The 72,089-nt window shown below is 40.3% G+C and overlaps 1 non-coding gene across 1 annotated transcript; it reads left to right on the forward strand.

The window, feature by feature from the left end:
• The first annotated feature begins 35,748 nt into the window (after nucleotides 1–35,748).
• On the forward strand, nucleotides 35,749–35,855 carry LOC148294244 (small nucleolar RNA R71). Its single transcript, XR_015836201.1, has one exon. It is a non-coding gene; the product is annotated as a small nucleolar RNA R71 (small nucleolar RNA).
• The last annotated feature ends 36,234 nt before the right edge of the window (nucleotides 35,856–72,089 follow it).

A 72,089-nucleotide genomic window follows, 5' to 3' on the forward strand; every position in this document is an offset into this window, starting at 1 on the left:
TTGAATTGTCCAATTTCTTACACCTATTGATTTCAGATCGATCCCAAAACTTGGGCAACACCATAATATGGTGGGAGGAGTCATTTGGTTAAGTTTGAGTGAAATCCGATATCTAGAACTACCCAAAACACCAACCACTCCAATTAGGAACACACTACCTTTGAACTTGAATTGTCCCATTTCTTACACGTATTGATTTCGGATCGAGACCAAAACTTAGGCAACATCACAATATGGTGGGAGGAGTCATTTTGTTAGTTTTGAGTGAAATCCGATCTCTAGAACTATGGAATACACCAACCACTCCGATTTGGAACGAACTGCGTTTGAACATAAATTGTCCAATTTCTTACACCTATTGATTTCGGATCGAGCCCAAAACTTGGGCAACATCATAATATGGTGGGAGGAGTAGTTTGGTTAAGTTTGAGTGAAATCCGATCTCTAGAACTACCCAAAACACCCACCACTCCAATTAGGAACGAAATGCCTATGAACTTGAATTGTCCAATTTCTTACACCTATTGATTTCTGATCGAGCCCAAAACTTGGGCAACATCATAATATGGTGGGAGGAGTCGTTTGGTTAGTTTTGAGTGAAATCCGATCTCTTGAACAATGGAATACACCAACCACTCCGATTAGGAATGAACTGCTACAAAACATATATTGTCCAATTTCTTACACCTATTGATTTCGGATCGAGCCCAAAACTTGGGCAACATCATAATATGGTGGGAGGAGTCATTTGGTTAAGTTTGAGTGAAATCCGATCTCTAGAACTACCCAAAACACCAACCACTCCAATGTGGAACGAACTGCCTTTGAACTTGAATTGTCTAATTTCTTACACCTATTGATTTTGGATCGACCCCAAAACTTGGGCAACATCGTAATATGGAAGGAGGAGTCATTTGGTTCAGTTTGAGTGAAATCTGATCCCTAGAACTACCCAAAACACCAACCACTCCAATGTGGAACGAACTGCCTTTGAACTTGAATTGTCTAATTTCTTACACCTATTGATTTTGGATCGAGCCCAAAACTTGGGCAACATCATAATATGGTGGGTGGAGTCAATTGGTTAGTTTGGAGTGAAATCTAATCTCTAGAACAATGCAATAAACCAACCACTCCGATTAGGAACGAACTGCATTTTAACAAAAATTGTCCAATTTCTTACACCTAATGATTTCGGATCGAGCCCAAAACTTGGGAAACATCATAATATGGTGGGAGGAGTCATTTGGTTAAGTTTGAGTGAAATCCGATATCTAGACCTACCCAAAACACCAACCACTCCAATTAGGAACACACCGCCTTTGAACTTGAATTGTCCCATTTCTTACACCTATTGATTTTGGACCGAGCCCAAAACTTGGGCAACATCATAATGTGGTGGGAGGAGTCAATTGGTTAGTTTGGAGTGAAATCCGATCCCTAGAACTATGGAATATACCAACCACTCCGATTTGGAACGAGTTGCCTTTTAACAAAAATTGTCCAATTTCTTACACCTATTGATTTCGGATCGACCCCAAAACTTGGGAAACATCATAATATGGTGGGAGGAGTCATTTGGTTAAGTTTGAGTGAAATCCGCTCTCTAGAACTACCCAAAACACCCACCACTCCAATTAGGAACGAAATGCCTCTGAACATGAATTGTTCAATTTCTTACACCAATTGATTTCGGAACGAGCCCAAAACATGGGCAACATCATAATATGGTGGGGAGGAGTCATTTGGTTAAGTTTGAGTAAAATCCGATCTCTAGAATTACCCAAAACACCAACCACTCCAATTAGGAACGAACTGCCTTTGAACTTGAATTGTCCAATTTTTTACACCTATTGATTTCGGATCGATCCAAAAACATGGGCAACATCATTATATGGTGGGAGGAGTCAATTGGTTAGTTTTGAGTGAAATCCGATCTGTAGAACGATGGAATATACCAACCACACCGATTAGGAACGAACTGCCTTTGAACATAAATTGTCCAATTTCTTACACGTATTGATTTCGGATCGAGCCCAAAACTGGGGCAACATCATAATATTGTGGGAGGAGTCATTTGTTTAAGTTTGAGTGAAATCCAATCTCTAAAACTACCCAAAACCCCAACCACTCCAATTAGGAACGAACTGTCTTTGAACTTGAATTGTCCAATTTCTTACTCCTATTGATTTCGGATTGAGCCCAAAACTTGGGCAACATCATAATATGGTGGGAGGAGTCATTTGGTTAATTTTGAGTGCATTCCGATCTCCAGAACTACCCAATATACCAACCACCCCAATTAGGAACGAACTGCCATTGAACGTGAATTGTCCAATTTCTTTCACCTATTTATTTCGGATCAGCCCCAAAACTTGGTCAAGAACATAATATGGTGGAGTAGTCATTCGGTTAACTTTGAGTGAAATCCGATCTTTAGAACTATGGAATACACCAACCACTCCAATTAGGAACGCACTGCCTTTGAACTTGAATTGTCCAATTTCTTACACCTATTGATTTCGGATGGAGCCCAAAACTTGGGCAACCTCATAATATGTTGGGAGGAGTCACTTGGTTAAGTTTGAGTGAAATCCGACCTCTAGAACTACCCAAAACAACAACCACTCCAATTAGGAACGAATTGTCCTTGAACTTGAGTTGTCCAATTTCTTACACCTGTTGATTTCGGATTGAGCCCAAAACTTGGGCAACAACATAATATGGTGGGCGGAGTCATTTGGTTAAGTTTGAGTGAAATCCGATCTCTAGAACTGCCCAATACACCAACCATCCCAATTGGGGACGAACTACTTTTGATAATGAATTGTCCAATTTCTTACACCTATTGATTTCGGATCGATCCCAAAACTTGGACAACATCATAATATGGTGGGAGGAGTCATTTGGATAAGTTTGAGTGAAATCCTACCTCTAGAACTAACCAAAACACCAACCACTCCAACTAGGAACAAACTGCCTTTGAACTTGAATTGTCCAATTTCTTACACCTATTGATTTCGGATCGAGCCCAAAACAGGGGCAACATCATAATATGGTGGGAGGAGTCATTTGGTTTAGTTTGAGTGAAATCCGATCTCTAGAACTACCCAAAACACCAACCACTCCAATTAGGAACGAACTACCTTTGAACTTGAATTGTCCAATTTCTTATAGCTATTGATTTCGGATCGAGCCCAAAACTGGAGCAACATCATAATATAGTGGGAGGAGTCATTTGGTTAAGTTTGAGTGAAATCCGATCTCTAGACCTACCCAAAACACCAACCACTCCAATTAGGAACGAACTGCCTTTGAACTTGAATTGTCCAATTTCTTACACCAATTGATTTCAGATCTAGCCCAAAACTGGGGCAACGTGATAATATGGTGGGAGGAGTCATTTGGTTAAGTTTGAGAGAAATCTGATCTCCAGAACTACCCAAAACACAACCAGTCCAATTAGGAACGATCTGCCTTTGAACTTGAATTGTCCAATTTCTTACACCTATTGATTTCGGATCGAGCCCAAAACATGGGCAACATTATCATATGGTGGGAGGAGTCATTTGGCTAAGTTTGAGTGAAATCCGACCTCTAGAACTACCCAAAACACCAACCACTCCAATTAGGAACGAACTGCCTTTGAACTTGAATTGTCCAATTTCTTACACCAATTGATTTCGGATCGAGCCCAAAACCGGGGCAACGTCATAATATGGTGGGAGGAGTCATTTGGTTAAGTTTGAGTGAAATCCGATCCCTAGAACTACCCAAAAACCAACCACTCCAATCAGGAACGAACTGCCTTTGAACTTCAATTGTCCAATTTCTTACACCTATTGATTTCGGATCGAGCCCAAAACTTTTGCAACATCAGAATATGGTGGGAGAAGTCATTTGGTTAATGTTCAGGGAAATCCGATATCTAGAACTGCCCAACACACCAACCACCCCAATTGGGGACGAACTGGTTTTGAACATGAATTTTCCAATTTCTTATACCTATTGATTTCGGATCCAAACCAAAACAAGGCCATCATCATAATATGGTGGGAGGAGTCCTTTCGTTAAGTTTGAGTGAAATCCGATCTCCAGAACTACCCAAAACACTAACCACTCCAATTTGGAACGAACTTCCTCCGAACTTGAATTGTCCAATTTCTTACATCAATTGATTTCGGATCGACCCCAAAAGTTGGGCAACATCATAATATGGTGGGGAGGAGTCATTTGGTAAAGTTTGAGTGAAATCCGATCTCCAGAACTACCCAAAACACCAACCACTCCAATCAGGAACGAACTGCCTTTGAACTTGCATTGTCCAATTTCTTACACCTATTGATTTCAGATCGAGCCCAAAACTTGGGCAACATCATAATATGGTGGGAGGAGTCATTTGGTTAAGTTTCAGTGAAATCCGATCTCAAGAACTACCCAAAACACCAACCACTCCAATCAGAAACGAACTGCCTTTGAACTTGAATTGTCTAATTTATTACACCTATTGATTTCGGATCGAGCCCAAAACTTGGGCAACATCACAATGTGGTGGGGGGAGTCATTTGGTTAGTTTTGTGTGAAACCCGATCTCTAGAACTATGGAATACACCAACCACTCCGTTTAGGAACGAACTGCCGTTGAACAGAAATTGTACAATTTCTTACACCTATTGATTTCGGATCGAGCCCAAAACTTGGGCAACAACATAATATGGGGGGAGGAGTCGTTTGGTAAAGTTTGAGTGCAATCCGATCTCTAGAACTACCCAAAACACCAACCACGCCAATTAGGAACAAACTTCCTTTGAACTTGTATTGTCCAATTTCTTACACCTATTGGTTTGGGATCGAGCCCAAAACTTGGGCAACAACATAATATGGTGGGAGTAGTCATTTGGTTAAGTTTAAGTGAAATCCGAACTCTAGAACTACCCAAAACACCAACCACTCCAATTAGGAACGAACTGCCTTTGAACTTGAATTGTCCAATTTCTTACACCTATTGATTTCGTATCGAGCCCAAAACTTGGGCAAAAACATAATATGGTGGGAGGAGTCATTTGGTTAAGTTTGAGTGAAATCCGATCTCTAGAACTACCCAAAACACCAACCACTCCAATCAGGAACGAACTGCCTTTGAACTTGCATTGTCCAATTTCTTACACCTATTGACTTCGTATCGAGGCCAAAACTTGGGAAACATCATAATATGGTGGGAGGAGTCGTTTGGTTTGTTTTGAGTGAAATCCGATCTCTAGAACTATGGAATACACCAACCACTCCGACTAGGAACGAACAGCCTTTGAACATAACTTGTCCAAGTTCTTAAACCTATTGATTTCGTATCGCGCCCAAAACTTGGGCAACATCAAAATATGGTGGGAGGAGTCATTTGGTTAGTTTTCAGTGAAATCCGATCTCTAGAACTGTGGAATACACAAACCACTCCGATTAGGAACGAACTGCCTTCGAACTTGAATTGTCCAATTTCTTACACGTATTGATTTCGGATCGGGCCCAAAACATGGGCAACATCATAATATGGTGGGAGGAGTCATTTGGTTAACTTTGAGTGAAATCCGATTCTAGAACTACCCAAAACACCAACCACTCCAATTAGGAACGAACTGCCTTTGAACTTGAATTGTCTAATTTCTTACACCTATTGATTTCAGATCGAGCCCAAAACATGGGCAACATCATAACATGGTGGGAGGAGTCATTTCGTTAAGTTTGAGTGAAATCCGATCTCTAGAACTACCAAAAACACCAACCATTCCAATTACGAACGAACTGCCTATGAACTTGAATTGTCCAATTTCTTACACCTATTGATTTCGGATCGAGCCCAAAACTTGGGCAAGATCATAATATGGTGGGAGGAGTCATTTGGTTAGTTTTGCGTGAAATCCGATCTCTAGAACTACCCAAAACACCAACCACTCCGATTTGGAACGAACTGCCTTTGAACTTGAATTGTCCAATTTCTTACACCTATTGATTTCGGATCGGGCCCAAAACTTAGGCAACATCATAATATGGTGGGAGGAGTCATTTGGTTAGTTTTGAGTGAAATCCGATCTCTAGAACTATGGAATACACCAACCACTCCGATTAGGAACGAACTGCCTTTGAACTTGAATTGTCCAATTTCTTACACCTATTGATTTTGGATCGAGCCCAAAATTTAGGCAACATCATAATATGGTGGGAGGAGTCATTTGGTTAAGTTTGAGGGAAATCCGATCTCTAGAACAACCCAAAACACCAACCACTCCAATTAGGAACGACCTGCCTTTGAACTTGAATTGTCCAATTTCTTACACCTATTGGTTTCGGATCGAGCCCAAAACTTGGGCAACAACATAATATGGTGGGAGGAGTCATGTGGTTAAGTTTGAGTGAAATCCGATCTCAAGAACTACCGAAAACCCCAACCACTCCAATTAGGAACGAAATGCCTTTGAACTTGAATTGTCCAATTTCTTACACCTATTGATTTCGGATCGAGCCCAAAACTTGGGCAACAACAAAATATGGTGGGAGGAGTCATTTGGTTAAGTTTGAGTGAAATCCGATCTCTAGAACTACCCAAAACACCAACCACTCCAATTAGGAACGAACTGCCTTTGAACTTGAATTGTCCAATTTCTTACACCTATTGATTTCGGATCGAGCCCAAAACTTGGGCAACATCATAATATGGTGGGAGGAGTCATTTCGGTAAGTTTGAGTGAAATCCGATCTCTAGAACTATGGAATACACCAAACACTACGATTGGGAACGAACTGCCTTTGAACATGAATTATCCAATTTCTTGCACCTATTGATTTCGGATTGAGCCCAAAACTTGGGTAATATCATAATATGGTGGGAGGAGTCATTTGGTTAAGTTTGAGTGAAATCCAATTTCTAGAACTACCCAAAATACCAACCACTCCAATTTGGAACGAACTGTCTTTGAACTTGAATTGTCCAATTTCTTACACCTATTGGTTTCGGATAGGGCCCAAAACTTGGGCAACATCATAATTTGGTGGGAGGAGTCATTTGGTTAAGTTTGAGCGAAATCCGACCTCTAGAACAACCCAAAACACCAACCACTCCAATTAGGAACGAACTGCCTTCGAACATGAATTGTCCAATTTCTTGCACCTATTGATTTCGGATCGATCCCAAAACTTGGGCAACGTCATAATATGGTGGGAGGAGTCATGTGGTTAGTTTTGAGTGAAATCCGATCTCTAGAACTATGGAATCCACAACCACTACGATTGGGAACGAACTGCCTCTGAACATAAATTGTCCAATTTTATACACCTATTGATTTCGGATCGAGCCCAAAACTTGGGCAACATCACCATATGGTGGGAGGAGTCATTTGGTTAATTTTGAGTGAGTACAATCCGATCTCTAGAACTACCCAATACAACAACCACCCCAATTAGGAACGAACTGCCATTGAACTTGAATTGTCCAATTTCTTTCACCTACTGATTACGGCTCAACCCCAAAACTTGGGCAACAACATAATATGGGGGGAGGAGTCATTTGGTTAAGTTTGAGTGAAATCCGATCTCTAGAACAACCCAAAACACCAACCACTCCAATTAGGAACGAAATTCCTTTGAACTTGAATTGTCCAATTTCTTACACCTATTGATTTCGGATCGGGCCCAAAACTTGGGTAACATCATCATATGGTGGGAGGAGTCATTTGGTTAATTTTGAGTGCTATCCGATCTCTAGAACTACCCAATACACCAACCACCCCAATTAGGAACGAACTACAATTGAACTTGAATTGTCCAATTTCTTTCACCTATTGATTTCGGATCAACCCCAAAACTTGGGCAACAACATAATATGGTGGGAGGAGTCATTCGGTTAATTTTGAGTGAAATCCGATCTCCAGAACTATGGAATACACCAACCACTTCAATTAGGAACGAATTGCCTTTGAACTTGAATTGTCCAATTTCTTACACCTATTGATTTCGGATCGAGCCCAAAACTTGGGGAATATCATAATATGGTGGGAGGAGTCATTTGGTTAAGTTTGAGTAAAATCCAATTTCAAGAACTACCCAAAACACCAACCACTCCAATTTGGAATGAACTGCCTTTGAACTTGAATCGTCCAATTTCCTACACCTATAGATTTCGGATAGGGCCCAAAACTTGGGCAACAAAATAATATGGTGGGAGGAGTCATTTGGTTAAGTTTGAGTGAAATCCAACCTCTAGAACTACCCAAAACACCAACCACTCCAATTAGGAACGAACTGCCTTTGAACATGAATTGTCCAATTTCTTGCACCTATTGATTTCGGTTCGAGCCCAAAACTTGGGCAACATCATAATATGGTGGGAGGAGTCATTTGGATAGTTTTGAGTGAGATCCGATCTCTAGAACTATGGAATACACCAACCACTCCGATTAGGAAAGAACTGCCCTTGAACATAAATTGTACAATTTCTTACACCTATTGATTTCGGATCGAGCCCAAAACTTGGGCAACATCATAATATGGTGGGAGGAGTCATTTGGTAAAGTTTGAGTGCAATTTGATCTCTAGAACTACCCAAAACACCAACAACTCCAATTTGGAACGAACTTCCTTTGAACTTGAATTGTCCAATTTCTTACACCTATTGATTTCGGATCGGGCCCAAAACTTGGGCAACATCATAATGTGGTGGGAGGAGTCGTTTGGTTAAGTTTGAGTGAAATCCGATCTCTAGAACTATCCAAAACACCGACCACTCCAATTAGGAACGAACTGCCTTTGAAATTGAATTGTCCAATTTCATACACCTATTGATTTCGGATCGAGCCCAAAACTTGGGGTACATCATAATGTGGTGGGAGGAGTCATGTGGTTAATTTTGAGTGAAATCTGATCTCTAGAACTGCCCAATACACCAACCATCCCAATAAGGAACGAACTGCCTGTGAAATTGAATTGTCCAATTTCTTAGACCTATTGATTTCGGATCAACCCCAAAACTTGGGCAACAACATAATATGGTGGGAGGAGTCATTCGGTTAATTTTGAGTGCAATCCAATATCTAGAACTATTGAATACACCAACCACTCCGACTAGGAACGAACTGCCTTTGAACATAAATTGTCCAATTTCATACACCTATTGATTTCGGATCGAGGCCAAAACTTGGACAACATCATCATATGGTGGGACAAGTCATTTGGTTAATTTTGAGTGCAATCCGATCTATAGAACTACCCAATACACCAACCACCCCAACTAGGAACGAACTGCCATTAAACTTGAATTGTCCAATTTCTTTCACCTACTGATTTCGGATCAACCCCAAAACTTGGGCAACAACATAATATGGTGGGAGGAGTCATTTGGTTAAGTTTGAGTGAAATCCGATCTCTAGAACTACCCAAAACACCAACCACTCCAATTAGGAACGAACTGCCTTCGAAGTTGAATTGTCCAATTTCATACACCTATTCATTTCGGATTAAGCCCAAAACTTGGGCAACATCATAATGTGGTGGGAGGAGTCATTTGGTTAAGTTTCAGTGAAATCCGATATCTAGAACTTCCTAAAACACCAACCACTCTAATATGGAACGAACTGCCTTTGAACTTGAAATGTCCAAGTTCTTACAACTATTGATTTCGGATCGATCCCAAAACTTGGGCAACATCATAATATGGTGGGAGGAGTCATGTGGTAAATTTTGAGTGAAATCTGATCTCTAGAACTGCCCAATACACCAACCATCCCAATTAGGAACGAACTGCCTGTGAAATTGAATTGGCCAATTTCTTACACCTTTTGATTTCGCATCAACGCCAAAACTTGGGCAACAACATAATATGGTGGGAGGAGTCATTCGGTTAATTTTGAGTGCAATCCGATCTCTAGAACTTTGGAATACACCAACCACTACGACTAGGAACGAACTGCCTTTGAACATAAATTGTCCAATTTCATACACCTATTGATTTCGGATCTAGCCCAAAACTTGGGAAACAACATCATATGGTGGGAGCAGTCATTTGGTTAATTTTGTGTGCAATCCGATATCTAGAACTACCCAATACAATAACCACCCCAATTAGGAACTAACTGCAATTGAACTTGAATTGTCCAATTTCTTTCACCTACTGATCTCGGATCAACCCCAAAACTTGGGCAACAACATAATATGGTGGGAGGAGTCATTTGGTTAATTTTGAGTGAAATCCGATCTCTAGAACTATGGAATACACCAACCACTTCAATTAGGAAAGAATTGCTTTTGAACTTGAATTGTCCAATTTCTTACACCTATTGATTTCGCATCGAGCCCAAAACTTGGGCAATATCATCATATGGTGGGAGGAGTCATTTGGTTAAGTTTGAGTGAAATCCAATTTCTAGAACTACCCAAAGCACCAAACACTCCAATTATGAACAAACTGCCTTTGAACTTGAATTGTCCAATTTCTTTCACCTATTGATTTCGGATCGGGCCCAAAACTTGGGCAACATCATAATATGGTGGGAGGAGTCATTTGGTTAAGTTTGGGTGAAATCCGACCTCTACAACTACCCAAAACACCAACCACTCCAATTAGGAACGAACTGCCTTTGAACAAGAATTGTCCAATTTCTTGCACCTATTGATTTCGGATCGGGCCCAAAACTTGGGCAACATCATAATATGGTGGGAGGAGTCATTTGGTTAATTTTGAGTGAAATCCGATCTCTAGAAGTATGGAATACACCAACCACTCCAATTAGGAATGAACTGCCGTTGAACTTGAATTGTCCAATTTCTCACACCTATTGATTTCGGATCGAGCCCAAAACTTGGGCAATATCATAATATGGTGGGAGGAGTCATTTGGTGAGTTTTGAGTGAAATCCAATCGCTAGAAGTATGGAATACAACAACTACTCCGATTAGTAACGAACTGTAGTTGAAATTGAATTGACCAATTTCTCACACCTATTGATTTGGGATCGAGCCCCAAACTTGGGCAACATCGTAATATGGTGGGAGGAGACATTTGGTGAGTTTTGACTGAAATCCAATCGCTAGAAGTATGGAATACACCAACCACTCGAATTAGGAACGAACTGTCAATGCACTTGAATTGTCCAATTTCTCACACCTATTGATTTCGGATCGAGCCCAAAACTTGGGCAACATCATAATATGGTGGGAGGAGTCATTTGGTTATGTTTGAGTGAAATCCGACCTCTAGAACTGCCCAAAACACCAACCACTCCAACTAGGAACGAACTGCCTTTGAACTTGAATTGTCCAATTTCTTACACCTATTGATTTCGGATCAAACCCAAAACTTGGGCAACATCATAATATGGTGGGAGGAGTCGTTTGGTTAAGTTTGAGTGAAATCCGATCTCTAGAACTACCCAAAACACCAACCACTCCAATTAGGAACGAAATGCCTTCGAACTTGAATTGTCCAATTTCTTACACCTATCCATTTCGGATCGAGCCCAAAACTTGGGCAACATCATAATATGGTGGGAGGAGTCATTTGGCTAGTTTTGAGTGAAATCCGATCTCTAGAACAACGGAATACACCAACCACTCCGATTAGGAATGAACTACCATAAGACATAAATTGTCCAATTTCTGACCCCTATTGATTTCGGATCGAGCCCAAAACTTGGGCAACATCATAATATGGTGGGAGGAGTCAATTGGTATGTTTTGAGTGAAATCCGATCTCTAGAACTATGGAATATACCAACCACTCCGATTAGGAACGAACTTCCTTTGAACTTGAATTGTCCAATTTCTTACACCTATTGACTTTGGATCGAGCCCAAAACTTGGGCAACATCATAATACGGAGGGAGCATTCATTTGGTTAAGTTTGAGTGAAAGCCAATCTCTAAAACTATCCAAAACACAAACCACTCCAATTAGGAACGAACTGCCTTTGAACTTGAATTGTCCAATTTCTTACACCTATTGATTTCGGATCGAGCCCAAAACTTGGGCAACATCATAATATGGTGGGAGGAGTCATTTGCTTGGTTTTGAGTGAAATCCGATCTCTAGAACTATGGAATACACCAACCACTCCGATTAGGAATGAACTGCCATAAAATATAAATTGTCCAATTTCTTACACCTATTGATGTTGGATCGAGCCCAAAACTTGGGCAACATCATAATACGGTGGGAGGAGTCATTTGGTTAAGTTTTAGTGTAATCCGATCTCCAGAACTACCAAAAACACCAACCACTCCAATTAGGAACGAACTGACTTTGAACTTGAATTGTCCAATTTCTTACACCTATTGATTTCGGATCGAGCCGAAAACATGGGCAACATCATAATATGGTGGGAGGAGCCATTTGGTTAAGTTTGGGTGAAATCCGAACTCTAGAACTACCCAATACACCAACCAGCCCAATGAGGAACGAACTGCCTTTGAACTTGAATTGTCCAATTTCTTACACCTATTGATTTCGGATCGAGCCAAAACTTGGGCAACAGCATAATATGGTGGGAGGAGTCATATGGTTAGTTTTGAGTGAAATCCGATCTGTAGAACTACGGAATACCCCAACCACTCCGACTTGGAATGAACTTCCTTTAAACATAAATTGGCCAATTTCTTAAACCTATTGATTTCGGATCGAGCCCAAAACTTGTTCAACACCATAATATGGTGGGAGGAGTCATTAGGTTAAGTTTGAGTGAAATCCGATCTCTAGAACTATGGAATACCCCAACCGCTCCGATTAGGAACGAATTGCCTTTGAACATAAATTGTCCAATTTCTTACACCGATTGATTCCGGATCGCGCCCAAAACTTGGGCAACAACATAATATGGTGGGAGGAGTCGTGTGGTCAGTTTTGGGTGAAATCCGATCTCTAGAACTGCCCAAAACACCAACCACTCCAATTGGGAACGAACTGCATTTGAACTTGAATTGTCCAATTTCTTACACCCATTGATTTCAGATCGATCCCAAAACTTGGGAAACATCATAATATGGTGGGAGGAGTCATTTGGTTAGTTATGGTGGGAGGAGTCATATGGTGGGAGGAGTCATTTGCTTGGTTTTGAGAGAAATCCGATCTCTAGAACTATGGAATACACCAACCACTCCGATTAGGAACGAACTGCCTTTGAACATAAATTGTCCAATTTCTTACACCTATTGATTTCGGATCGAGCCCAAAACTTCGGCAACGTCATAATACGGTGGGAGGAGTCATTTGGTTAAGTTTGAGTGAAATCCGATCTCTAGAACTACCCAATACAACAACCACCCCAATTAGGAACGAACTGCCTTTGAACTTGAATTGTCCAATTTCTTACACGTATTGATTTCGGATCGAGCCCAAAACTTGGGCAACATCATAATATGGTGGGAGGAGTCATTTGGTTGTGTTTGAGTGAAATCCAATCTCTAGAACTACCCAATACACCAACCAACCAAATTAGGAACGAACTGCCTTTGAACTTGAATTGTCCAACTTCTTACACCAATTGATTTTGGATCGAGCCCAAAACTTGGGCAACATCATAATATGGTGGGAGGAGTCATTTGGTTAAGTTTGAGTGAAATCCGTTCTCTTGAACTACCCAACACACCAACCACTCCAATTAGGAAAGAACCGCGTGTGAACTTGAATTGTCCAATTTCTTACTCCTATTGATTTCGGATCGAGCCCAAAACTTGGGCAACAACATAATATGGTGGGAGGAGTCATTTGGTTAAGTTTGAGTAAAACCCGATCTCTAGAATTAACCAAAACACCAACCACTCCAATTAGGAACGGACTGCCTTTGAACTTGAATTGTCCAATTTCTTACACCTATTGATTTCGGATCGAGCCCAAAACTTGGGCAACATCATAATATGGTGGGAGGAGTCATTTGGTTTGTTTTGAGTGAAATCCGATCTCTAGAACTTCCTAAAACACCAACCACTCTAATTTGGAATGAACTGCCTTTGAACTTGAATTGTCCAAGTTCTTACAACTATTGATTTCGGATCGATCCCAAAACTTGGGCAACATCATAATATGGTGGGAGGAGTCATGTGGTTAATTTTGAGTGAAATCTGATCTCTAGAACTGCCCAATACACCAACCATCCCAATTAGGAACGAACTGCCTGTGAAATTGAATTGTACAATTTCTTACACCTATTGATTTCGGATCAACCCCAAAACTTGGGCAACAACATAATATGGTGGGAGGACTCATTCGGTTAATTTTGAGTGCAATCCAATATCTAGAACTATTGAATACACCAACCACTCCGACTAGGAACGAACTGCCTTTGAACTTAAATTGTCCAATTTCATACACCTATTGATTTCGGATCGAGGCCAAAACTTGGACAACATCATCATATGGTGGGACAAGTCATTTGGTTAATTTTGAGTGCAATCCGATCTCTAGAACTACCCAATACACCAACCAACCCAACTAGGAACGAACTGCCATTAAACTTGAATTGTCCAATTTCTTTCACCTACTGATTTCGGATCAACCCCAAAACTTGGGCAACAACATAATATGGTGGGAGGAGTCATTTGGTTAAGTTTGAGTGAAATCCGATCTCTAGAACTTCCTAAAACACCAACCACTCTAATTTGGAACGAACTGCCTTTGAACTTGAATTGTCCAAGTACTTACAACTATTGATTTCGGATCGATCCCAAAACTTGGGCAACATCATAATATGGTGGGACGAGTCATGTGGTTAATTTTGAGTGAAATCTGATCTCTAGAACTGCCCAATACACCAACCATCCCAATTAGGAACGAACTGCCTGTGAAATTGAATTGGCCAATTTCTTACACCTTTTGATTTCGCATCAACGCCAAACTGGGGCAACAACATAATATGGTGGGAGGAGTCATTCGGTTAATTTTGAGTGCAATCCGATCTCTAGAACTTTGGAATACACCAACCACTACGACTAGGAACGAACTGCCTTTGAACATAAATTGTCCAATTTCATACACCTATTGATTTCGGATCTAGCCCAAAACTTGGGCAACAACATCATATGGTGGGAGCAGTCATTTGGTTAATTTTGTGTGCAATCCGATATCTAGAACTACCCAATACAATAACCACCCCAATTAGGAACTAACTGCAATTGAACTTGAATTGTCCAATTTCTTTCACCTACTGATCTCGGATCAACCCCAAAACTTGGGCAACAACATAATATGGTGGGAGGAGTCATTTGGTTAATTTTGAGTGAAATCTGATCTCTAGAACTATGGAATACACCAACCACTTCAATTAGGAAAGAATTGCCTTTGAACTTGAATTGTCCAATTTCTTACACCTATTGATTTCGCATCGAGCCCAAAACTTGGGCAATATCATAATATGGTGGGAGGAGTCATTTGGTTAAGTTTGAGTGAAATCCAATTTCTAGAACTACCCAAAGCACCAAACACTCCAATTAGGAACAAACTGCCTTTGAACTTGAATTGTCCAATTTCTTACACCAATTGATTTAGGATCGAGCCCAAAACTTGGGCAACATCATAATATGGTGGGAGGAGTCATTTCGTTAAGTTTGAGTGCAATCCGATCTATAGAACTACCCAAAACACCAACCACTCCATTTAGGAACGAACTGCTTTTGAACTTGAATTGTCCAATTTCTTACACCTATTGATTTCGGATCGGGCCCAAAACTTGGGCAACATCATAATATGGTGGGAGGAGTCATTTGCTAAAGTTTAAATGAAATCCGATCTCTAGAACTACACATAACACCAACCACTCCAATTAGGAACGAACTGCCTTTGAACTTGCATTGTCCAATTTCTTGCACCTATTGATTTCGGATCGAGCGAAAAACTTGGCCAACATCACAATATGGTGGGGAGGAGTCATTTGGTTAAGTTTGAGTAAAATCCGATCTCTAGAACTACCCAAAACACCAACCACTCCAATTAGGAAGGAACTGCCTTTCAACTTGAATTGTCCAATTTCATACACCTATTGATTTCGGATAGAGCCCAAAACTTGTCCAACATCATAATATGGTGGGAAAAGTCATTTGGTTTGTTTTGAGTGAAATCCGATCTCTAGAACTATGGAATACCCCAACCACTACGAGTAGGAACGAACAGCCTTTGAACATAAATTGTCCAAGTTCTGAAACCTGTTGATTTCGGATCGAGCCCAAAACTTGGGCAACATCAAAATATGGTGGGAGGAGTCATTTGGTTAGTTTTGAGTGAAATCCGATCTCTACAACTATGGAATACACCAACCACTCCGACTAGGAATGAATTGACTTTGAACATAAATTGTCCAAGTTCTTAAAACTATTGATTTCGGATCGAGCCCAAAACTTGGGCAACATCATAATGTGGTGGGAGGAGTCATTTGGTTAGTTTTGAGTGAAATCCGATCTCTAGAACTGCGGAATACACCAACCACTCCGATTAGGAACGAACTGCCTTCGAACTTGAATTGTCCAGTTTCTTACACCTATTGATTTCGGATCGAGCCCAAACCCAGGGCAACGTCATAACATGGTGGACGGAGTCATTTGGTTAGTTTTGAGTGAAATCCGATCTCTAGAACTATGGAATACACCAACCACACCGATTTGGAACGAACTGCCTTTGAACATAAATTGTCCAATTTCATACACCTATTGATTTCGGATCGAGCCCAAAACTTGGGCAAGATCATAATATGGTGGGAGGAGTCATTTGGTTAGTTTTGAGTGAAATCCGATCTCTAGAACAATGGAATACACCAACCACTCCGACTAGGTATGAACTGCCCTAAAACATAAATTGTCCAATTTCTTACAGCTATTGATTTCGGATCGAGCCCAAAACTTGGGCAACATCATAATATGGTGGGAGGAGTGATTTGGTAAAGTTTGAGTGAAATCCGATCTCTAGAACTACCCAAAACACCAACCACTCCAATTAGGAACGAAATGCCTTTGAACTTGATTTATCTAATTTCTTACACCTATTGATTTCGGATTGGGCCCAAAACTTGGGCAACATCATAACATGGTGGAGGGAGTCATTTGGTTAGTTTTGAGTGAAATACGATCTCTTGAACTATGGAATACACCAACCACACCGATTTGGAACGAACTGCCTTTGAACATAAATTGTCCAATTTCTTACACCTATTGATTTCGGATCGAGCCCAAAACTTGGGCATTACCGTAATACGGTGGGAGGAGTCATTTGGTTAAGTTTGAGTGAAATCCGATCTCTAGAACTATGGAATACACCAACCACTCCGATTAGGAACGAACTGCTTTTGAACTTGAATTGTCCAATTTCTTACACCTATTGACTTCGGATCGAGACCAAAACGTGGGCAACATCATAATACGGAGGGAGGAGTCATTTGGTTAAGTTTGAGTGAAAGCCGATCTCTAAAACAACCCAAAACACCAACCACCCCAATTAGGAACGAATTGCCTTTGAACTTGAATTGTCCAATTTCTAACAACTATTGATTTCGGATCGAGCCCAAAACTTGGGCAACATCATAATATGGTGGGAGGAGTCCTTTGGTTAGTTTTGAGTGAAATCAGATCTCTAAAACTATGGAATACACCAACCACTGCGATTAGGAACGAACTGCCTTTGAACATAAATTGTCCAATTTCTTACACCTATTGATTTCGGATCGAGCCCAAAACTTGGGCAACATCATAATATGGTGGGTGGAGTCAATTGGTTAAGTTTGAGTGAAATCCGATCCCTAGAATTACCCAAAACACCAACCACTCCAATTAGGAACGAACTGCCTTTGAACTTGAATTGTCCAATATCTTACACCTATTGATTGCGGATCGAGCCCAAAACGTGGGCACCGTCATAATGTGGTGCGAGGAGTCACTTGGTTAGTTTTGAGTGAAATCCGATCTCTAGAACTATGGAATACACCAACCACTCCGAATAGGAACGAACTGCCTTAGAAGATAAATTGTCCAATTTCTTACACCTATCGATTTTTGATCGACCCCAAAACTTGGGCAACATCATAATATGGTGGGAGGAGTCATTTGGTTAGTTTTGGGGGAAATCCGATCTCTAGAACTATGGAATACACCAACCACTCCGATTAGGAATGAACTGCCTCTGGACATAAATTGTCCAATTTCTTACACCTATTGATTTCGGATTGAGCCCAAAACTTGGGCAACATCATAATATGGTGGGAGGAGTCATTTGGTTAGTTTTGAGTGAAATCCGATCTCTAGAACAATGGAATACACCAACCACTTCGATTAGGAATGAACTGCCATAAAACATAAATTGTCCAATTTCTTACACCTATTGATTTCGGATCGAGCCCAAAACTTGGGCAACATCATAATATGGTGGGAGGAGTGATTTGGTTAAGTTTGAGTGAAATTCGATCTCTAGAACTACCCAAAACACCAACCACTCCAATTAGGAACGAACTGCCTTTGAACTCTAATTGTCCAATTTCTTACACCTATTGATTTCGGATCGAGCCCAAAACTTTGGCAACATCATAATATGGTGGGAGGAGTCATTTGGTTAGTTTTGAGTGAAATTCGATCCCTAGAACTATGGAATACACCAACCACTCAGATTTGGAACGAACTGCCTTAGAAGATAAATTGTCCAATTTCTTACACCCATTGATTTCGGATCGAGCCCAAAACTTGAGCAACATCATAATATGGTGGGAGGAGTCATTTGGTTATGTTTGAGTGAAATCCGATCTCTAGAACTGCCCAAAACACCAACCACTCCAACTAGGAACGAACTGCCTTTGAACTTGAATTGTCCAATTTCTTACACCTGTTGATTTCGGATCAAGCCCAAAACTTGGGCAACATCATAATATGGTGGGAGGAGTCGTTTGGTTAAGTTTGAGTGAAATCCGATCTCTAGAACTACCCAAAACACCAACCACTCCAATTAGGAACGAAATGCCTTCGAACTTGAATTGTCCAATTTCTTACACCTATCCATTTCGGATCGAGCCCAAAACTTGGGCAACATCATAATATGGTGGGAGGAGTCATTTGGCTAGTTTTGAGTGAAATCCGATCTCTAGAACAACGGAATACACCAACCACTCCGATTAGGAATGAACTGCCATAAAACATAAATTTTCCAATTTCTGACACCTATTGATTTCGGATCGAGCCCAAAACTTGGGCAACATCATAATATGGTGGGAGGAGTCAATTGCTATGTTTTGAGTGAAATCCGAAATCTAGAACTATGGAATATACCAACCACTCCGATTAGGAACGAACTTCCTTTGAACTTGAATTGTCCAATTTATTACACCTATTGACTTTGGATCGAGCCCAAAACTTGGGCAACATCATAATACGGAGGGAGCATTCATTTGGTTAAGTTTGAGTGAAAGCCGATCTCTAAAACTATCCAAAACACAAACCACTCAAATTAGGATCGAACTGCCTTTGAACTTGAATTGTCCAATTTCTTACACCTATTGATTTCGGATCGAGCCCAAAACTTGGGCAACATCATAATATGGTGGGAGGAGTCATTTGAATGGTTTTGAGCGAAATCTGATCTCTAGAACTATGGAATACACCAACCACTTCGATTAGGAATGAACTGCCATAAAACATAAATTGTCCAATTTCTTACACCTATTGATGTTGGATCGAGCCCAAAACTTGGGCAACATCATAATACGGTGGGAGGAGTCATTTGGTTAAGTTTGAGTGTAATCCGATCTCCAGAACTACCAAAAACACCAACCACTCCAATTATGGTGAGTTTTGAGTGAAATCCAATTGCTAGAAGTATGGAATCCAACAACTACTCCAATTAGGAACGAACTGTCGTTGAAATTGAATTGACCAATTTCTCACACCCATTGATTTCGGATCGAGCCAAAACTTGGGCAACAACATAATATGGTGGGAGGAGTCATATGGTTAGTTTTGAGCGAAATCCGATCTGTAGAACTACGGAATACCCCAACCACTCCGACTTGGAAAGAACTTCCTTTAAACATAAATTGGCCAATTTCTTAAACCTATTGATTTCGGATCGACCCCAAAACTTGTTCAACACCATAATATGGTGGGAGGAGTCATTTGGTTAAGTTTGAGTGAAATCCGATCTCTAGAACTATGGAATACCCCAACCGCTCCGAGTAGGAACGAACTGCCTTTGAACATAAATTGTCCAATTTCTTACACCGATTGATTCCGGATCGCGCCCAAAACTTGGGAAACAACATAATATGGTGGGAGGAGTCGTTTGGTCAGTTTTGGGTGAAATCCGATCTCTAGAACTGCCCAAAACACCAACCACTCCAATTGGGAACGAACTGCATTTGAACTTGAATTGTCCAATTTCTTACACCCATTGATTTCAGATCGAGCCCAAAACTTGGGAAACATCATAATATGGTGGGAGGAGTCATTTGGTTAGTTATGGTGGGAGGAGTCATATGGTGGGAGGAGTCATTTGCTTGGTTTTGAGAGAAATCCGATCTCTAGAACTATGGAATACACCAACCACTCCGATTAGGAACGAACTGCCTTTGAACATAAATTGTCCAATTTCTTACACCTATTGATTTCGGATCGAGTTCAAAACTTCGGCAACGTCATAATACGGTGGGAGGAGTCATTTGGTTAAGTTTGAGTGAAATCCGATCTCTAGAACTACCCAATACAACAACCACCCCAATTAGGAACGAACTGCCTTTGAACTTGAATTGTCCAATTTCTTACACGTATTGATTTCGGATCGAGCCCAAAACTTGGGCAACATCATAATATGGTGGGAGGAGTCATTTGGTTGTGTTTGAGTGAAATCCAATCTCTAGAACTACCCAATACACCAACCAACCAAATTAGGAACGAACTGCCCTTGAACTTGAATTGTCCAACTTCTTACACCAATTGATTTTGGATCGAGCCCAAAACTTGGGCAACATCATAATATGGTGGGAGGAGTCATTCGGTTAAGTTTGAGTGAAATCCGTTCTCTAGAACTACCCAACACACCAACCACTCCAATTAGGAAAGAACCTCGTTTGAACTTGAATTGTCCAATTTCTTACACCTATTGATTTCGGATCGAGCCCAAAACTTGGGCAACAACATAATATGGTGGGAGGAGTCATTTGGTTAAGTTTGAGTAAAACCCGATCTCTAGAATTAACCAGAAGACCAACCACTCCAATTAGGAACGGACTGCCTTTGAACTTGAATTGTCCAATTTCTTACACCTATTGATTTCGGATCGAGCCCAAAACTTGGGCAACATCATAATACGGTGGGAGGAGTCATTTGGTTAGTTTTGAGTGAAATCCGATCTCTAGAACTATGGAATACACCAACCACTCCGATTAGGAACGAACTGCCTTTGAATATAAATTGTCCAATTTCTTACACCTATTGATTTCGGATCGAGCCCAAAACTTGGCCAACATCATAATATGGTGGGGGGAGTCATTTGGTTAAGTTTGAGTGAAATCCGATCTCTAGAACTACCCAAAACACCAACCACTCCCATTAGGAACGAACTACCTTCGAACTTGTGTTGTCCAATTTCATACACCTATTGATTTCGGATCGACCCCAAAATTGGGGCAACATCGCAATATGGTGGGAGGAGTCATTCGGTTAAGTTTAAGTGAAATCCAATCTCAAGAACCTCGTTTGAACTTGAATTGTCCAATTTCTTACACCTATTGATTTCGGATCGAGCCCAAAACTTGGGCAACATCATAATATGGTGGGAGGAGTCATTTGGTTAGTTTTGAGTGAAATCCGATCTCTAGAACTATGGAATACACCAACCACTCCGACTAGGAACGAACAGCCTTCGAACATAAATTGTCCAATTTCTTACACCTATTGATTTCGGATCGAGCCCAAAACTTGGGGACCATCATAATATGGTGGGAGGAGTCATTTGGTAAAGTTTGAGTGAAGCCCGATCTCTAAAACTACCCAAAACATCAACCACTCCCATTAGGAACGAATTGCCTTTGAACTAGAATTGTCCAATTTCTTACACATACTGATTTCGTACCGAGCCCAAAACTTGGGCAACATCGTAATATGGTGGGAGGAGTCATTTGGTTAGTTTTGAGTGAAGTCCGATCTCTAGAACTATGGAATACACCAACCACTCCGACTAGGAACGAACAGCCTTTGAATTTGAATTGTCCAATTTCTTACATCTAATCATTTCGGATCTAGCCCAAAACTTGGGCAATATCATAATATGGTGGGAGGAGTCATTTGGTTAAGTTTGAGTGAAATCCGATCTCTAGAACTAACCAAAACACCAACCACTCCAATTAGGAACGAACTGCCTTTGAACTTGAATTGTCCAATTTCTTACACCTATTGATTTCGGATCGAGCGAAAAACTTGGCCAACATCATAATATGGTGGGGAGGAGTCATTTGGTTAAGTTTGAGTAAAATCCGATCTCTAGAACTACCCAAAACACCAACCACTCCAATTAGGAAGGAACTGCCTTTCAACTTGAATTGTCCAATTTCATACACCTATTGATTTCGGATAGAGCCCAAAACTTGTCCAACATCATAATATGGTGGGCGGAGAAATTTGGTTAAGTTTGAGTGAAATCCGATCTCTAGAACTACCCAAAACACGAAACACTCCAATTAGGAACGAACTTCCTTTGAACATAAATTGTCCAATTTCTTAAACCTATTGATTTCGGATCGAGCCCAAAACATGGGCAACATCATAATACGGTGGGAGGAGTCATTTGGTTTGGTTTGAGTGAAATCCGATCTCTAGAACTACCCAAAACACCAACCACTACAATTAGGAAAGAACTGCCTTTGAACTTGAATTGTCCAATTTCTTACACCTTTTGATTTCGGATCGAGCCCAAAACTTGGGCAACATCATAATATGGTGGGAGGAGTCGTTTGGTAAAGTTTGAGTGAAATCCGATCTCTAAAACTACCCAAAACACCAACCACTCCAATTAGGGACGAATTGCCTTTGAACTTGAATTGTCCAATTTCTTACACCTACTGATTTCGTATCGAGCCCAAAACTTGGGCAACATCACAATATGATGGGAGGAGTCATTTGGTTAGTTTTGAGTGAAATCCGATCCCAAGAACTGTGGAATACACCAACCACTCTGATTAGGAACGAACTGCCTCTGAATTTGAATTGTCCAATTTCTTACATCTAATCATTGCGGATCTAGCCCAAAACTTGGGCAATATCATAATATGGTGGGAGGAGTCATTTGGTTAAGTTTGATTGAAATCCGATCACTAGAACTGCCCAAAACACCAACCACACCAATTAGGAACGAACTGCCTTTGAACTTGAATTGTCCAATTTCTTAAACCTATTGATTACGGATCGAGCCCAAAACTTGGGCAACATCTTAATATGGTGGGAGGAGTCATTTGGTTAGTTTTGAGTGAAATCCGATCTCTAGAACTATGGAATACACTAACAACTCCCATTTGGAACGCACAGGATTTGAACTTGAAATTTCCAATTTCTTACACCTATTGATTTCGGATTGAGCCCAAAACTCGGGCAACATCATAATATGGTGGGAGGAGTCATTTGGTTAAGTTTGAGGGAAATCCGATCTCTAGAACTACCCAAAACACCAACCACTCCAATTAGGAACGATCTGACTTTGAACTTGAGTTGTCCAATTTCTTACACCTACTGATTTCGGATCGAGCCCAAAACTTGGGCAACATCATAATATGGTGGGAGGAGTCATTCGGTTAAGTTTGAGTGAAATCCGATCTCTAGAACTACCCAACACACCAACCACTCCAATTAGGAAAGAACCGCGTTTGAACTTGAATTGTCCAATTTCTAACACATATTGATTTCGGATCGATCCCAAACTTGCCCAACATCATAATATGGGGCCGGGAGTCATTTGGTTAAGCTTGAGTGAAATCCGATCTCTAGAACTACCCAAAACACCAACCACTCCCATTAGGAACGAACTACCTTCGAACTTGTATTGTCCAATTTCTTACACCTATGGATTTCGGATCGAGCCCAAAACTTGGGCAACATCATAATAAGGTGGGAGGAGTCATTTGCTTGAGTTTGAGTGAAATCCAATCTCTAGAACTACCCAAAACACCAACCACACCAATTAGGAACGAAATGCCTTTGAACTTGAATTGTCCAATTTCTTAAACCTATTGACTTCGGATCGATCCCAAAACTTGGGCAACATCATAATATGGTGGGAGGAGTCATTTGGTTAAGTTTGAGTGAAATCCAATCTCTAGAACTACCCGAAACACCAACCACTCCAATTAGGAACGAACTGCCTTTGAACTTGAATTGTCCAATTTCCTACACCTATTGATTTCGGATCGAGCCCAAAACATGGCCAACATCATAATATGGTGGGAGGAGTCATTTGGTTAAGTTTGAGTGAAATCCGATCTCTAGAACTACCCAACACGCCAACCACTCCAATTAGGAAAGAACCGCGTTTGAACTTGAATTGTCCAATATCTTACATCTATTTATTTCGGATTGAGCCCAAAACTTGGGCAACATCATAATATCGTGGGGGGAGTCATTTGGTTAAGTTTGAGTGAAATCCGATCTCTAGAACTACCCAAAACACCAACCACTCCAATTAGGAACGACCTGCCGTTGAACTTGAATTGTCCAATTTCATACACCTATTGATTTTGGATCGAGCCCAAAACTTGGCCAACATCATAATATGGTGGGGGGAGTCATTTGGTTAAGTTTGAGTGAAATCCGATCTCTAGAACTACCCAAGACACCAACCACTCCCATTAGGAACGAACTGCCTTTGAACTTGTATTGTCCAATTTCTTACACCTATTGATTTCGGATTGAGCTCGAAACTGGGGCAACAACATAATATGGGGGGAGGAGTCATTTGGTTAAGTTTGAGTGAAATTCGATATCTAGAACAAACCAAAAATCCAACCACCCCAATTTGGAACGAACAGCCTTTGAACGTGAATTGTCCAATTTCTTACACCTATTGATTTCGGATCGAGCCCAAAACTTGGGCAACATCATCATATGGTGGGAGGAGTCATGAGGTTAGTTTTGAGTGAAATCCGATCTCCAGAACTATGGAATACACCAACCACTCCGATTAGGAACGAACTACCTTTGAACATAAATTGTCCAATTTCTTACACCTACTGATTTCGGATCGAGCCCAAAACTTGGGCAACATCATAGTATGGTGGGAGGAGTCATTTGGTTAAGTTTGAGTGAAATTCGATCTCTAGAACAAACCAAAACACCAACCACCCCAATTAGGAACGAACTGCCTTTGAACTTAAATTGTCCAATTTCTTACACCTATTGATTTCGGATCGAGCCCAAAACTTGGGCAATATCATCATATGGTGGGAGGAGTCATTTGGTTAAGTTTAAGTGAAATCCGATATCTAGAACTACCCAATACACAAACCACCCCAATTAGGAACGAACTGCCTTTGAACTTGAATTGTCCAATTTCTTACACCCATTGATTTCGGATCGAGCCCAAAACTTGGGCAACCTCATAATATGGTGGGAGGAGTCATTTGCTTAAGTTTGAGTGAAATCCAGTCTCTAGAACTAACCAAAACACCCGCCACTCCAATTAGGAACGAACTGCCTTTGAACTTGAATTGTCCAATTTCTTGCACCTATTGATTTCAGATCGAGCCTAAAACTTGGGCAACATCATAATATGGTGGGAGGACTCATTTGGTTAGTTTTGAGTGAAATCCGATCTCTAGAACTATGGCATACACCAACGATTACGATTAGGAACGAACTGCCATTGAACATAAATTGTCCAATTTCTTACACCTATTGATTTCGGATAGAGCCCAAAACTTGGGCAACATCATAATATGGTGGGGGAAGTCATTTGGTTAAGTTTGAGTGAAATCCGATCTCTAGAACCACCCAAAACACCAACCACTCCAATTAGGAACGACCTGCCTTTGAACTAGAATTGTCCAATTTCTTACACCTATTGATTTCGGATCGAGCCCAAAACATAGGCAACATCATAATATGGTGGGAGGAGTCATTTGGTTAAGTTTTAGTGAAATCCAATCTCTAGAACCACCCAAAACACCAACCAATCCAATTAGGAACGAACTGCCTTTGAACATAAATTGTCCAATTTCTTGGGCAACCTCATAATATGGTCGGAGGAGTCATTTGGTTAGTTTTGAGTGAAATCTGATCTCTAGAACTATGGAATACACCAACCACTCCGATTAGGAACGAACTGCCTTTGAACTTGAATTCTCCAATTTCTTACACCTATTGATTTCGGATCGAGCCCAAAACATGGGCAACATCATAATATGGTGGGAGGAGTCATTTGGATAAGTTTGAGTGATTTCCGATCTCTAGAACTATCCAAAACACCAACCACTCCAGTTAGGAACGAACTTCCTTTGAACATAAAATGTCCAATTTCTTACACCTATTGATTTTGGATGGAGCCCAAAACTTGGGCAACATCATAATATGGTGGGGGGAGTCATTTGGTTAATATTGAGTGAAATCCGATCTCTAGAACTACCCAAAACACCAACCACTCCAATTAGTCACGAACTGCCTTTGAACCTGAATTGTCCAATTTCTTACACCAATCGATTTCGGATCGAGCCCAAAACTTGGGCAACATCATAATATGGTGGGAGGAGTCACCTGGTTAAGTTTGAGTGAAATCATATCTCTAGAACTACCCAAAACACCAACCACTCCAATTAGGAATGAACTGCCTTTGAACTTGAATTGTCCAATTTCTTACACCTATTGATTTCGGATCGAGCCCAAAACTGGGGCAACAACATAATATGGTAGGAGGAGTCATTTGGTTAAGTTTGAGTGAAATCTGATCTCTAGAACTACCCAAAACACCAACCACTCCAATTAGGAACGACCTGCCTTTGAAGATGAATTCTCCAATTTCTGACACCTATGGATTTCGGATCGAGCCCAAAACTTGGGCAACATCATAATATGGTGGGAGAGAGTCATTTGGTTAGTTTTGAGTGAAATCCGATCTCTAGAACTATGGAATACACCAACCACTACGATTAGGAACGAACTGCCCTTGAATATAAATTGTCCAATGTCTTACACCTATTGATTTCGGATCGAGCCCAAAACTTGGGCAACATCGAAATATGGTGGGAGGAGTCATTTGGTTAAGTTTGAGTGCAATCCGATCTCTACAACTACCCAATATAACAACCACCCCAATTAGGAACGAACTGCCATTGAACGTGAATTTTCCAATTTCTTTCACCTATTGATTTCGTATCAACCCCAAAACTTGGGCAACAACATAATATGGTGGGAGGAGTCATTCGGTTAAATTTGAGTCAAATCCGATCTTTAGAGCTATGGAATACACCAACCACTCCAATTAGGAACGAACTGCCTTTGAACTTGAATTGTCCAATTTCTTACACCTATTGATTTCGGATCGAGCCCAAAACTTGGGCAACATCATAATATGGTGGGAGGAGTCATTTGGTTAATTTTGAGTGCAATCCGATCTCTACAACTACCCAATATAACAACCACCCCAATTAGGAACGAACTGCCATTGAACGTGAATTTTCCAATTTCTTTCACCTATTGATTTCGTATCAACCCCAAAACTTGGGCAACAACATAGTATGGTGGGAGGAGTCATTCGGTTAAATTTGAGTCAAATCCGATCTTTAGAGCTATGGAATACACCAACCACTCCAATTAGGAACGAACTGCCTTTGAACTTGAATTGTCCAATTTCTTACACCTATTGATTTCGGATCGAGCCCAAAACTTGGGCAACATCATAATATGGTGGGAGGAGTCATTTGGTTAATTTTGAGTGCAATCCGATCTCTACAACTACCCAATATAACAACCACCCCAATTAGGAACGAACTGCCATTGAACGTGAATTCTCCAATTTCTTTCACCTATTGATTTTGGATCAACCCCAAAACTTGGGCAACAACATAATATGGTGGGAGGAGTCATTGTTGTTAATATTATGTTAACTCGCAATTGTACGGGGCAATTAGTAGTATAGCAAGACAAGTACGAGGTCGTACCCACGAAGACTGAGAAGTTAAAACTAGTTATGTACTTAGATTACCAAATTGAAGAAATTAGGAGGTTATGTCTAAAACAGAATTTAAAACAAGAGTGGTTGTGATTGTTGAACAAAAGAAGCAAAATGAAATTGCAAACAAAAACAGAATTTAAAATCTGAATTGGTTGATGCACTTCACCAATAGATCCCACCAGCAGCCCTAGCTCATCTTCATGTCACCATGACCAAGCTTCCAACCAGAAATGATAGCTCATACCTAGCTCACCATGACCAAGCATCCAACCAGCACATGCTGAGGTCAGCATAACCAGCAACTTCAAGGGCTTACAACTTGGGCTTCTCTTAATCAAATTAGGACTTTAAGCACTCGAAATTGAAGTTCAGAATGTCTTCTTTCCAGCCATATATCATTTGGGCCAATCCATATTTATCCAATGGGGCTGAATTTTGGATATGTTATAGTACACACCCATTGGAACAACTTTCATGAAGAATGCGGCCTCATCCGAGCTGTGTAGGTTGCTGAAACAAAGCTTGCAATATGACCTACGGAACTGGACTGGCAGGGGGCTGTAGCCAAAATGAGTTTGTCTTTTAAGCTCTTCTTCCATTCATCCAAATTAGGCCTTAACATGCTTGAATTGCATGAATTATGCTCTCTTGCTCTATTGGCCTACAAAACACACAAAGGGAGGCAAATAACTTAGAAATCTAAGAAACTAAGCAAAAGAAGTAAGTAAATTGGGCATGTATATGTATGAAATTATGAGCTTAACACACCCCCAAACCTAGATTTTGCTAGTCCTCGAGCAAAACAAAAGAAAAACAAAGGTAAAAAAAAAAAAAAAAAGAAGTTAACTAGACCACTTTCGTAGGTAACTCGATTGCATTGAGCGTATGCAACAAGCCTTTAAACCTCTAGGCATCCCTAGTAGGAGGAGTTGTGTCTCCTGAGGGTTTAACAGATACGATACCCACAAACGCTTTACTGAGTCTACAAAACAAAGTGGTTAGAAAAATAAACTTTGAAATCAACTAATGAAAATGAAAGAAAACTTTAGTCATACCTCCAACACCATAGAGTTGCCAAGATAGGTGATCAATGAGTGTGTACAAGTGGAAGCTATAGCTCAAAGGCACACAGTTTCAAAGCAAGCACACTCAAACCTTGAATAGAGAACATGCTTCGACTCTAATTCTCACAGATAACACTCAATCACTCAGAACCTAAGGTTTAATCCTCTCAAGAAAGCATAAGTGAGTGTATGAAATAGAAGCACAAATTTGGTTAGATCTCATGAAAGGAATCAAATACTAAGAAAATAGATACACATATACATACCAGCACCCATGAATACATCCTCAAAGATCAGCTAGGTCTTTCACAAGGTTGTAATGAAAGGCTAAGGTTTAGGGGAAATGGAAGAATTAGAAGGAAAAACAAGTAACTTAAGAACATACCAAGGTTGCATTCTTCATTAATCTGCAAGGTATCATTGATTTAGAATGGCATGGCTGCAAACTTCATGGTTTCACCTGGCATGGACTTTATTTTTCACACTTAGATCATATCGACACACTTTCTCTTTATCTTTCTTATTTGCTGATTTGATCTGCATCTTCTTTAACTTCATTGCACAGATTCACATCATCTTTCATTTAGGCACATGGCAGCAACTTTCTTGCTTCAAACTTTATCTTGGCACACCTTGGTATATTTCTAAGCTATAGGGTATGGCTACAATAGGTCAAGTATCTCAGATTGAGATACAAAGGTAGGGAAATGATGAGGGTGATAGAAGAAAAAGGCTTTAAGTGTTTGGCTTCAAGAGGGCTAATGGAACACACATATGGGTAGGGTGAAAAGAAAGCATATAGAATGGTTATACACACATAGCCTAGCATCACTTCAATGAGTTCATTCATGAATGAGAGCAAGCACATGATATCTGCAAAAGAGAATCATCCTTAGTATTCAATCAAAATGAAATGATGAGATCAATTAGAGTGAATTGAAGAAAATAAATATGGATGAGAAATAGAACACTTTAAACCCTCTCAAGAAAGCAATTAGGCTCGATATAGCTCACTAGGGTAGTCTCCACTATTTTCCTTCAAGAATTTGAGCATGGTACTTTAGCCACCAGAATTCTAAGAGCAAAAGCTTTGTGAAGTGCAAAATTCTGATATGAAAACCTCAAATAGCAGCTCCATAGCATTGATTGTATGACATTATTAAAAAAAAAAAAATTAGTGATAAGAGAACGAAAATTGAAAACACAAATGGATAAGAAAATTGAAATTGAAAACCTTCCCCCCAAACCTAAATTGAACATTGTCCTCAATGTTAAAGCAAAGTAAAGATGATTGAGAACATGTAAATGATAAGGGGAAAAGTTAAGAAGAAGGTTTAGAAAGAAAAAAAAAAAATGAATATATAAGCAACTCACAGATGACCAGTTAAGGGCCTCAGAAAACACAGCCAGGGGATCCGGGAAGGTTGGAGGGGTCACAATGGTCCCGCTTAAAACCCAAACTTCTTAGACACCGAAGGTGTCGCCTAAAGAACTCCTAGACACTGTATTGACGGAAGTGCTCACTGGAGTTACCATAAGTTAGCTCATATGAAAAATCTTTTTAAATTTTTTTATTTTTTTATTTTTTTTAAATTTTTATAAAAAAAGAAACAGAAATTTAAAATAATAACAAGTAAAGAGAAAGGATTGAAATGCTCCCCCTTGATGCGATTAGGTCGATTGCTACCAAGCACCTTCTTCTTGAACACATGGGTTGCCTCCCAAGAAGCGCCTTAGTTACTGTCTTGGCAAGACATTGTGCAATCAGCTAAGTTGATGGTACGAAGGGAAGTTGATCTACCACATGGCCAGTTTGGATGCCAGCTGAAACTCCCTCATAGAATGGCTTTAAACGTTGTCCATTTACTTTGAAAGTCGAGCCATCTTTAGGGTTTTGAATCTCCACAGCTCCATAGGGAGAAACATTGACCACGGTGAATGGGCCTTGCCATCTAGACTTCAATTTTCCTGGAAAGAGACGCAAACGTGAGTTAAACAAAAGAACTGACATACCTTTGGAGAACTCTTTCCGTTGAATGTTTCTGTCATGGTAACTCTTGGTTCGTTCTTTGTAAAGCTTTGCATTCTCATAAGACTCATGTCTAATTTCTTCCAATTCATTCAGCTGAAACTTTCTTGCATGGCCTGCCTTGTCTAGATCAAAATTCAACTTCTTGATGGCCCAAAAGGCATTGTGTTCAAGCTCCATTGGTAGGTGACAAGCTTTCCCAAACACAAGACGATAAGGGCTCATTCCAATGGGAGTCTTATATGCTGTCCTATAAGCCCATAATGCATCATTGAGCTTGGCTGCCCAATCTTTCCTTGTATTGTTCACCACCTTCTCCAGGATGTGCTTAATTTCTCTATTGCTTATTTCCACTTGACCAGAAGTTTGCGGATGATATGGTGTAGAGACTCGATGGGTGATGTTGTACTTTTTCATGAGTGCTTCGAATGGCTTGTTACAGAAGTGGCTGCCTCCATCACTAATGACAGCCCTTGGAGTACCAAACCTTGTGAAAATATTATCCTTCAAGAACTTCAACACCACCTTATAATCATTGGTTTTGGTGGCTATGGCTTCCACCCATTTAGACACATAATCAACAGCAACAAGTATGTAAGTATAACCAAAGGAAGATGGGAATGGTCCCATGAAATCAATACCCCACACATCGAAGAGCTCCACAACAAGTATGTTATTCAATGGCATTTCATTCCTGTGACTTATGTTCCCCATCCTTTGGCACCTATCACACTTAACACAAAAATTAAACGCATCTTTGAATAGAGTGGGCCAAAAGAAACCAGATTGCAGAATTTTAAGTGCTGTTTTCTTAGCTCCAAAGTGACCTCCACAAGCCAATTCGTGGCTATGCCTAAGTATGCTTTCTTGCTCTTCTTCTGGAACACATCTTCTGATGAGTTGATCCGGGCAATGCTTGAATAAGAAAGGTTCATCCCAGACATAATGTTTCACCATGGAAAAGAACTTCTTCTTATCCTGAGAAGTTAGATCATTTCTAAGAACACCACAAGCAAGATAATTAACAAAATCAGCATACCATGGCTCTTTGACTTGGGCAGCATATAGTTGTTCATCAGGGAAAGTCTCATTCAAGGGTAGCATAGCTGCTCCTTTTTCTTCAACCACAATTCTGCTCAAATGATCAGCTACCACATTCTCACATCCCTTCTTATCTCAAATCTCCAAATCGAATTCTTGCAGCAAGAGAATCCATCTAATCAAGCGTGGTTTGGCATCCTTCTTAGTGAGCAAGTATCTAAGAGCTGCATGGTCAGAATAAACAATTACTTTAGAACCAACAAGGTAAGAACGAAATTTTTCTAAAGCAAAAACCACAGCAAGCAACTCCTTCTCTGTTGTGGAGTAGTTGATTTGAGCATCATTCAAGGTCCGGCTAGCATAATGAATCACATGGGGCAGCTTGTTCTTCTTTTGACCTAAAACTGCACCAATAGCAAAGTCAGAGGCATCACACATTATTTCAAATGGTAAAGACCAATCCGGAGCTATGATAATAGGGGCTGAAGTTAGCTCCCTCTTCAAGGTAGTAAAAGCTTCCATGCAAGCTTCATTAAACTCAAAAACAGCATCCTTAGCAAGGAGATTTCACAATGGCCTTGTAATGCTTGAGAAATTTTTGATGAACCTTCTATAGAATCCAGCATGACCTAGAAAGCTTCTAATTCCTTTAAAAGAGGTAGGGGGTGGAAGATTTGAGATGAGGTCGATCTTGGCTTTATCCACTTCGATTCCCTTGCTTGAAATCACATGGCCTAGTACAATGCCTTGTCTCACCATGAAGTGACACTTCTCCCAATTCAAAATCAGATTTGTTTCCTGGCATCTTTTAAGCACTAGAGACAAGTGGTGAAGACAATTATCAAAAGAGGAACCAAAAACTGAAAAATCATCCATAAATACCTCAATGAATCGTTCCACCATATCTGAAAAGATTGACATCATGCATCTTTGGAAAGTTGCTGGGGCATTGCACAAACCGAATGGCATCCTTCTATAAGCAAACGTACCAAATGGGCATGTGAATGTGGTTTTCTCTTGGTCTTCCGGAGCAATGGGAATTTGATTATAACCTGAAAAACCATCAAGAAAACAATAGTAAGCATGGCCAGATAAACGTTCAAGCATTTGATCAATAAAAGGCAAGGGGAAATGATCTTTTCTAGTGGATGTGTTCAACTTCCTGTAATCAATGCAAACTCTCCAACCAGTGACAGTTCGTGTAGGAACTAGCTCATTCTTCTCATTCTTCACAACGGTCATTCCGGACTTCTTTGGAACAACTTGCACAGGGCTCACCCACTTAGAATCTGAAATTGGGTAGATGATTCCTACATCGAGTAGCTTTAAAACTTCAGCTCTAACCACCTCTTTCATGTTGGGATTTAGCCTCCTTTGGGCATCACGGGATGGTTTGCTGTCTTCTTCCATTAAAATCCGGTGCATGCACATGCTTGGACTAATTCCTTTGATGTCTGCTATGGTCCACCCAATGGCTGTTTTATGCTCTTTTAGAACTTTAATTAAGCTCTCTTCTTCATGTGAGGAGAGACCTGCAGCAATTATAACAGGGAGAGTTTCGTTAGCACCCAAATATGTATATTTAAGATTATTGGGAAGAGGTTTAAGTTCTAGCTTTGGTGGGATGACAATGGATGGCTCCAATTTCGTGGATGATGGTCCAAGAGGCTCGATTGGTGGCCTAAAGGATGGTGGGTATGGCGGAAACACTTCTAAGGCAGCCACCACTTCTTGGAACTCCGGTTCACAAAGATCTTCCTCTTCTTGTGTTAAGACAGCTTCTAGAGCATCATTAGACTTTCTCTGCAAAATTTTGGAAGAAACCTCATGATCCACAACATCAATTGAAAAGCAAGAATCAAGAGAGATAGAAGGTTGAGATAGAGCATTAAGCATTTTAAATTCAACAGTTTCACCCAAAACAGTCATGGAGAGGGTGCTATCTTTCACTTTGATGATTGTGTCTGCAGTGGCCATGAATGGCCTGCCTAGGAGAATGGGATCAACACGATCTCCATTTGGATTGTCTTCCATGTCCATCACTACAAAATCAGCAGGGAGAATTAGTGTATTAACTTGAACTAGAATATCTTCTACAATACCTTTTGGATATTTTATAGAATGATCAGCTAGTTCAAGTCGCATTGAAGTCTTCTTCATCCCTTCTAAGCCAAGCTCTTGATAAACTGAATATGGCAAAACATTGATGCTTGCTCCCAAGTCCAACATGGCTCTTCCAACCTTCTTGCCTCCAATGTTAATGGGAATGTCAAAGCTGCCAGGATCATCTAGTTTTGGTGGAAGCTTCCTTTGCAACACAGCACTTACATTCTGGTCGAGCTTTACTCCTTCATTTGGAGCGAAATTGAGCTTGTGAGTTTTCAAGTCCTTGATGAATTTTACATATGCAGGAATCTGTTCAATAAGATCAAGCAAAGGCAAATTGATATTAACTTTACTCAAAATATCATAAATCTCTTTAAAAGCCTCATCTTGCTTTGCTTTCTTAAGACGGCCTGGAAATGGAATCTGTGGAACATATGGAGCGGGTGGCACGTATCTATCTTCTTGAAGATGTGGTGGCACAAATTTGTCATCCCTTTTATGCAATTGGAATTGCTCGGATTTCTGAGAATCTGATTTGGCCTTAGGAGCAGATTGAGAAGTTTTGAGTTGTTCTCCTTCCGTGGCCATGGTCTCCTCCTCTTCATTTTCTACAATCACAACATCATTTGAAAGATTAGAATCATCTTTATTATCAATGATCTTACCTGATCTGAGCACATGAATGGCCTTGGCTTCTGGGTTCTTTGGATTGATCTCAGTTTGGCTTGGCCATTTCCCAGGCTGTCTTTGAGTTATTTCAGCAGCTATTTGGCCTAATTGGAGATGCCAGCTTGTGTAGTTTGCTGAAAATTGGATTGGTTGATTGCCATCTGCTTCACTATATCTTCCAATGATGATGATGATTGTTGTGGCCTTTGGAATGAAGGGGGATTTGCTTGATTCTGGGTATTTCTCCATGAAAAGTTTGGATGATTCCTCCAACCTGGATTATAACTTTGAGAGTATGGATCATTTCTTGGACCTTGGTTGTAGGAATTTACCAACTTAGCTTGCTCTTGCACAAATTCTGGATATCCAGCCCCAAGTGGACAAGCTGTGGTAGCATGGTCATGAGATTCACAAATGCTACATACTTCCTTCGGAGGGCTTCTTGAGTTTAATGCAAGAAGAGCATCTAGCTTTTGTTCCAGTTTTGAAATCTGCACACTAGAAGCATCATTAGAACCACTAATAACACGTTTACCTCTTGTATCCGTATGTTGGGTCTCCATTGCTATCTCCTCAAAGAGTTCGTACGTTTCTTCTGGAGTTTTAGTTTTAAAAGAACCACCTGCAAAATTGGTGACTATATTATGACTAGAAGGGGTTAGTCCTTTATAAAACATACGCATTTGAAGCTTCAATGGAATCCCATGATGAGGACATTGGTTGAGCAGCCCATTGAATCTCTCCCATGCTTCACAAAACGATTCATCATCTTGCTGTGCAAATAATAAGATCTTGTCCCTAAGCATGTCAGTCTTTTGCGTGGAGAAGTATTTTTCCAGGAACTTCTTTTGAATGGCAGCCCATGTAGTGAGTGAACCAGGCTTCAAAGAATTCAACCAATACTTCGCCTTATCCTTTAAAGTGTATGGAAACACTCTCATTCGAAGTTGATCTTCTGTCACACCTGTCAAGGGAAAAGAACTCACAACATTAAAAATATCCTTTATATGAGTTAATGGATCTTCATTAGGTAAACCATAAAAGGAAGGCAACATATTAAGATGAGAAGATTTAAGCTCATAGTTTCGAGCTACAGTGGGCAGCGAAATGCTTGAAGGAGATGCTGGAATTGTTGGGATATCAAGTTCTCCCATGAACTCAATGGCAGCCATCATTTCTTCTTCTTCTTGGTCTGAACTTGCTTCCGAATTTGAAAGTGAAGAACCAGGAAGTTCAGTGTGGAGAGCAAGACTTGTAAATGTAGCAAGAGCTTGCTCTTTTGCAGTTGACAACTCCCTTTCTAGATGATTCTGAATTTCAGAGGTCACTCGACTGGGTTGCAATGATGGTCCTGCGTTCAAAGATCTAGAACGTTGGATTGAAGACCTCACTTGTTCAAGTAATGGCTTTTTAGACATAAACTACCTGAAACAGAAAATTAGATTAATTAGAAACACTAAAAAGAATAGGGTAACCTTGGGCACATAACCAGGGAAGAACTTTCGTTCAGTCCCCGGCAACGGCGCCAAAATTTTGTTGTTAATATTATGTTAACTCGCAATTGTACGGGGCAATTAGTAGTATAGCAAGACAAGTACGAGGTCGTACCCACGAAGACTGAGAAGTTAAAACTAGTTATGTACTTAGATTACCAAATTCAAGAAAGTAGGAGGTTATGTCTAAAACAGAATTTAAAACAAGAGTGGTTGTGATTGTTGAACAAAAGAAGCAAAATGAAATTGCAAACAAAAACAAGTAAACAAATGTAACAAAGAGTGGTTTTAAGAGTTGGAAAACAGATTTTGAGACTAGGGCATTCGAATCACCATAACAATTCAATTCTGGGTTATAAAGATTCAAGTAACAAGTCTAATTCAGATTCAAAGATTGATTCTAGCTAAAGTATGATTAGGCCATGGTGTTTGGTCCTAACCTTGTGTTCCTAATTCCCTAATTTGATCATTTGTTGTCTAACCTAAAATTAAGCATTAGGAACCCATTAAGCATAGAAGAACATTTTAAACAACCAAGTATGTATCTAATCCCTGTTGTCGAATGTCCATACATACTCTTCCTATTCATAGTTCAATTCGAATTAAAGCATGGTGTATACTCTTAATTCAAACCAAGATAGTTAACAAACAAGTTCTAATGGTGATCAATCATTCAAACAAGCATGTTAACTTATAAGCATAATGAATAAGAACATGAATCATGAATCAAACTTGAAACTCCAAACTTATAAACCCAGAATATTCATGTTAGGTTACATCGAAGCCCTAGTTATGGATTTAGCTACTCATAATGGAAAAGAGACTTGAACATAAATGAGAAAACATAATGAATACAATAAGAGTAGAAAAACCCTTTTTCTGAAGTTCTTGTGGTGTCCAAGGCTTCTCCAAGTGCTTCTCCACTTCTAATGCTTCTCCAAGAGCTTCCCCACTTCTAGAAAGATGTATGAAGGATATGGAGGTGATTTGGGATGAGTTTGAGTGAGTGGTGATGGCTAAGGAAGATGAAATTCGTAGGGAAATGGAAGAGAGGTTTGCTGGAGTTGTTTTGGTGATTGTTGGAGTGTTTGGGATTTTGAGAGTGTTTGAGGATGGTTGGAGTGAATTGTGGGGGTTGTGAATCTCAGGATTTGTTGTGTCTTGAATGTGGAATGGATGTGGTATTTATAGGGAGAGGGGAGTGACAAATCTGAATTCAATATGGCTAATGCATACAACACTTGCATTATAAAAGATGAATTGGTTGATGCACTTCACTAATGCATACAACACTTGCATTATAAAATCTGAATTGGTTGATGCACTTCACCAATAGATCCCACCAGCAGCCCTAGCTCATCTTCATGTCACCATGACCAAGCTTCCAACCAGAAATGATAGCTCATACCTAGCTCACCATGACCAAGCATCCAACCAGCACATGCTGAGGTCAGCATAACCAGCAACTTCAAGGGCTTACAACTTGGGCTTCTCTTAATCAAATTAGGACTTTAAGCACTCGAAATTGAAGTTCCGAATGTCTTATTTCCAGCCATATATCATTTGGGCCAATCCAAGGTCGGAGGAGGAAGTTAAGGCCAAAACAAATTGCTAACTCATTTTGCGCGCTGATAAAATCCATCCTGAGCATGGCTCTGTGTTTGCTAGGTAACAGACTCCATATTTATCCAATGGGGCTGAAGTTTGGATATGTTATAGTACACACCCATTGGAACAACTTTCATGAAGAATGCGGCCTCATCCGAGCTGTGTAGGTTGCTGAAACAAAGCTTGCAATATGACCTACGGAACTGGACTGGCAGGGGGCTGTAGCCAAAATGAGTTTGTCTTTTAAGCTCTTCTTCCATTCATCCAAATTAGGCCTTAACATGCTTGAATTGCATGAATTATGCTCTCTTGCTCTATTGGCCTACAAAACACACAAAGGGAGGCAAATAACTTAGAAATCTAAGAAACTAAGCAAAAGAAGTAAGTAAATTGGGCATGTATATGTATGAAATTATGAGCTTAACAGTCATTCGGTTAAGTTTTAGTCAAATCCGATCTTTAGAACTATGGAATACACCAACCACTTCAATTAGGAACGAACTTCCTTTGAACCTGAATTATCCAATTTCTTACACCTATTGATTTCGGATCGAGCCCAAAACTTGGGCAACATCATAATATGGCAGGAGGAGTCATTTGCTTATGTTTGAGCTAAATCCAATCTCTAGAACTACCCAAAACACCAACCACTCCAATTAGGAACGAACTGCCTTTGAACTTGAATTGTCCAATTTCTTACACCTATTGATTTCGGATCGAGCCCAAAACTGGGGCAACAACATAATATGGTAGGAGGAGTCATTTGGTTAAGTTTGAGTGAAATCCGATCTCTAGACCTACCCAAAACACAAACCACTCCAATTAGGAACGAACTGCCTTTGAACTTGAATTGTCCAATTTCTTACACCTAATGATTTCGGATCGAGCCCAAAACTTGGGCACCATCATAATATGGTGGGAGGAGTCATTTGGTTAGTTTTGAGTGAAATCCGATCTCTAGAACTATGGAATACACTAACCACTCCGATTAGGAATAAACTGCCATTGAACATAAATTGTCCAATTTCTTACACGTATTGATTTCGGATCGAGCCCAAAACTTGGGCAACATCATAATATGGTGGGAGGAGCCATTTGGTTAAGTTTGAGTGAAATCCGATCTCTAGAACTACCCAAAACAGCAACCGCTCCAATTAGGAACGAACTGCCTTTGAACTTGAATTGTCCAATTTCTTACATCTATTGATTTCGGATCGAGCCCAAAACTTGGGCAACATCATAATATGGTAGGAGGAGTCATTTGGTTAAGTTTGAGTGAAATCCGATCCCTAGAACCACCCAAAACACCAACCACACCAATTAGGAACGAACTGCCTTTGAACTTGAATTGTGCAATTTCTTACACCTATTCATCTCAGATCGAGCCCAAAACTTGGGCAACATCATAATATGGTGGGAGGAGTCATTTGGTTTGTTTTGAGTGAAATCCGATCTCTTGAACTATGGAATACCCCAACCACTCCTATTAGGAACGAACTGCCTTTGAACATAAATTGTCCAATTTCTTACACCTATTGATTTCGTATCGAGCCCAAAACTTGGGCAACAACATAATATGGTGGGAGGAGTCATTTGGTTAATTTTGAGTGAAATCTGATCCCTAGAACTACCTAATACACCAACCACCCTAATTAGGAACGAACTGCCTTTGAACTTGAATTGTCCAATTTCTTGCACCTATTGATTTCGGATCGAGCCCAAAACTTGGGCAACATCATAATATGGTGGGAGGAGTCATTTGGTTTAGTTTGAGTGAAATCCGATCTCTAGGACTGCCCAAAACACCAACCACTCCCATTACGGATGAACTGCCTTTGAATTTGAATTGTCCAATTTCCTACACCTATTGATTTCGGATCAAGCGCAAAACTTGGCCAACATCATAATATGGTGTGAGGAGTCATTTGGTTAAGTTTGAGTGAAATCCGATCTCCAGAACTACCCAATACACCAACCACCCCAATTAGAATAGAACTGCCTTTGAACTTGAATTGTCCGATTTCATACACCTATTGATTTCGGATCGAGCCCAAAACTTGGGCAACATCATAATATGGTGGGAGTAGTCATTTGGTTATGTTTGAGTGAAATCCGATCTCTAGAACTACCCAAAACACCAACCACTCCAATTAGGAACGAACTGCCTTTGAAATTGAATTGTCCAATTTCTTCCACCTATTGATTTCGGATCGAGCCCAAAACTTGGCCAACCTCATAATATGGTGGGAGGAGTCATTTGGTTAGTTTGGAGTGAAATCCGATCTCTAGAACTATGGAATACACCAACCACGACGATTAGGAACGAACTGCCATTGTACATAAATTGTCCAATTTCTTACACCTATTGATTTCGGATCGAGTCCAAAACTTGGGTAACATCATAATATGGTGGGAGGAGTCATTTGGTTAAGTTTGAGTGAAATCCAATCTCCAGAACTACCCAAGACACCAACCACTCCAATTCGGAACGAACTACCTTTGAACTTGAATTGTCCAATTTCTTACACTTATTGATTTCGGATTAAACCCAAAACTTGGGCAACATAATAATATGGTGGGAGGAGTCATTTGGTTAGTTTTGAGTGAAATCCGATCTCGAGAACTACCCAAAACACCAACCACTCCAACTAGGAACAAACTGCCATTGAACTTGAATTGTCCAATTTCTTACACCTTTGATTTCGGATCGAGCCCAAAACATGGGCAACATCATAATACGGTGGGAGGAGTCATTTGGTTATGTTTGAGTGAAATCCGATCTCTAGAACTACCGAACACACCAACCAACCAAATTAGGAAAGAACTGCCTTTGAACATGAATTGTCCAATTTCTTACAGCTATTAATTTCGGATCGAGCCCAAAACTTGGGCAACATCATAATACGGTGGGAGGAGTGATTTTGTTAAGTTTCAGTGAAATCCGATCTCTAGAACTACCCAATACACCAACCACCCAAATTAGGAAAGAACTGCCTTTGAACATAAATTGTCCAATTTCTTACACCCATTGATTTCGGATCGAGCCCAAAACTTGGGCAACATCTTAATATGGTGGGAGGAGTCATTTGGTTTAGTTTGAGTGAAATCCGATCTCTAGGACTGCCCAGAACACCAACCACTCCAATTACGAACGAACTGCCTTTGAATTTGAATTGTCCAATTTCCTACACCTATTGATTTCGGATCGACCCCAAAACTTGGGCAACATCATAATACGGTGGGAGGAGTCATTTGGTTATGTTTGAGTGAAATGCGATCTCTTGAACTACCCAATACACCAACCACTCCAATTAGGAACAAACTGCCACTGAACTTGAATTGTCCAATTTCTTACACTTATTGATTTCGGATTAAGCCCAAAACTTGCGAAACATAATAATATGGTGGGAGGAGTCATTTGGTTAGTTTTGAGTGAAATCCGATCTCGAGAACTACCCAAAACACCAACCACTCCAATTAGGAACAAACTGCCATTGAACTTGAATTGTCCAATTTCTTACAACTATTGATTTCGGATCGAGCCCAAAACTTGGGCAACGTGATAATATGGTGGGAGGAGTCAATTAGTTAGTTTTGAGTGAAATCCGATCTCTAGAACTATGGAATACACCAACCATTCCGATTAGGAACGAACTGCCTTTGAACATAAATTGTCCAATTTCTTACACCTATTGATTTCGGATCGAGCCCAAAACTTGGGCAACATCATAATATGGTGGGAGGAGTCATTTGGTTAAGTTTGAGGGAAATCCGATCTCTACAACTACACAAAACACCAACCACTCCAATTAGGAACGAACTGCCTTCGAACTTGAATTGTCCAATTTCTTCCACCTATTGATTTCGGATTGAGCCCAAAACGTGGCCCACCTCATAATATGGTGGGAGGAGTCATTTGGTTAGTTTTGAGTGAAATCCGATATCTAGAACTATGGAATACACCAACCATTCCAATTAGGAACGAACTGCCTTTGTACATAAATTGTCCAATTTCTTACACCTATTGATTTTGGATCGAGTCCAAAACTTGGGTAACAACATAATATGGTGGGAGGAGTCATTTGGCTAAGTTTGCGTGAAATCCGATCTCTACAACTACCCAAAACACCAACAACACCAATTTGGAACGAACTGCCTTTGAACTTGAATTTTCCAATTTCTTACACCTATTGATTTCGAAATGAGCGCAAAACTTGGGCAACATCAAAATATGGTGGAAGGAGTCATTTGGTTTAGTTTGAGTGAAATCCAATCTCTAGAACTGCCAAAAACACCAACCACTCCAATTAGAAACGAACTGCCTTTGAACTTGAATTGTCCAATTTCTTACACCTCTTGATTTCGGATTGAGCCCAAAACTTGGGAAACATAATAATATGGTGGGAGGAGTCATTTGGTTTGTTTTGAGTGAAATCTGATCTCTAGAACTATGGAATACACCAACCACTCCGATTAGGAACGAACTGCCTTTGAACATAAATTGTCCAATTTCTTAAACCGATTGATTTCTGATCGAGCAAAAAACGTGGGCGACACCATAATATGGTCGGAGAAGTCATTTGGTTAAGTTTGAGTGAAATCCGATCTCTAGAACTACCCAAAACACCAACCACTCCAACTAGGAAAAAACTGCCATTGAACTTAAATTGTCCAATTTCTTACACCTATTGATTTCGGATCGAGCCCAAAACTTGGGCAACATCATAATATGGTCGGAGAAGTCATTTGGTTAAGTTTGAGTGAAATCCAATCTCTAGAACTACCCAAAACACCAACCACTCCAATTAGGAACAAACTGCCATTGAACTTGAATTGTCCAATTTCCTACACCTATTGATTTCGGATCGAGCGCAAAACTTGGCCAACATCATAATATGGTGGGAGGAGTCATTTGGTTAAGTTTGAGTGAAATCAAATCTCTAGAACTACCGAAAACACCAACCACTCCAATTAGGAACGAACTGCCTTTCAACTTGAATTGTCCAATTTCTTGCACCTATTGATTTCGGATCGAGCCCAAAACTTCAGCAACATCATAATACGGTGGGAGGAGTCATTTGGTTATGTTTGAGTGAAATGCGATCTCTAGAACTACCCATTACACCAACCACCCAAATTAGGAACGAACTGCCTTTGAACTTGAATTGTCCAATTTCATACACCTATTGATTTCGGATCGAGCCCAAAACTTGGGTAACATTATAATATGGTGGGAGGAGTCATTTGGTCAAATTTGGGTGAAATCCGATCTCTAGAACCACCCAAAACATCAAACCACTCCAATTAGGAACGAACTGCCTTCGAACTTGAATTGTCCAATTTCTTACACCTTTGATTTCGGATCGAGCCCAAAACATGGGCAACATCATAATACGGTGGGAGGAGTGATTTTGTTAAGTTTCAGTGAAATCCGATCTCTAGAACTACCCAATACACCACCCACCCAAATTAGGAAAGAACTGCCTTTGAACATGAATTGTCCAATTTCTTACAACTATTGATTTCGGATCGAGCCCAAAACTTGGGCAACATCTTAATATGGAGGGAGGAGTCATTTGGTTTAGTTTGAGTGAAATCCGATCTCTAGGACTGCCCAAAACACCAACCACTCCAATTACGAACGAACTGCCTTTGAATTTGAATTGTCCAATTTCCTACACCTATTGATTTCGGATCGAGCGCAAAACTTGGGCAACATCATAATATGGTGGGAGCAGTCATTTGGTTATGTTTGAGTGAAATCCGATCTCTAGAACTACCCAAAACACCAACCACTCCAATTAGGAACGAACTGCCTTTGAACTTGAATTGTCCAATTTCTTCCACCTATTGATTTCGGATCGAGCCCAAAACTTGGCCAACCTCATAATATGGTGGGAGCAGTCATTTGGTTATGTTTGAGTGAAATCCGATCTCTAGAACTACCCAAAACACCAACCACTCCAATTAGGAACAAACTTCCTTTGAACTTGAATTGTCCAATTTCTTACACCTATTGATTTCGGATCGAGCGTAAAATTTGGGAAACATCAAAATATGGTGGAAGGAGTCATTTGGTTTAGTTTGAGTCAAATCCAATCTCTAGAACTGCCCAAAACACCAACCACCCCAATTAGAAACGAACTGCCTTTGAACTTGAATTGTCCAATTTCTTACAGCTATTAATTTCGGATCGAGCCCAAAACTTGGTTAACATCATAATATGGTGGGAGGAGTCATTTGGTTAAGTTTGAGTGAAATCCGATCTCTTGAACTACCCAATACACCAACCACCCAAATTAGGAAAGAACTGCCATTGTACATAAATTGTCCAATTTCTTACACCTACTGATTTCGGATCGAGCCCAAAACATGGTCAACATGATAATACGGTGGGAGCAGTCATTTGGTTATGTTTGAGTGAAATCCGATCTCTAGAACTACCCAATACACAAACCACCCCAATTAGGAACGAACTGCCTTTGAACTTGAATTGTCCAATTTCTAACACCTATTGATTTCAGATCGAGCCCAAAACTTTGGCAACATCTTAATATGATGGGAGGAGTCATTTGGTTATGTTTGAGTGAAATCCGATCTCTAGAACTACCCATTACACCAACCACCCCAATTAGGAACAAACTGCCTTTCAACTTGAATTGTCCAATTTCTTACACCTATTGATTTCGAATCGAGCCAAAAACTTGGGCAACATCATAATATGGCGGGAGGAGTCATTTGGTTTAGTTTGAGTGAAATCCGATCTCTAGAACTACCCAAAACACGAACCACTCCAATTAGGAACGAACTGCCTTCGAAATTGAATTGTCCAATTTCTTGCACCTATTGATATCGGATCGAGCCCAAAACTTGGGCAACACCATAATATGGTAGGTGGAGGCATTTGGTTAAGTTTGAGAGAAATCCGATCTCTAGAACTACCCGAAACACCAACCACTATAATCAGGAACGAACTGCCTCTGAACTTGAATTGTCCAATTTCTTACCATAATTGATTTCGGATCGAGCCCAAAACTTGGGCAACATCATAATATGGTGGGAGGAGTCATTTGGATAGTTTTGAGTGAAATCCGATCTCTAGAACTATGGAATACACCAACCACTCCGATTAGGAACGAACTGCCTACGAACATAAATTGTCCAATTTCTTACACCTATTGATTTCGGATCGGGCCCAAAACTGGGGCAACATCATAATATGGTGGGAGGAGTCATTTGGTTATGTTTGAGTGAAATCCGATCTCCAGAACTACCCAAAACACCAACCACTCCAATTCGGAACGAACTGCCTTTGAACTTGAATTGTCCAATTTCTTACACCTATTGATTTCGGATCGAGCCCAAAACTTGGGAAACATCATAATACGGTGGGAGGAGTCATTTGGTTAGTTTTGAGTGAAATCCGATCTCTAGAACTATGGAATACACCAACCACTCCGATTAGGAACGAACTGCCTTTGAACATAAATAGTCCAATTTCTTACACCTATTGATTTTGGATCGAGCACAAAACTTAGGCAACAACATAATATGGTGGGAGGAGTCATTTGGTTAAGTTTAAGTGACATCCGGTCTCTAGAACTAGCCAAAACACGAACCACTCCAATTAGGAACGAACTTCCCTTGAACTTGAATTGTCCGATTTCTTACACCTATTGATTTCGGATCAGGCCCAAAACTAGGGCAACATCATAAGAAGGTGGGAGGAGTCATTTGGTTAAGTTTGAGTGAAATCCAATCTCTAGAACTACACAATACACCAACCACCCCAATTAGGAACGAAATGCCTTTGAACTTGAATTGTCCAATTTCTTACACCTATTGATTTCGGATCGAGCCCAAAACTTGGGCAACATCATAATATGGTGGGAGGAGTCATTTGGTTACATTTGAGTGAAATCCGATCACTAGAACTACCCAAAACTCCAACCACTCCAATTAGAAACGAACTGCCATTCAACTTGAATTGTCCAATTTCTTACACCTATTGATTTCGGATCGAGCCCAAAACTTGGGCAACATCATAATATGGTGGGAGGAGTCATTTGGTTAAGTTTGAGTGAAATACGATATGTAGAACTACCCAAAACACAAACCACTCCAATTAGGAACGAACTTCCTCTGAACTTGAATTGTCCAATTTCTTGCACCTATTGATTTCGGATCGAGGCCAAAACATGGGCAACATCTTAATATGGTGGGAGGAGTCATTTGGTTAGTTTTGAGTGAAATCCAATCTCTAGAACTATGGAATACACCAACCACTCCGATTAGGAACGAACTCCCTTTGAACATAAATTGTCCAATTTCTTAAACCTATTGATTTCGGATCGAGCCCAAAACATGGGCAACATCATAATATGGTGGGAGGAGTCATTTGGTTAAGTTTGAGTGAAATCCGATCTCTACAACTAGCCAATACACCAACCCACCCAATTAGGAACGAACTGCCTACGAACTTGAATTGTCCAATTTCTTACACCTATTGTTTTCGGATCGAGTCCAAAACTTGGGCAAGATCATAATATGGTGGGAGGAGTCATGTGGATAAGTTGGAGTGAAATCCAATCTCTAGAACTACCCAAAACACAAACCACTCCAATTAGGAACGTACTGCCTTTGAATTTGAATTGTCCAATTTCTTACACCTATTGATTTCGGATCGAGCCCAAAACTTGGGCAACATCATAATACGGTGCGAGGAGTCATTTGGTTAATTTTGAGTGAAATCCGATCTCTAGAATTACCCAATACACCAAGCACCCCAATTAGGAACGAACTGCCTTTGAACTTGAATTGTCCAATTTCTTACACCTATTGATTTCGGATCGAGCCCAAAACTTGGGCAACATCGTAATGTGTTGGGAGGAGTCATTTGGTTAAGTTTGAGTGAAATCCGATCCCTAGAACTACCCAAAACACCAACCACTCCAATTAGGAACGAACTACCTTTGAACTTGAATTGTTAAATTTCTTACACGTATTGATTTCGGATTGAGCACAAAACTTCGGCAACATCATAATATGGTGGGAGGAGTCATTTGGTTAAGTTTGAGTGAAATCCGATCTCTAGAACTACCCAAAACAACAACCACTACAATTAGGAACGAACTGCCTTCGAACTTGAATTGTCCAATTTCTTACACCTATTGATTTCGGATCGAGCCCAAAACTTCCTTTGATTTCGGATTGAACCCAGAACTACCCAATTAGGAACGTACTTCCTTTGAACTTGAATTGTCCAATTTATTACACCTATTGATTTCGGATTGAACCCAAAACTTGGGCAACAAAATAATATGGTGGGTGGAGTCGTTTCGTTAGTTTTGAGTGAAATCTGATCTCTTGAACTATGGAATACACCAACCACTCCGATTAGGAACGAACTACCTTTGAACATAAATTGTCCAATTTTGTTAAACCTATTCATTTCGGATCGAGCCCAAAACTTGGGCAACAAAATAATATGGTGGGAGGTGTCCTTCGGTTAAGTTTGAGTGAAATCCGATCTCTAGAACTACCCAAAACACCAACCACTCCAATTAGGAACGAACTGCCTTTGAACTTGAATTGTCCAATTTCTTACCCCTATTGATTTCGGATCGAGACTAAACTTGGGAAACATCGTAATATGGTGGGAGGAGTCATTTGGCTAAGTTTGAGTGAAATCCGATCTCTAGAACTACGGAATACACCTACCACTCCGATTAGGAACGAACTGCCTTAGAAGATAAATTGTCCAATTTCATACACCTATTGATTTCGGATCGAGCCCAAAACTTGGGCAACATCATAATATGGTGGGAGGAGTCATTTGGTTATGTTTGAGTGAAATCCGATCTCTAGTACTACCCAAAACACCAACCACTCCAATTAGGAACGAACTGCCTTTGAACTTGAACTGTCCCACTGTCTTACACCTATTGATTTTGGATCGAGCCCAAAACCTGGGCAACATCATAATATGGTGGGAGGAGTCATTTGGTGATGTTTGAGTGAAATCCGATCTCTAGAACTACCCAAAACACCAACCACTATAATTAGAAACGAACTGCCTTTGAACTTGAATTGTCCAATTTCTTGCACCTATTGATTTTAGATCGTGCCCAAAACTTGGCCAGCATCATAAGATGGTGGGAGGAGTAATTTGGTTAGTTTTGAGTGAAATCCGATCTCTGGAACTATGGAATACAAGTACAACTCCGATTAGGAACGAATTGCCTTTGAACATGAATTGTCCAATTTCTTGCACCTATTGATTTCGGATCGAGGCCAAAACTTGGGCAACAACATAATATGGTGGGAGGAGACATTTGGTTAAGTTTCAGTGAAATCCGATCTCTAGAACTACCCCAAACACCAACCACTCCGATTTGGAACTAACTGCCTTTCAACTTGAATTGTCCAAGTTCTTAAACCTATTGATTTCGGATCGAGCCCAAAACTTGGCCAACATCATAATATGGTGGGAGGAGTCATTTGGTTAGTTTTGAGTGAAATCCGATCTCTAGAACTATGGAATACACCAACCACTCCGATTAGGAACGAACTGCCTTTGAACTTGAATTGTCCAATTTCTTACACCTAATTTTTTTCGGATCAAGCCCAAAACTTGGGCAACATCATAATATGGTGGGAGGAGTCATTTGGTTTGTTTTGAGTGAAATCTGATCTCTAGAACTATGGAATACACCAACCACTCCGACTTGGACCGAACTGCCTTTGAAGATAAATTGTCAAATTTCTTACACCTATTGATTTCGGATCGAGCCCAAAACTTGGGCAACATCATAATGTGGTGGGAGGACTCATTTGGTTAGTTTTGGGTGAAATCCGATCTCTAGAACTATGGAATACACCAACCACCCCGATTAGGAACGAACTGCCTTTGAACATAGATTGTCCATGTTCTTACACCTATTGATGTCGGATCGAGCCCAAAACTTGGGCAACATCATAATATGGTGGGGGGAGTCATTTGGTTAGTTTTGAGTGAAATCTGATCTCTAGAACTATGGAATACACCAACCACACCGATTTGGAACGAATTGCCTTTGAACATAAATTATACAATTTCTTAAACCTATGGATTTCGGATCGAGCCCAAAACTTGGGCAACATCACAATATGGTGGAGGAGTCATTTTGTTAAGTTTGAGTGCAATCCGATCTCTAGAACTACCCAAAACACCAACCACTCCCATTAGGAATGACCTACCTTTGAACTTGAATTGTCCAACTTCTTACACCTATTGATTTCGGATCGGGCCCAAAACTTGGGCAACATCATAATTTGGTGGGAGGAGTCATTTCGTGAAGTTTGAGTGAAATCCATTCTCTAAAACTACCCAAAACACCAACCACTCCAATTAGGAACGAACTGCCTTCGAACTTGAATTGTCCAATTTCTTAAACCTATTGATTTCGGATCGAGCCCAAAACATGGGCAACATCATGATATGGTGGGAGGAGTCATTTGCTCAAGTTTGAGTGAAATCCGATCTCTAGAACTAGCCAATACACCAACCCACCCAATTAGGAACGAATTGCCTTCGAACATGAATTGTCCAATTTCTTACACCTATTGATTTCGGATCGAGGCCAAAACTTGGGCAAGATCATAATGTGGTGGGAGGACTCGTTTGGTTAGTTTTGAGTGAAATCCGATCTCTAGAACCATGGAATACACTAACGACTCCGATTCGGAATGAACTGCCTTTGAAAACAAATTGTCCAATTTCTTACACCTATTGATTTTGGATCGAGCCCAAAACTTGGGCAACATCACAATATGGTGGGAGGCGTCATGTGGACTAGTTGGAGTGCAATCCAATCTCTAGAACTACCCAAAACACCAACCACTCCAATTAGGAACGTACTGCCTTTGAACTTGAATTGTCCAATTTATTACACCTATTGATTTCGAATTGAACCCAAAACTTGGGCAACATAATAATATGGTGGATGGAGTCATTTGGTTAGTTTTGAGTGAAATCCGATCTCTTGAACTATGGAATACACCAATCACTCCGATTGGGAACGAACTGCCTTTGAACATAAATTGTCCAATTTCTTAAACCAATTCATTTCGGATCGAGCCCAAAACTTGAGCAACATCATAATATGGTGGGAGGTGTCATTTGGCTAAGTTTGAGTGAAATCCAATCTCTAGAACTGCCAAAAACACCACCCACTCCAATCAATAAAGAACTGCCTGTGCACTTGAATTGTCCAGTTTCTTACACCTATTGATTTCGGATCGAATCCAAAACTTGGACAACAATATAATATGGTGGGAGGAGTCATTTGGTTAAGTTTGAGTGAAATCCGATCTCTAGAACTACCCAAAACACCAACCACTCCGATTAGGAACGAACTGCCTTTGAACTTGAATTGTCCAATTTCTTACACCTATTGATTTCGGATCGAGCCCAAAACTTGGGCAACATCAGAATATGGTGGGAGGAGTCATTTGGTTCAGTTTGAGTGAAATCCGATCTCTAGAACTACCCAAAACACCAACCACTCCAATTAGGAACGAACTGCCTTTGAACTTGAATTGTCCAATTTCTTACACCTATTGATTTCGGATCGAGCCCAAAACTTGGGCAACATCATAATATGGTGGGAGGAGTCATTTGGTTAGTTTTGAGTGAAATCCGATCTCTAGAACTATGGAATACACCAACCACTCCAATTAGGAACGAACTGCCTTGGAACATAAATTGTCCAATTTCTTACACCTATTGATTTCGGATCAAGCCCAAAACCTGGGCAACATCATAATATGGTGGGAGGAGTCATTTGGTTCAGTTTGAGTGAAATCCGATCTCAAGAACTACCCAAAACACCAACAACTCCAATTAGAAACGAATTGCCTTTCAACTTGAATTGTCCAATTTCTTACACCTATTGTTTTTCGGATCAAGCACAAAACTTGGGCAACATCATAATATGGTGGGAGGAGACATTTGGTTAAGTTTGAGTGAAATCCGATCTCTAGAACTATGGAATACACCAACCACTCCGACTAGGAACGAACTGCCTTTGAACATAAATTGTCCAATTTCTCACACCTATTGATTTCGGATCGACCCCAAAACATGGGCAACGGCATAATATGGAGGGAGGAGTCATTTGGTTAAGTTTGAGTGAAATCCGATCTCTTGAACTACCCAAAACACGAACCACCCCAATTAGGAACGAACTGCCTTTGAACTTGAATTGTCCAATTTCTTACATCTATTGATTTCAGATCTTGCCCAAAACTTGGGCAACGTCGTAATATGGTGGTAGTAGTCATTTGGTTAGTTTTGAGTGAAATCCGATCTCTAGAACTGTGGAATACACCAACCACTCCGATTAGGAACGAACTGCCTTTGAACAAAAATAGTCCAATTTCTTACACCTATTGATTTCGGATCGAGCCCAAAACTAGGGCAACATCATAATATGGTGGGAGGGGTCATTTGGTTAAGTTTGAGTGAAATCCGTTCTCTAGAACTACCCAAAACAACAACCACTGCAATTAGGAACGAACTGCCTTTGAACTTGAATTGTCCAATTTCTTACACCTATTGATTTCGGAACGAGCCCAAAACTTGGGCAACATTATAATATCGTGGGAGGAGTCATTTGGTTATGTTTGATTGAAATCCGATCTCTAGAACTACCCAAAACACCAACCACTCCAATTAGGAACGAACTGCCTTTGAACTTGAATTGTCCAATTTCTTACACCTATTGATTTCGGATCTAGCCCAAAACTTGGGCAACATCATAATATCGTGGGAGGAGTCATTTGGTTAATTTTGAGTGAAATCCGATCTCTAGAACTATGGAATACACCAACCACTCCGATTAGGAACGAACTGCATTTGAACATGAATTGTCTAATTTCTTACACCTATTGATTTCGGATCGAGCCCAAAACTTGAGCAACATCATAATATTGTGGGAGGAGTCATTTGGTTAAGTTTATGTGAAATCCGATCTCTAGAACAACCCAAAACACCATCCACTCCAATTAGGAACGAACTGCCTTTGAACTTGAATTGTCCAATTTCTTACACCAATTGATTTCGGATCGAGCCCAAAACTTGGGCAACATCATAATATGGTCGGAGGAGCATTTGGTTAGTTTTGAGTGAAATTCGATCTCTAGAACTATGGAATACCTCAACCACTCCGATTAGGAACGAATTGCCTTTGAACATAAATTGTCCAATTTCTTACACCTATTGATTTCGGATCGAGCCCAAAACTTGGGCAACATCATAATACGGTGGGAGGAGTCATTTGGTTAGTTTTGAGTGAAATCCGATCTCTACAACTACCCAAAACACCAACCACTCCAATTAGGAACGAACTGCCTTTGAACTTGAATTGTCCAATTTCTTACACCTAATGATTTCGGATCGAGCCTAAAAGTTGGGCACCATCATAATATGGTGGGAGGAGTCATTTGGTTAGTTTTGAGTGAAATCCGATCTCTAGAACTATGGAATACACCAACCACTCCGATTAGGAACGAACTGCCTACGAACATAAATTTCCCAATTTCTTACACCTATTGATTTCGGATCGAGCCCAAAACATGGGCAACATCATAATATGGTGGGAGGAGTCATTTGGTTAAGTTTGAGTGAAATCCGATCTCTAGAACAATCCAAAACACCAACCACTCCAATTAGGAACGAACTACCTTTGAACTTGAATAGTCCAATTTCTTACACATATTGATTTCAGATCGATCCCAAAACTTGGGCAACATCATAATATGGTGGGAGGAGTCATTTGATTAGTTTTGAGTGAAATCCAATCTCTAGAACTATGGAATACACCAACCACTCCGATTAGGAATGAACTTCCATTGAACATAAATTGTCCAATTTGTTACACCTATTGATTTCGGATCGAGCCCAAAACTTTGGCAACATCATAATATGGTGTGAGGAGTCATTTGGTTAAGTTTGGGTGAAATCCGATATCTAGAACAACCCAAAACACCACCCACTCCAATTAGGAACGAACTTCCTTTGAACTTGAATTGTCCAATTTCTTACACCTAATGATTTCGGATCGGGCCGAAAACTTGGGCACCACCAGAATATGGTGGGAGGAGTCATTTGTTTAGTTTTGAGTGAAATCCGATCTCTCGAACTACGGAATACACCAACCACTACGATTAGGAACGAACTGCCTACGAACATAAATTGCCCAATTTCTTACACCTATTGATTTCGGATCGTGCCCAAAACATGGGCAACATCATAATATGGTGGGAGGAGTCATTTGGTTAAGTTTGAGTGGAATCCGATCGCTAGAACTACCCGAAACACCAACCACTCCAATTAGGAACGAACTGCCTTTGAACTTGAATTGTCCAATTTCTTACACCTATTGATTTCGGATCGATCCCAAAACTTGGGCAACATCATAATATGGTGGGAGGAGTCATTTGTTTAGTTTTGGGTGAAATCTGATCCCTAGAACTATGGAATACACCAACCACTACGATTAGGAACGAACTGCCATTGAACATAAATTGTCCAATTTCTTACACCTATTGATTTCGGATCGATCCCAAAACTTGGGCAACATCATAATATGGTGGGAGGAGTCATTTGGTTAGTTTTGAGTGAAATCCGATCTCTAGAACTATGGAATACACCAACCACTCCGATTAGGAACAAACTGCCTACGAATATAAATTGCCCAATTTCTTACACCTATTGATTTCGGATCGAGCCCAAAACGTGGGCCACATCATGATATGGTGGGAGGAGTCATTTGGTTAAGTTTGATTGAAATCCGATCTGTAGAACTACCCAAAACTCCAACCACTCCAATTAGGAACAAACTACCTTTAAACTTGAATTGTCCAATTTCTTACACCTATTGATTTCGAATCGATCCCAAAACTTGGGCAACATCATAATATGGTGGGAGGAGTCATTTGGTTAGTTTTGAGTGAAATCCGATCTCTAGAACTATGGAATACACCAACCACTCCGATTAGGAACGAACTGCCATTGAACATAAATTGTCCAATTTCTTACACCTATTGATTTCGGATTGAGCCCAAAACTGGGGCAACATCATAACATGGTGGAAGGAGTAATTTGGTTAAGTTTGAGAGAAATTTGATCTCTAGTACTAACCAAAACACCAACCACTCCAATAAGGAACGAACTGCCTTTGAACTTGAATTTTCCAACTTCTTACACCTACTGAGTTCGGATCGAGCCCAAAACTTGGGCAACATCATAATATGGTCGGAGGTGTCATTTGGTTAGTTTTGAGTGAAATCCGATCTCTAGAAGTATGGAATACACCAACCACTCCGATTAGGAACGAACTGCCTTTGAACATAAATTGTCCAATTTCTTACACCTATTGATTTCGGATCGAGCCCAAAACTGGGGCAACATCATATTATGGTGGGAGGAGTCATTTGGTTAAGTTCTAGGGAAATTCGATCTCTAGAACTAACCAAAACACCAACCACTCCATTTAGGATCGAACTGCCTTTGAACTTGAATTGTCCAACTTCTTACACCTATTGAGTTCGGATCGAGCCCAAAACCTGGGCAACATCATAATATGGTGGGAGGAGTCATTTGGTTAAGTTTGAGTAAAATCCAATCTATAGAACTACCCAAAACACCAACCAATCCAACTAGGAACGAGCTGCCTTTGAACTTGAATTGTCCAATTTCTTACACCGATTGATTTCGGATCGAGCCCAAAACATGGGCAACATCATAATATGGTGGGGGGAGTCATTTGGTTAGTTTTGAGTGAAATCCGATCTCTAGAAGTATGGAATACACCAACCACTCCGATTAGGAACGAACTGCCTTTGAACATAAATTGTCCAATTTCTTACACCAATTGATTTCGGATCGAGCCCAAAACTTGGACAACATCATAATATGGTGGGAGGAGTCATTTGGTTAAGTTTGAGGGAAATTCGATCTCTAGAACTAACCAAAACACCAACCACTCCAATTAGGAAGGAACTGCCTTTGAACCTGAATTGTCCAATTTCTTACACCTATTGATTTCGGATCGAGCCCAAAACTTGGGCAACATCATAATATGGTGGGAGGAGTCATTTGGTTATGTTTGAGTGAAATCCGATCTATATAACTACCCAAAACACCAACCACTTCAATTAGGAACGAAGTGCTTTTGAACTTGAAGTGTCCAATTTCTTACACCTATTGATTTCGGATCGAGCCCAAAGCTTGGGCGACATCATAATATGGTGGGAGGAGTCATTTTGTTAAGTTTGAGTAAAATCCGATCTCTAGAACTACCCAAAACACCAACCACTCCAGTTTGGAACGAACTGCCTTTGAACTTGAATTGTCCAACTTCTTACACCTACTTAGTTCGGATCGAGCCCAAAACTTGGGCAACATCATAATATGGGGAGAGGAGTCATTTGGTTAGTTTTGAATGAAATCCGATCTCTAGAACTATGGAATGCACCAACCACTCCGATTAGGAACGAACTGCGTTTGAACATCAATTGTCCAATTTCTTACACCTATTGATTTCGTATCGAGCCCAAAACTTGGGCAACATCATAATATGGTGGGAGGGGTCATTTGGTTAAGTTTGAGTGAAATCCGTTCTCTAGAACTACCCAATACACCACCCAATCCAATTTGGAACGAACTGCCTTTTATCTTGAATTGCCCAATTTCTTACACCTATTGATTTCGGATCGAGCCCCAAAACTTGGGCAACTTCATAACATGGTGGGAGGAGTGATTTGGTGAGTTTTGAGTAAAATCCGATCTCTAGAATAATGGAATAGACCAACCACCCCAATTAGGAACGAACTGCCTTTGAACTTGAATTGTCCAATTTTTTAAACCTATTGATTTTGGATCGACCCCAAAACTTGGGCAACGTCATAATATGGTGGGTGGAGTCATTTGGAAAAGTTTGAGTGAAATCCGAACTTTAGAACTACCCAAAACACCAACCAATGCAACTAGGAACGAACTGCATTTGATCTTGAATTGTCCACTTTCTTACACCTATTGATTTCAGATCAAGCCCAAAACTTGGTCAACATCATAATATATTGGGATGAGTCATTTGGTTAAATTTGAGTGAAATCCGATCTCTAGAACTACCCAATCCACGAACCCACCCAATTAGGAACGAACTGCCTTTGAACTTGAATTGTCCAATTTCTTACACCTATTGATTTCGGATCGAGCCCAAAACGTGGGCAACATCACACTATAGTGGGAGGAGTCATTTGGTTAGTTTTGAGTGAAATCCAATCTCTAGAACTATGGAATACACCAACCACTCCGATCAGGAACGAACTGCCTTTGAACATAAATTGTCCAATTTCATACACCTATTGATTTCGGATCGAGCCCAAAACTTGGGCAACATCATAATGTAGTGGGAGGAGTCATTTGGTTAAGTTTGAGTGAAATCCGATCTCTAGAACTACCCAAAACACCAACCACTCTAATTAGGAACGAACTGCCTTTGAACTTGAATTGTCCAATTTCTTACACCTACTGATTTCGGATCAAGCCTAAAACTTGGGCAACATCATAATATGGTGGGACGAGTCATTTGGTTAATTTTGACTGCAATGGGATCTTTAGAACTACCCAATACACCAACCACCCCAATTAGGAACGTACTGCCAATGAACTTGAATTGTCCAATTTCTTACACCTATTGATTTCGGATCGAGCCCCAAACTTGGGCAACATCATAATATGGTGGGAGGAGTCATGCGGTTACTTTTCAGTGAAATCCAATCTCTGGTACTACCCAATACACCACCCAATCCAATTTGGAACGAACTGCCTTTGATCTTGAATTGCCCAATTTCTTACACCTATTGATTTCGGATCGAGCCCCAAAACTTGGGCAACATCATAACATGGTGGGAGGAGTGATTTGGTGAGTTTTGAGTAAAATCCGATCTCTAGAATAATGGAATAGACCAACCACCCCAATTAGGAACGAACTGCCTTTGAACTTGAATTGTCCAATTTTTTAAACCTATTGATTTTGGATCGACCCCAAAACTTGGGCAACATCATAATATGGTGGGTGGAGTCATTTGGAAAAGTTTGAGTGAAATCCGAACTTTAGAACTACCCAAAACACCAACCAATGCAACTAGGAACGAACTGCATTTGATCTTGAATTGTCCAATTTCTTACACCTATTGATTTCAGATCAAGCCCAAAACTTGGTCAACATCATAATATATTGGGATGAGTCATTTGGTTAAATTTGAGTGAAATCCGATCTCTAGAACTACCCAATCCACGAACCCACCCAATTAGGAACGAACTGCCTTTGAACTTGAATTGTCCAATTTCTTACACCTATTGATTTCGGATCGAGCCCAAAACGTGGGCAACATCACACTATAGTGGGAGGAGTCATTTGGTTAGTTTTGAGTGAAATCCAATCTCTAGAACTATGGAATATACCAACCACTCCGATCAGGAACGAACTGCCTTTGAACATAAATTGTCCAATTTCATACACCTATTGATTTCGGATCGAGCCCAAAACTTGGGCAACATCATAATGTAGTGGGAGGAGTCATTTGGTTAAGATTGAGTGAAATCCGATCTCTAGAACTACCCAAAACACCAACCACTCTAATTAGGAACGAACTGCCTTTGAACTTGAATTGTCCAATTTCTTACACCTACTGATTTCGGATCGAGCCTAAAACTTGGGCAACATCATAATATGGGGGGACGAGTCATTTGGTTAATTTTGACTGCAAACGGATCTTTAGAACTACCCAATACACCAACCACCCCAATTAGGAACGTACTGCCAATGAACTTGAATTGTCCAATTTCTTACACCTATTGATTTCGGATAGAGCCCCAAACTTGGGCAACATCATAATATGGTGGGAGGAGTCATGCGGTTACTTTTCAGTGAAATCCAATCTCTGGTACTACCCGATACACCAACCATCCCAATTAGGAACGAACTTGCTTTGAACTTGAATTGTCCAATTTCTTACACCTATTGATTTCGGATCGAGCCCAAAACTTGGGCAACATCATAATATGGTGGGAGGAGTCATGCGGTTAATTTTGAGTGAAATCCGATCTCCAGTACTACCCGATACACAACGAACTTCCTTTGAACTTGAATTGTCCAATTTCTTACACCTATTGATTTCGGATCGAGCCCAAAACTTGGGCAACATCAAAATATGGTGGGAGGAGTCATGCGGTTAATTTTGAGTGAAATCCGATCTCCAGTACTACCCGATACACAACGAACTTCCTTTGAACATAAATTGTTCAATTTCTTACACCTATTGATTTCGGATCGAGCCCAAAACTTGGGCAACGTCATAATATGGTGGGAGGAGTCATGCGGTTAATTTTGAGTGAAATCCGATCTCTAGTAGGAACTACCCAATACACCAACCATCCCAATTAGGAACGAACTTCCATTGAACATAAATTGTCCAATTTCTTACACCTATTGATTTCGGATCGGGCCCAAAACTTGGGCAACATCATAATATGGTGAGATGAGTCATTTGGTTAAGTTTGAGTGAAATCCTATCTGTAGAACTACGCAAAACACCAACCACAACAATTCGGAACGAACTGCCTTTGAACTTGAATTGTCCAATTTATTACACCTATTGAATTCGGATCGAGCCCAAAACTTGGGCAACATCATTATATGGTGGGAGGAGTCATTTGGTTAGTTTTGAGTGAAATCCGATCTCTAGAACTATGGCATACACCAACCACTCCGATTTGGAACGAACTGCCTTTGCACATGAATTGTCCAATTTCTTACACCTATTGATTTTGGATCGGGCCCAAAACTTGGGCAACATCATAATATGATGGGAGGAGTCATGCGGTTAATTTTGGGTGAAATCCGATCTCTAGTACTGCCCGATACACCAACCATCCCAATTAGGAACGAACTGCCTTTGAAAATAAATTATACAACTTCTTACACCTATTGATTTCGGATCGAGCCCAAAACTTGGGCAACATCAAAATATGGTGGGAGGAGTCATTTGGTTAGTTTTGAGTGAAATCCGATCTGTGGAACTATGGAATACACCAACAACTCCGATTAGGAACGAACTGCCTTTCAACATAAATTGTACAATTTCTTACACCTATTGATTTTAGATCGAGCCCAAAACTTGGGCAACAACAAAATATGGTGGGAGGAGTGATTTGGTTAAGTTTGAGAGAAATCCGATCTCTAGAACTACGCAAAACACCAACCACTCCAATTTGGAACGAACTGCCTTTGAACTTGAATTGTCCAATTTCTTACACCTATTGAATTCGGATCGAGCCTAAAACTTGGGCAACATCATAATATAGTGGGAGGAGTCATTTGGTTAGTTTTGAGTGAAATCCAATCTCCAGAAGTATGGAATACACCAACCACTCCGATTAGGAACGAACTGCCTTTGAACATAAATTGTCCAATTTCTTACATCTTTTGATTTCGGATTGAGCCCCAAACTTGGGCAATGTCGTAATTTGGTGGGAGTAGTCATTTGGTTAGTTTTGGGTGAAATCCTATCTCTAGAACTTTGGAATACCCCAACCACTCCGATTAGGAACGAACTGCCTTTGAACTTGAATTGTCCAATTTCTTACACCTTTTGATTTCGGATCGAGCCCAAAACTTGGGGAACATCATAATATGGTGCGAGGAGTCATTCGATTAATTTTGAGTGCAATCCGATCTCTAGAACTACCCAATATACCAACCACCCCAATTAGGAACGAACTGCCATTGAACGTGAATTGTCCAATTTCTTTCACCTATTGATTTCGGATCAACCCCAAAACTTGGGCAACAACATAATATGGTGGGAGGAGTCATTCGGCTAATTTTGAGTGAAATCTGATCTTTAGAACTATGGAATACACCAACCACGTCAATTAGGAACGAACTGCCTTTGAACTTGAATTGTCCAATTTCTAACACCTATTGATTTCGGATCGAGCCCAAAACTTGGGCAACATCATAATATGGTGGGAGGAGTCATTTGGTTAAGTTTGAGTGGAATCCGACCTCTAGAACTACCATAAACCCCAACCACTCCAATTATGAACGAACTGCCTTTGAACTTCAATTGTCCAATTTCTTACACCTATTGATTTCGGATCGAGCCCAAAACTTGAGCAACATCATAATATGGTGGGCGGACTCATTTGGATAAGTTTGAGTGAAATCCGATCTGTAGAACTACCCAAAACACCAACCACTCCAACAAGGAACGAATTGTCTTTGAACTTGAATTGTCCAATTTCTTACACCTATTGATTTCGGATCGAGCCCAAAACTTGGGCAACAACATAATATGGTGGGAGGAGTCATTTGGTTTATTTTGAGTGAAATCCGATATGTAAAACTACCCAATATACCAACCACCCCAATTAGGAACGACTTGCCATTGAACGTGAATTGTCCAATTTCTTTCACCTATGGATTTCGGATCAACCCCAAAACTTGGGCAACAACATAATATGGTGGGAGGACTCAGTCGGTTAATTTTGAGTTAAATCCGATCTTTAGAACTATGGAATACACCAACCACTTCAATTTGGAACGAACTTCCTTTGAACTTGAATTGTCCAATTTCTTACACCTATTGATTTCGGATCGAGCCCAAATCCTGGGCAACATCATAATATGGTGGGAGGAGTCATTTGGTTAAGTTTGAGTGGAATCCGACCTCTAGAACTACCATAAACACCAACCACTCCAATTATGAACGAACTGCCTTTGAACTTCAATTGTCCAATTTCTTACACCTATTGATTTCGGATCGAGCCCAAAACTTGAGCAACAACATAATATGGTTTGAGGAGTCATTTGGTTAAGTTTGAGTGAAATCCGATCTCTAGAACTACCCAAAACACTAACCACTCCATTTAGGAACGAACTGCCTTTGAACTTGAATTGTCCAATTTCTTACACCAATTGATTTCGGATCGACCCCAAAAGTTGGGCAACATCATAATATGGTGGGAGGAGTCATTTGGATAAGTTCGAGTGAAATCTGTTCTCTAGAACTACCCAAAACACCAACCACTCCGATTAGGAATGAACTGCCTTTGAACATAAATTGTCCAATTTCATACACCTATTGATCTCGGATCGACCCCAAAACATGGGCAACATCATAATATTGTGGGTGGAGTCATTTGGTAAAGTTTGAGTGAAATCCGAACTCTAGAACTAACAAATACACCAACCAATCCAACTAGGAACGAACTGCATTTGATCTTGAATTGTCCAATTTCTTACACCTATTGATTTCGGATCGACCCAAAAACTTGGCCAACATCATCATATGGTGCGAAGAGTCATTTATTTAATTTTGAGTGAAATCCAATCTGTAGAACTACCCAATACACCAACCTCCCCAATTAGGAACGAACTGCCTCTGAACTTGAATTGTCCAATTTCTTACACCTATTGATTTCGGGTCGAGCCCAAAACTTGGGCAACAACATAATATGGCGGTAGGACTCATTTGGTAAAGTTTGAGTGAAATCCGATCTCTAGAACTACCCAAAACACCAACCACTCCAATTAGGAACGAACTGCCTTTGAACATAAATTGTCCAATTTCATACACCTATTGATTTCGGATCGAGCCCAAAACATGGGCAACATCATAATATGGTGGGTGGAGTCATTTGGTAAAGTTTGAGTGAAATCCGATCTCTAGAACTACCCAGAACACCAGCCACTCCGATTAGGAACGAACTTCCTTTGAACATAAATTGTCCAATTTCCTACACCTATTGATTTCGGATCTAGCCCAAAACTTGGGCAACATCATAATATGGTGGTAGGGGTCATTTGGATAGTTTTGAGTGAAATCCGATCTCTAGAACTATGGAATACACCAACCACTCTGATTAGGAACGAACAGCCCTTGAACATAAATTGTACAATTTCTTACACCTATTGATTTCGGATCAAGCCCAAAACTTGGGCAACATCATATTATGGTGGGAGTTGTCATTTTGTTAAGTTTGAGTGAAACCCGATCTCTAGAACTACCCAAAACACCAACCACTCCAATTAGGAACGAACTGCCTTTGAACTTGAGTTGTCCAATTTCTTACACCTATTGATTTCGGATCGAGGCCAAAACTTGGGGTACATCATAATGTGGTGGGAGGAGTCATGTGGTTAATTTTGAGTGCAATCTGATCTCTAGAACTGCCCAATACACCAACCATCCCAATTAGGAACGAACTGCCTGTGAAATTTAATTGTCCAATTTCTTACACCAATTGATTTCGGATCGATCCCAGAACTTGGGCAACATCATCATATGGTGGGAGGAGTCATTTGGTTAGTTTTGAGTGCAGTCCGATCTCTAGAACTACGCAATACCCCAACCACCCCAATTAGGAACGAACTGCCATTGAACTTGAATTGTCCAATTTCTTTCACCTACTGATTTCGGATCAACCACAAAGCTTGATCAACAGCATAATATGGTGGGAGGATCATTTGGTTAGTTTTGGGTGAAATCCGATCTCTAGAACAAACCAAAACACCAACCACTCCGATTAGGAACGAACTACCTTTGAACTTGAATTGTCCAATTTCTTACACCTATGGATTTCGGATCGAGCCCAAAACTTGGGCAACATCATAATATGGTGGGAGGAGTCATTTGGTTAGTTTTGAGTGAAATCCGATCTCTAGAACTATGGAATACACCAACCACTCCGATTAGGAACGAACTGCCTTTGAACATAAATTGTCCAATTTCTTACACCTATTGATTTTGGATCGAGCCCAAAACTTGGAAAGATCATAATATGGTGGGAGGAGTCATTTGGTGAAGTTTGAGTGAAATCCGATCTCTAGAACAATGGAATACACCAACCACTCCGATTAGGAACGAACTGGCTTTGAACTTGAATTGTCCAATTTCTTACACCTATTGATTTCAGATCGAGCCCAAAACTTGGGCAACATCATAATAAGGTGGGAGGACTCATTTGGTTAAGTTTGAGTGTATCCAATCTCTAGAACTACCCAAAACACCAACCACTACGATTTGGAACGAACTGCCTTTGAACTTGAATTGTCCAATTTCATACACCTATTGATTTCGGATCGATCCCAAAACTTGGGCAACATCACAATATGGTGGGAGGAGTCATTTGGTTAAGTTTGAGTGAAATCCAATTTCTAGAACTACCCAAAACACCAACCACTCCAATTTGGAACGAACTGCCTTTGAACTTGAATTGTCCAATTTCTGAAACCTATTGATTTCGGAGCGAGCCCAAAACTTGGGCAACATCACGATCTGGTGGGAGGAGTCATTTGGTTAGTTTTGAGCGAAATCCGATCTCTCGAACTATGGAATACACCAACCACTTCAATTAGGAACGAACTGTCGTTGAACTTGAATTGTCCCATTTCTTACACCTATTGATTTCGGATCGATCCCAAAACTTGAGCAACAACATAATATGGTTTGAGGAGTCATTTGGTTATGTTTGAGTAAAATCCGATCGCTAGAACTACCCAAAACACCAACCACTCCAATTAGGAACGAAATGCCTTTGAACTTGAATTGTCCAATTTCTTACACCTATTCATTTCGGATCGAGCCCAAAACTTGGGCAACATCATAATATGGTGGGAGGAGTCATTTGGTTAGTTTTGAGTGAAATCCGATCTCTAGAACAACGGAGTACACCAACCACTCCGATTAGGAATGAACTGCCATAAAACATAAATTGTCCAATTTCTTACACCTATTGATTTCGAATCGAGCCCAAAACTTGGGCAACATCATAATACGGAGGGAGGAGTCATTTGGACAAGTTTGAGTGAAAGCCGATCTATAAAACTACCAAAAACACCAACCACTCCAATTAGGAACGAACTACCTTTGAACTTGAATTATCCAATTTCTTACACCTATTGATTTCGGATCGAGCCCAAAACTTGGGCAACATCATAATATGGTGGGCGGAGTCATTTGGTTAAGTTTGAGTGAAATCCGACCCCTAGAACTACCCAAAACACCAACCACTCCAATTAGGAACGAACGGCCTTTGAACTTGAATTGTCCAATTTCTTACACCTGTTGATTTTGGATCGAGCCCAAAACTTGGGCAACGTCATAATGTGGTGGGAGGAGTCATTTGGTTCGTTTTGAGTGAAATCTGATCTCTAGAACTATGGAATACACCAACCACTCCGATTAGGAAAGAAATGCCTTAGAAGATAAATTGTCCAATTTCTTACAGCTATTGATTTGGGATCGAGCCCAAAACTTGGCAACATCATAATATGGTGGGAGGAGTCATTTGGCTAGTTTTGGGTGAAATCCGATCTCTAGAACTACCCAAAACACCAACCACTCCGATTAGGAACGAACTGCCTTTGAACTTGAATTGTCCAATTTCTTACACCTATGGATTTCGGATCGATCCCAAAACTTGGGCAACATCATAATATGGTGGGTGGAGTCATTTGGTTAGTTTTGAGTGAAATCCGATCTCCAGAACTATGGAATACACCAACCACTCTGATTAGGAACGAACTGCCTTAGAAGATAAATTGTCCAATTTCTTACACCTATTGATTTCGAATCGAGCCCAAAACTTGGGCAACAAAATAATATGGTCGGAGGAGTCATTTGGTTAGTTTTGGGTGAAATCCGATTTCTAGAACTACCCAAAACACCAACCACTATGATTTGGAACGAACTGCATTTGAACTTGAATTGTCCAATTTCTTACACCTATTGATTTCGGATCGAGCCCAAAACTTGGGAATGAACTGCCTACGAACATAAATTGCCCAATTTCTTACACGTATTGATTTCGGATCGAGCCCACAACTTGGGCAACATCATAATATGGTGGGAGGAGTCATTTGGTTAAGTTTTAGTGAAATCCGATCTCTAGAACTACCCAAAACACCAACCACTCCAATTAGGAACGAACTACCTTTGAACTTGAATTGTCCAATTTCTTACACCTATTGATTTCGGATTGATCCCAAAACTTGGGCAACATCATAATATGGTGGGAGGAGTCATTTGGTTAGTTTTGAGTGAAATCTGATCTCTAGAACAATGGAATACACCAACTACTCCGATTAGGAACGAACTGCCATTGAACATAAATTGTCCAATTTCTTACACCTATTGATTTCGGATCGAGCCCAAAACTTGGGTAACATCATAATATGGTGGGAGGAGTCATTTGGTTAAGTTTGAGTGACATCCGATCTCTAGAACTACCCAAAACACCAACCACTCCAATTAGGAACGAACTGCTGTTGAACTTGAATTGTCCAATTTCTTACACCTATTGATTTCGGATCGAGCCCAACACTTGGGCAACATCATAATATGGTAGGAGAAGTCGTTTGGTTAAGTTTTAGAGAAATCCGATCTCTAGAACTACCGAAAACACCAGCCACTCCAATTCAGAACGAACTGCCTTCGAACTTGAACTGTCCGATTTCTTACACCTATTGATTTCGGATTGAGCCCAAAACTTGGGCAACATCATAATATGGTGGGAGGAGTCATTTGGTTAGTTTTGAGTGAAATCCGATCTCTCGAACTATGGAATACACCAACCACTCCTATTAGGAACGAACTGCCTTTGAACATAAATTGTCCAATTTCTAACATCTATTGATTTCGGATCGAGCCCAAAACTTGGGCAACAACATAATATGGGGGGAGGAGTCATTTGGTTAATTTTGAGTGAAATCCGATCTCTAGAACTACCCAAAACACCAACCACTCCAATTAGGAACGAACTGCCTTTGAACTTGAATTGTCCAAATTCTTATATCTATTGATTTCGGATCGAGCCCAAAACTTGGGCAACATCATAATATGGTGGGAGGAGTCATTTGGTTAGTTTTGAGTGAAATCTGATCTCTCGAACTATGGAATACACCAACCACTCCGATTAGGAACGAACTGCCTTTGAACATAAATTGTCCAATTTCTAACACCTATTGATTTCCGATCGAGCCCAAAACTTGGGCAACAACATAATATGGGGGGAGGAGTCATTTGGTTAATTTTGAGTGAAATCCGATCTCTAGAACTACCCAAAACACGAACCACTCCAATTAGGAACGAACTGCCTTTGAACTTGAATTGCCCAATTTCTTAAACCTATTGACTTCGGATCGAGCCCAAAACTTGGGCAACATCATAATATGGTGGGAGGAGTCATTTGGTTATTTTTGAGTGAAATCCGATCTCTAGAAATATGGAATACACCAACAACCACCGATTAGGAACAAACTGCCTTTGAACATAAATTGTCCAATGTTTTACACCTATTGATTTCGGATCGACTCCAAAACTTGGGCAACATAATAATGTGGTGGGAGGAGTCATTTGGTTAAGTTTGAGTGAAATCCGATCTCTAGAACTACCCAAAACACCAACCACTCCAATGAGGAACGAACTACCTTTGAACTTGAATTGTCCAATTTCTTACATCTATTGATTTCGGATCGAGCCCAAAAGTTGGACAACGTCGTAATATGGTGGGAGTAATCATTTGGTTTGTTTTGAGTGAAATCCGATCTCTAGAACTATGGAATACACCAACCACTCCGATTAGGAAAGAACTGCCTTCGAACATAAATTGTCCAATTTCTTACACCTATTGATTTCGAATCGAGCCTAAAACTTGGGCAACATCATACTATGGTGGGAGGAGTCATTTGGTTAAGTTTGAGTGAAATCCAATCTCTAGAACTACCCAATACACCAACCACTCCAATTAGGAACGAACTGCATTTGAACTTGAATTGTCCAATTTCTTACACCTATTGATTTCGGATCGAGCCCAAAACTTGGGCAACATCATAATATGGTGGGAGGAGTCATTTTGTTTGTTTTGAGTGAAATCCGATCTCTAGAACTTCCCAAAACACCAACCACTCCAATTAGGAACGAATTGCCTTTGAACTTGAATTGTCCAATTTCTTACACCTATTGCTTTCGGGTCGAGCCCAAAACTTGGGCACCATCGTAATATGGTGGGAGGTGTCATTTGGTTAAGTTTGAGTGAAATCCGATCGCTAGAAGTATAGGATACACCAACCACTCCAATTAGGAACGAACTGCCTCTGAACTTGAATTGTCCAATTTCTTACACCTATTGAATTCGGATCGAGCCCAAAACTTGGGCAACAACATAATATGGTGGGAGGAGTCGTTTGGTTAGGTTTGAGTGAAATCCTATCTCTAGAACTATGGAATACACCAACCATTCTAATTAGGAACGAACTGCTGTTGAACTTGAATTGTCCAATTTCTTACTCCTATTGATTTCGGATCAAGCCCAAAACATGGGCAACATCATAATATGGTGGGAGGAGTCATTTGGTTAATTTTGAGTGAAATCCGATCTCTAGAACTACCCAATACACCAACCACCCCAATTAGAAACGAACAGCCTTTGAATTTGAATTGTCCAGTTTCGTACAACTATTGATTTCGGATTGAGCCCAAAACTTGGGCAACAACATAATATGGGGGGAGGAGTCATTTGCTTAATTTTGAGTGAAATCCGATCTCTAGAACTACCCAAAACACCAACCACTCCAATTAGGAACGAACTGCCTTTGAACTTGAATTGTCCAAATTCTTATATCTATTGATTTCGGATCGAGCCGAAAACTTGGGAAACATCAGAATATGGTGGGAGGAGTCATTTGGATAGTTTTGAGTGAAATCCGATCTCTAGAACTATGGAATACACCAACCACACCGATTAGGAACAAACTGCCTTTGAACATAAATTGTACAATTTTTTACACCTATTGGTTTCGGATCGACCCCAAAACTTGGGCAACATCATAATTTGGAGGGAGGACTCATTTGGGTAAGTTTGAGTGAAATCCGATCTCTAGAAATACCCAAAACACCAACCACTCCAATTTATTTCGAACTGCCTTTGAACTTGAATTGTCCAATTTCTTACACCTATTCATCTCGGATCGAGCCCAAAATTGGGGAAACATCATAATATGGTGGGAGTAGTCATTTGGTTAAGTTTGAGTGAAATCCGATCTCTAGAACTACCCAAAACCTCAACCACACCAATTAGGAACGAACTGCCTTTGAACGGGAATTGTCCAATTTCTTACACCTATTCATTTTGGATCGAGCCCAAAACTTGGGCAACATCATAATATGGTAGGAGGGTTCATTTGGTTAAGTTTCAGGGAAATCCGATCTGTAGAACTACCCAAAACACCAACCACTCCAATTAGGAACGAACTGCCTTTGAACTTGAATTGTCCAAATTCTTATATCTATTGATTTCGGATCGAGCCCAAAACTTGGGCAACGTCATAATATTTTGGGAGGAGTCATTTGGTTAGTTTTGAGTGAAATCCTATCTCTAGAACTATGGAATACACCAACCACTCCGATTAGGAACGAACTGCCTTTGAACATAAATTATCCAATTTCTTACACCTATTGATTACGGATCGAGCCCAAAACTTGGGCAACATCATAATATGGTGGGAGGAGTCATTTGGATAAGTTTGATTGAAATCCAATCTCTAGAACTAACCAAAACACCAACCACTCCAATTAGGAACGAACTGCCTTTGAACTTGAATTGTCCAATTTCTTACACCTATTGATTTCGGATCGAGCCCAAAACTTGGGCCACATCATAATATGGTGGGAGGAGTCATTATGTTAATTTTGAATGAAATTCGATCTCTAGAACTACCCAAAACCCCAACCACACCAAATAGGTAGGAACTGCCTTTCAGCTTGAATTGTCCAATTTCTTACACTTATTGATTTTGGATTGAGCCCAAAACTTGGGCAACATAATAATATGGTGGGAGGAGTCATTTGGTTAGTTTTGAGTGAAATCCGATCTCTTGAACTATGGAATACACCAACCACTCCGATTAGGAATGAACAGCCTTTGAACATAAATTGTCCAATTTCTTAAACCTATTGATTTCGGATCGAGCCCAAAACTTGGGCAACATCATAATATGGTGGGCCTCCTTTGGTTAAGTTTGATTGAAATCCGATCTCTAGAACTACCCAAAACACCAACCACTCCAATTAGGAACGAACTGCCTTACAACTTGAATTGTCCAATTTCTTACTACTATTGATTTCGGATCGAGCCCAAAACTTGGGCAACATCATAATATGGTGGGAGGAGTCATTTGGTTAAGTTTGAGTGAAATCCAATCTCTAGAACTACCCAAGACACCAACCACTCCAATTAGGAATGAATTCCCTTTGAACTTGAATTGTCCAATTTCTTACACTTATTGATTTCCGGTTGAACCCAAAACTTGGGCAACATTATAATATGGTGGGAGGACTCATTTGGTTAAGTTTGAGTGAAATCCAATCTCTTGAACATCCCAAAACCACAACCACTCCAATTAGGAAAGAACTGCCTTCGTACTTGAATTGTCCAATTTCTTACACCTATTGATTTCGGATCGAGCCCAAAACTTGGGCAACATAATAAGATGGTGGGAGGAGTCATTTGGTTAGTTTTGAGTGAAATCCGATCTCTTGAACTATGGAATACACCAACCACTCCGATTAGGAATGAACAGCCTTTGAACATAAATTGTCCAATTTCTTAAACCTATTGATTTCGGATCGAGCCCAAAACTTGGGCAACATCATAATATGGTGGGCCTCCTTTGGTTAATTTTGATTGAAATCCGATCTCTAGAACTACCCAAAACACCAACCACTCCAATTAGGAACGAATTGCCTTACAACTTGAATTGTCCAATTTCTTACTACTATTGATTTCGGATCGAGTCCAAAACTTGGGCAACATCATAATATGGTGGGAGGAGTCATTTGGTTAAGTTTGAGTGAAATCCAATCTCTAGAACTACCCAAGACACCAACCACTCCAATTAGGAATGAATTGCCTTTGAACTTGAATTGTCCAATTTCTTACACCTACTGATTTCCGGTTGAACCCAAAACTTGGGCAACATTATAATATGGTGGGAGGACTCATTTGGTTAAGTTTGAGTGAAATCCAATCTCTAGAACATCCCAAAACCCCAACCACTCCAATTCGGAACGAACTACCTTTGAACTTGAATTGCCCAATTTCTTACACTTATTGATTTCGGATTGAGCCCAAAACTTGGGCAACATAATAATATGGTGGGAGGAGTCATTTGGTTAGTTTTGAGTGCAATCCGATCTCGAGAACTATGGAATACACCAGCCACTCCGATTAGGAACGAACTGCCTTTGAACATAAATTGTCCAACTTCTTAAATCTATTGATTTCGGATTGAGCAAAAAACCTGGGCAACATCGTAATATGGTGGGAGGAGTCATTTGGTTAAGTTTGAGTAAAATCCGACCTGTAGAACTACCCAAAACACCAACCACTCCAATTAGGAACAAACTGCCACTGAACTTGAATTGTCCAATTTCTTACACCTATTGATTTCGGATCGAGCCCAAAACTTGGGCAACAACATAATATGGTGGGAGGAGTCATTTAGTTAGTTTTGGGTGAAATCCGATCTCTATAACTACCCAAAACACCAACAACTTCAATTAGGAACGAACTGCCTTTGAACTTGAATTTTCCAATTTTTTACACCTATTGATTTCGGATCGGGCGCAAAACTTGGGCAACATCAAAATATGGTGGAAGGAGTCATTTGGTTTAGTTTGAGTGAAATCCAATCTCTAGAACTGCCCATAACACCAACCACTCCAATTAAGAACGAACTGCCTTTGAACTTGAATTGTCCAATTTCTTACACCTATTGATTTCGGATCGAGCCCAAAACTTGGGCAACATCATAATATGGTAGGAGGAGTCATTTGGTTAAGTATCACAGAAATCCGATCTCTAGAGCTACCCAAAACACAAACCACTCCAATTAGGAACTAACTGCCTTTGAACTTGAATTATCCAATTTCTTACACCTATTGATTTCGGATCGAGTCCAAAACTTGGGCAACATCATAATATGGTGGGAGGAGTCATTTGGCCAAGTTTGAGTGCAATCCGATCTCTAGAACTACCCAAAACACCAACCACTCCAATTAGGAACGAACTGCCTTTGAATTTGAATTGTCCTATTTCTTACACCTATTGATTTCGGATCGAGCGCAAAACTTGGGCAACATCAAAATATGGTGGAAGGAGTGATTTGGTTTAGTTTGAGTGAAATCCAATCTCTAGAACTACCCAAAACACCAACCACTCCAATTAGAAACGAATTGCCTTTGAACTTGAATTGTACAATTTCTTACACCTAATGATTTCGGATCGAGCCCAAAACTTGGGCAACATCATAATATGGTGGGAGGAGTCACTTGGTTAAGTTTGAGTGAAATCCGATCTATGGAACTACCCAAAACACCAACCACTCCAACTAGGAACGAACTGCCATTGAACCTGAATTGTCCAAATTCATACACCTATTGATTTCGGATCGAGCCCAAAACTTGGGCAACATCATACTGTGGTGGGTGGAGTCATTTGGTTAGTTTTTGAGTGAAATCCAATTCCGATTAGGAACGAACTTCCTTTGAACATAAATTGTCCAATTTCTTACACCTATTGATTACGGATCGAGCCCAAAACTTGGGCAACATCATAATATGTTGGGAGGAGTCATTTGGTTAGTTTTGAGTGAAATCCGATCTCTAGAACTATGGAATACAACAACCACTCCGATTAGGAACGAACTGCCTTCGAATCTAAATTGTCCAATTTCTTACACCTAATGTTTTCGGATCGAGCCCAAAACATGGGTGACATTATAATATGGTCGGAGAAGTCATTTGGTTAAGTTTGAGTGAAATCCG

This window comes from Prunus avium, chromosome 5 (assembly GCF_965620075.1).
Source record: "Prunus avium chromosome 5, drPruAviu1.hap1.1, whole genome shotgun sequence".
Classification (NCBI taxonomy): Eukaryota; Viridiplantae; Streptophyta; class Magnoliopsida; order Rosales; family Rosaceae; genus Prunus; species Prunus avium.